Raw genomic sequence first — 72,089 nt, forward strand, 5'->3', positions numbered from 1 at the left:
GGATGGGTTGTTGTCGTTCAAGATGGTGTTTGAGAATGTGGTGGGTGGTCGAGTTGGGGTTGGGGTGACAGTGACGACGAGGGAGAAGACTAGTGGTTAACGGACACTCGATCGTCGACTGGTAAGGCTTGTCTGGTTTCGTTTTCGGCCAGTTACGAGGGGGTTCGACGGGAGGGTCTGTTGGTTATGGTGTTTGAACGGCGAGGTTGCGGGCAGCATGGTAGTGGTGTTGAGGCGGAGAGGGAGCTGGGGGAAGGTGACGAGGGAGGTCTTTTGGTTTTGGACGCTGGGGGAGGTCGGGATTCCGATGGTCCAAGGGCCTTTTTTAGGTTTCTGCTCCTTCTTTTTCTTTTAAGAAGGAAGAAGAACAGTAGTATTTCCAATCTTTCCAAAAGTCCGTTCTTTGGTCCCAGTCGGTTTTTTTCTTTTTTAAAAGTCCAAAAGTCCTCCTCGTTGGTCCCCCCTCCCCCTTTTCGAATTCTGTCCGTGTTTTTGTAATGCAATGCCCATGAAAATGAGCCCCACGCGTGGTGGGGTTCGAGGCATATGTCCCCCACGCATGGTGGGGTTCCCCATGTGTCCTGGACACGGTTTATTGTGGGCTAGGTCCGAAAATTAGGCCTAAAACCGGGTAATTTGAACCCGAATATTATTCTTTTGCCCGAACCCGAGAAATAGGAACACGTTGCTTAACTAGTCTCATGTAAGCAAAATAACTACCAAAAATAAGACTAGCATTTAAACAAAACTATATCTTTTAAAATATTTTTCAAGGTTTTAAAATAGCTACAAAATATTAATAAAACTATTATTTTTTTTGTAATTTTCGTTTTAAATATTAAGATAAAATATGAGGTAATATTTTTGTATTTTTTCCAAGTTAAAAATGACTATAGAATATTAATAAAACTATTTTTTGTAATTTTCGTTCTTTAATAAAGACAAAAATATGACGTAATATTTTTGTATTTTTCAAAGTTAAAATGACTATAAAACCTTAATAGAACTATGTTTTATTTATTATTTTTTTTGTAATTTTCGAAATTATACAAAGTACAAAAATAAAGTGCAATTTTTGTATTTTTCAAGTTTATGAGAAATACATAAACTAAAATTATATATATATTTTTTGTGATTTTCTTTTTTCTTTGAAATAAAGTAAAAATAGTTAAAATAGCTGTTCTAGACCCAATTTCACATATTCACGCTAAAAATGTGAAAATTCTCGGGGAGGGTCAAAAATCACGTGCTTACAGCTGCCCCTCTTTGACTGGAAACACGAAGAGTTTTCCGACAAAGAATGACTAGACGTGTTTTTGACCCGACCATTACTTGGACGGACTACACTTAAGGAAAGGGAGGGAATGTGACCGAGCCCTGGTATCTGAGCTGCCTACATATCCTTGGTTATACAGGAATCAGGCCACGTGTAGTTCGGGAATGAGAGAGATAGTGAAGTGTACCGAGGTGAAGAGCCGATCGAGGTGCCGTTCCGTTGAGGTTCCGGTCCGCGGTCCTGTCATTACAACAAAAATGAAAACTGAAAAAGACTAACTAAGCCTATCAGCTACTAGTTACAAGGATTCCTATCTCTTAAGTCTTCTGAAACTTGGTCTTGAGTCTTGAATGGTGCTTCATGCAGACTTTGGATTTGAACCTTGATACTTGCTAGTTGTAGGCGCTAGTTCTTGAGCGGATCACATCTGTTCTCCACTTCCGTGCTTTGGATTCATTCATTTTTCTCTTTTTTCCTTTTTCTTCTTTTTTTTCTTTTTGTTTTTGTGACTAGCTTTTGTTGACCCTCTCAGACTGTTGATTCGCATTCTTGGGGCGAGATTCTTGTTCTTCTATCTTGGATTGAGTGTTGGGGATTTTTGTTGTGGCTTTCTGCCTTCCAATGGGTTACGGCCTGACTTTGAACGATCCCGCTGTTCTGCAGGCGGACCCCTAACTTCTTCAATCTTTGACATATAACAATCTTCTGCTCTACAGGCAGGCCCCTGACAATCAAAACAAACAAAACAAACAAAATTTCCTAACCCAGTTTTCACTGGGAAGGTTTGTGAGTCGTTAGCAAAATCGTAGCCCACTGATACTACTGATGCAGTGCTGAGAGTGAACTAAACACTAGATTAGGATGTATTCCCTCTTCTTTTTTTCAAAATGTTTTTTTTTTTTTCAAAAATGTTTTTTTTAGCATCTTAGGAGAAAGATTCATCGGACTAAGATTTTGATCCTAGGAGAAGGTTCGTCAGACTAGGTCTCTATCTTAGGAGAAAAATTCGTCAGACTAAGATTTTGATCCTAGGAGAAGGTTCATCAGACTAGGTTTTTTTCTTTTTGGTATCTCAGGAGAAAGATTCATCAGACTGAGATTTTGATCCTAGGAGAAGGTTCGTCAGACTAGGTCTCTATCTTAGGAGAAAAATTCGTCAGACTAAGATTTTGATCCTAGGAGAAGGTTCATCAGACTAGGTCATTTTTTGGTTATCTTAGGAGAAAGATCATCAGACTAAGTCATTTTTTGTTTTTGGTATCTTAGGATAAAGATTCATCAGACTAAGATTTGGATCCTAGGAGAAGGTTCGTCAGACTAGGTCTCTATCTTAGGAGAAAAATTCGTCGGACTAAGATTTTGATCCTAGAAGAAGGTTCATCAGACTAGGTCATTTTGTTTTTTTGGTTATCTTAGGAGAAAGATTCATCAGACTAAGATTTGGATCCTAGGAGAAGGTTCGTCAGACTAGGTCTCTATCTTAGGAGAAAAATTCGTCAGACTAAGATTTTGATCCTAGGAGAAGGTTCATCAGACTAAGTCTTGTTTGTTTTTTGGTTATCTTAGGAGAAAGATTCATCAGACTAAGATTTGGATCCTAGGAGAAGGTTCGTCAGACTAGGTCTTGTTTGTTTTTGGTATCTTAGGAGAAAGATTCATCAGACTAAGATTTTTCTTTTTTTTTCTTGAAAAACAACTTAGGAGGAAATGCATCTCCTATGGGTAAAACTTAACTTTGAGGAAGTGCGTCTCCTGTGGGTACAATAAACTTAGGAAGTGCGTCTCCTATTGGGGATAACTGTTTTTAGGGAGTGCGTCTCCTACTGGGTGAAACTAAACTTTAGGAAGTGCGTCTCCTATTGGTGAACTATTCTTAGGAGGTGCGTCTCCTACTGGTAAAAACTTGCTTAGGAAGTGCGTCTCCTCAGGAAGTGAGTCTCCTATGGTAAAACTAAACTTAGGACGTGCGTCTCCTATGGTAAAACTAAACTTAGGAAGTGCGTCTCCTATGGTAAAACTAAACTTAGGAAGTGCGTCTCCTATGGTAAAACTTTTTAGGAAGTGCGTCTCCTACTGGTACAATGGATTTAGGAAGTGCGTCTCCTGTGGGTACAGTAAACTTAGGAAGGAAATGTATGCCTCTGTTATCTGGGCGGGCTCCCAACTTCAACACTTGAAAGTAAAGACTGAAATGTATGCCTCTGTTATCTGGGCGGGCTCCCAACTTCAACACCTAAAATAAAAGACTGAAACCAACATATCCTATTTGAGGGCGGATGAACCCAACAGATCCTATTTGAGGGCGGATGAACCCGACAGATCCTATTTGAGGGCGGATTAACCCAACATATCCTATTTGAGGGCGGATGAACCCAACAGATCCTATTTGAGGGCGGATGAACCCAACAGATCCTATTTGAGGGCAGATGAACCCGACAGATCCTATTTGAGGGCGGATTAACCCAACATATCCTATTTGAGGGCGGATGAACCCAACAGATCCTATTTGAGGGCGGATGAACCCAACATATCCTATTTGAGGGCGGATGTACCCAACATATCCTATTTGAGGGCGGATGAACCCAACAGATCCTATTTGGGGGCGGATGAACCCAACATATCCTATTTGAGGGCGGATGAACCCAACAGATCCTATTTGAGGGCGGATGAACCCAACATATCCTTAAGACTTGAAAATGTCTTACCTCGAATACGTGCTGGGGATTGGGATGAATTTTCCCTCTTTTTTTTTCATTATTATCTTTTTATTCTTTTTTTTCTTTTTGTTTTGTTTTTGCATAGCTTCTTCCTTCGAAGTCTAACCGTTGAGGATACCGACTTTCCAACCTTGTGTTGGACTACTCGCAGCCGCTAGGGATAACACTGTTGGGGAATTATTTACTTACCTGTTGGGTGGTAAAATGTTATCAGCTGGGGGTACCTGACTTCCAGAAAATTTTCTAAATGGAAGGAAAATTTTCTGCCCCAGTTTGATAATATCCCTTGTGGCATGCAGTTCTGGCATCAATGCCATTTCCTTTACCTGTTTCAAATCAAACAAAATTGTTAGTTTAAAACGCGGTGGTTGGTTGTGATACTCCTGCTGGGATGGTTTTCCCTTTCTCCATCCTTGCTCTGTGTTCCGCAACTTGTTGGGGATGATATTATTTGTTGGGGATAATCCCTTCCTGCTGGGGATATCCTTCTTCTTTTGGGGCATAGCTCGGAAACCGGCATTTCCCCCGACCTTTTAGTCTAGTATGGATTTCGCCAAATCATGCTCACTGCTCTCCTTGCTTTGTTCACGGGCCTTGTCTTTGAGGTTTATAACCTTGGTTTTGGCAAGGATATCCCTCTTGATGCTCGTCAATCCTTTTGTCAATTCCCTTTGCTGGGGATATCTTTTTTGACACTGACCTCGCGCTTGTTCCTTGCTGACTATACCATTCGGATATACTAGTCAGATCTCATCTTGGAAAGCTGATGGCATATTTTGAAGTCATTTCATACTTGTTCTGACCGGACAGACTCTATTGGGGAAATTTTTTATGAAAGGAGAAAGATAACAGAAACAAAATAAAAGACAAAGGAAACGATGACTCTTTTACAAAAGAAACTATAAATAAAAATCTATCAAACGCAGATACCGACTCTAATGGCCATGACATGCGTATGTGGCCTATCCTCTACCGTCAATCATCTTTCAAGATCTTCAATTGGCGATTCCCCATCTGATTCTCAATCTTATTCGACTTGTAGTGCCCGAAGGGTTTTCACTATCAAGTCTCTCTCATTTTTGGTTCTTCTCTCAGCTTTCATCGCCTTATGGTGCCTGTGAAGGTTTTCACCAATAAGACTCTCTCGTTTTATATCTCTCTCCAGCTGGGGATTTTGGAGTGTTTCTGGTATGACTCTTTCTGTTGGAGATTAGAGTCCTTTCTGCTGTGGAACAGAATGTTATGTTCGCCGGTAAGACTCTTCATTTGTCTGACTTGGCATCTTTTGAAGACTGATCAGAAGGTCTTTCTTTGGACCGTAATGTGGGTTTTGGATAGGGCTAGAAAGAAAGGGTATTAAAGGCTCAAAAGTGCATCGATTCTGGGTTATTAATTACAACTTTCGGAACCAGATTTATTTACAACGAACGCAACCTCTGCCCCAGTTTCTTGCTTGGGGATATCTTAATTGTTTTGTTTTTTTTTTCATTTTTCAAAACTATGACCGAGCCGTGAAGCGCCTACGTATCCTCTTTGAGGAATCAGGTCAAACGTAGTTCCCAATTCCTCTTTTCATTTGACTTTCTTTTGTTTTTTTTTTTCATTTTCTGTTATCATTTCTCTTTTCTTTTTTCTTTTTTTCATTTTTCTTTTGTCATTTTGCTATTCTCTTTTTTTTCATGTTCGTATCTTCTAGTCGTTGCTACTGATTCCGAACGAGGGGTATGAAAGAAAAGTTAGTAAGGCTCAAAAGGGGTAACGAAGGATAAAGTGTTTAGGTAGCAGAACAAAATGCCTTCGTCATTCCAGTCTTCAAGACATGCCAAGTGCAAACAACACAATTAAACAATAGATTTATAGTCTCTTCCGATGGTGCTAGACTTGACAATTATATTCAACATCTGTTTGTTCATTTGTCACTTCTAAACACCGCTGGGCGATACTCTCATTATCATGAACACCCTTCATGCCAATTTGGCGAATCTTGGTTTTAACGGTTTTTCTTCATATTTTACTTGCCCCAGTTCCACATGACTCGAGCTCTGAATAATCTCAAACCGTCCTTATTTTCTTTAAATGGTCTGGTCGCCTTTCTAGGGTTTTATGATTAACTTTAAAGACTAGGCCCAAAGTGTGTGCGCATGTCATGTCCCTAGAATCGGCATTGAACGAAATGATAACACGACTAAACAAAAAGATGACTGGGAATAATCAAAGACCGGATTTTGCATTAGACTACCGGCGAAATGGTTTGAATAAAAAACAAACAAAACAACCAGAATAAAATCCTAACACAAACTGGACAAAATTTAAACAAATTGCTATGACAAAATGGAAAGATAAGAAGGTTTGACACAGGACAAAATCCAAATTACAACCTTAATAATCCGGACAACAGAAATGACAACAAAATAAGCCACCACAAGCTTCTCTCTTGCTGACCAAGGAACAAAACGTCCTCCCACTTTATCAAAATTGGCATTTTAGCCACTGAGCTTTGCATCAATATTACCAGCTTCAACCTCATCAACCTCCGCAGGCAAGTTCTCGAGGAGGTTCGAGTGCTCCATGTCACTGTTATTAATCACAATCCGCCCTTCTTGGATCATTCTTTCTATTTCTCTTTTCAAATCCCGACAGCTTTCAACATTGTGCCCCTGGACATTGGAATGGTATTCACACCTTTTAGAAGGGTCAAAGCTTCTTGCACGTGGGTCCACACGATTTGGAGGAATAGGTGCAATCATGTCATGATTCTTTAATTTCTCAAATAAGCTTTCATAGGACTCTCCTATTGGTGTAAAATTATCTTTCAGCCTTTGTTCACCTTTATACCACTGGCTTGGCTGTGGGTTATAGGGCACCTGAAAATTTTGTGGAGACTTCTGGAGATTTTGTGATGCTCGTGCTCGCCTCCTGGGGTGCTTTGGTGGCTGGACAACATACTGAGGTGGAGCGACAGAGTATTGAGCGTCCTGAGGTGGATAATACTGCTCAGGGGAGCCATAGAAAATCTGAGGAGGCTGCTCATACCTTCGAGATGTACTCCTGGGACCTCTTCTAGGCCCTGATGTCATCATGATTTCTTCAATCTCCTCATTTGTGCCGCTAAGATTATCTGACTCAACCCGGACAGCCTGAGTTGCGGCCTTAAGAACAGCTTGACTTATAATTTTGCCTGTCTCAAGACCATTCTCTACCATTTCTCCAATCTTGATTGCTTCCGAGAAGGTTTTGCCAACTGCGGACACCATGTTTTGAAAGTAATCTGGCTCTTGCGCTTGAAGGAAGACAGTAATTAGCTCGTGGTCATCCATGGGTGGCTTAACTCGAGCTGCTTGCTCTCTCCATTTTATGGCATATTCCCTGAAACTTTCACTTGGTTTCTTCTGCAGGTTTGAAAGGGACATGCGGTCTGGGGGAATGTCGATGTTGTATTGGAACTTGTCTGACAAAGGCCTGTGCCATGTCATCCCAGACATACCAGCGAGACGTGTCTTGATCCATAAACCATTCGGAGGCTACTCCCGTAAGGCTTTCCACAAAATAAGCCATCAATAATTTTTCATTTCTTCCTGCCCCTCTCAGTTGATTGCAATACCTTTTCAGGTGGGCTATGGGATCTCCATGTCCATCGTACTTTTCAAATTTTGGAGTCTTGAAACCAGGCGGCAAGTGGACATCGGGGAACATACATAGATCTTTGAAGGCAACACTCTTTTGGCCTGCCAACCCTTGCATGTTTTCCAACCATTGTTCTAAGCTTTTCACTCTTCGGGTCATTTCTTCCTGTACCATCTTTCGGGCAGGCTTCTCAGTTTTTGCAGCAAGATCAAACGAGTACGAGTGGTACTCAGGAGAGTGGTACTGCTCTTGTTGTGTCGCAAATTGTGACTCATGACGAGGAACCTTCCCACTCTGAGTCTCTGGAGCACTTGTAACAGCTTCGACGTTAGTCGTCATTTTTCTTTGAGGCACAAACCAACCACCTCAATTTTCTTCACAATTCAAAACCAAATATGTTAGAATGGACTCAGTCGGTCCTTATTATTATCAATATATATATATATATATATATATATATATATATTTATTTATTTATTTATTTATTTATTTACCTTTGTTTTTCTTTTCCTTTTTTTCGATGTTTTTCTTTCTTTTTTTCAAAAAAATTTTCTTTCGCTTTTTCCTTCTTTTTTCATTCTCTTTTTCATTTCTTGTTGTGGTCGATTCTTATGGAGATTGCCTACGTATCATGACCCCGCATGAATCAGACCTTGCGTAGTTCGTGCAAATAAACTGTTTTTGAGAGGACCCTTTTCCATTTTCTATATTTATTTTTTTTATTATTATTTTCACAACAAACAAATAGACTATTATTCTATTATTATTCATTTATAACAAACAAACGAATTAACGAAAAACATAAAACATTCCTTCTTTTTGAGAAGGTGGGGGTTGGACCCGATGAGGGTTGCCTACGTACCTCACATCCGGTGAGAATCAAACCCGCGTAGTTCGGTCCAATAAAATAAACAATAATGAACATTTTTTCTTTTCACTTTCCTATTAAAACAAACTGGGTTTCAAAGGTTTAAAGATGACCTACAAACTTGAAAATCAAATAACCCATATACTTTAATCAAGAGATTTATAAACTCAAAAACAAAAGGCTAACTCCCTTTCTCTGTTCGACAATGCAACCAAATGGTTATTTTTGCAAATGTGGCCCCTCCAAATTTCACATGAATTCGAGGCCGAAGAGGATTATTTTATGACACTTTTACAAACTTGTCCGTTCTTTTACGAAAATAACCTTTCGACAACTGAAAGATACTCTAAGGCTATTTTGGCAAGAACGGTTTAAGACGCGGCCGAAGCTGGGTCGGCTTATTTTGACCAAAAATCCGAACGGTATTCACCTAACTGCTGACTCTTTGTTTTTTTTTTCAAATTACAATGAAAACGTGGAGTTGCAAACACGGCCCTTCAGCGCCTCGGGGACGAAGATTTTTAAGGCTGTGCGGGTCAACTGGACTAAACTCCTAAACATGACCCAAAAGGTGGCTGTTTATGCAAAGTCAGCCTTCCGGCGTCCCTTTCGGAAACATTAGGCTATTTATGACAAAACAGCATCACCTGACTTATTTATGACTCTTTTTATCGATTTTCAAATTAGAAAACTCAATACTGCAAACACGGCCTTTCAACGTCTCGGGGACGAAGATTTTTAAGGCTGTGTGGGTCAACTGGACCAAATCTTAAATATGACCCAAAGGTGGCTGTTTATGCAAAGTCAGCCTTCCGGCGCCCCTCTCGGGAACATTCGGCTATGTCTTGATAAAACAACGTCACCCGACTTCTTTATGACAAAATTAAAATTTGACATATTATTCTTTTATTATTATTTTTTTTTGTTTTTGGCTATTTTAGCAAAGGTGGGGTTGGACCCGATGAGGGTTGCCTACGTATCTCACATCCGGTGAGAATCAAACCCGCGTAGTTCGGGCCAATAAGCTATTTTTGAGAAGACCCTTTTCCATTTTTATTTTTTTATTATTATTCTTTTTCACCACGATCAAATAGACTATTATTTTTCATTTATAACAAACAAACAAATTAACGAAAAACATAAAACATTCCTTCTTTTTGAGAAGGTGGGGTTGGACCCGATGAGGGTTGCCTACGTATCTCACATCCGGTGAGAATCAAACCCGCGTAGTTCGGTCAATAAGAATAAGTAGGCAAATAATAATAAGCAGATGAACTAACTCTTTTTTTGAATTTTCGTTTAAAAGAACTACTTTAAAAGAAGCAAGGAAATATTATTTTTGATTGATTTTCTTTTTAAAAGAAAGACTAATATTTTTTGAATTTTCGTTTTTTTTTATTATTCTAAAGAAAAGAAGAAAATATTTTTTGAATTTTGAATTTTCTAACGAAGAATCAAAATATTTTCGGATTTTTATTTATCTATTTTATCTTTTTGAATTTTGAACTTTCTTTTGAAATTTTTTTTTGGATTATATATATACTTATTTTTGGAACAAATAATAAAATCACATTCAACGCCGGACTCTTTTTTATTTTACTATTTTCATTTTTATTTTGACATTTTCATAAACAGATAAACAAATAAAAACCCATTTTAAAACAAAACCTTTTTTTTCATTTTTATGGCAAAACAAATATTTTCTTTTCTATATTTTTTTTAAAAAACAAGACAGAACAATGATGATTTTTTTTCCTTTTCTTTAAATATAACAAACTAACAAGACATTTTTTCATTTTCAAAATTTCGGCAGAGTTTCGACTCTACTCGGACTTCTATGCTGTTATTTTCTCCTTTTTTCACGATTTTCTTATATGCGGAAAATGATGACAACATACAAAATCTTTTGAATTTTCATGCTTTGTTTTTTATTTGTATTTTTATTTTTTATATATATTATTTCTTTCAAAAATGTGGCATGGGAGACATAATGATTTCCAAGACTTCTTGGACTCCGCAAATGCTCTTCATGCGCTTTTCCCAACATATGAAGCGTGGGGGACATATGGGAATTCCAAGACTTCTTGGATTCCACAAATGTTCCCCATGTGCTTTCCCAAAAAGCAAGCGTGGGGGACATAGGGAATTCCAAGGCTTCTTGGATTCCACAAATGTTCCCCATGCTTTGATTAAAATAACATCATGCTGGAAATGACCAAATGACCCATACGCCCTTGACTAAATACAACATGTAGCACATAGGATGCCGAAAGATTGTCTATTATTTTCAGGTTGCTTGTCCTAGACGGACCCAACCCCTATGTTGAGTCCCCTAAGTCAAATGCACATGATGCAAATAAACGTTCCTACTAGGGATCCGGCATGTGGCTTTGTTATACTAGGTTCAAAAACCTGGGTCGGTGTTCTAGACAGTGTACCCGAGCGGACAACTCGAGCTGAGGAAGGAGCTCCTTTCCGGGAACCAAAAGGCCAGCCGGCTTAGAAACTTTCCGAGCCTCTTTTATTTAGGGTATGACACTAACAGAATAGGGAGTCTCAACCAGTAAGCACATCCCCGGAGGTAAGAAGAGAAAGGTTTCGGCACAGTTTATATACAGTTCAAATAATATCAAAGCGGTAAAAGCAGCATTTAGCACATTAGGCTCAAAACATGTAATAATCAGATAATAAATAAAGCCAAATAATAACAATTATTCTAAGCTCAAATTCTTAACCCTGAACCAGTGGTTCTGGGTAAATTTTCCCCAGCAGAGTCGCCAGAGCTGTCACACCTCCTTTTTCCACGCCCGAGGGGCAGGGGAGTTTTTTCCAATTAAAGGACAACCGAAACGGGATTTGTTCATTTATTTCAGAGTCGCCACTTGGGAGATTTAAGGTGTCCCAAGTCACCAATTTTAATCCCGAATCGAGGAAATGAATGACTCTATATTACAGTCTGCGTACCAGAAATCTAGATAAGGAATTCTGTTAACCCGGGAGAAGGTGTTAGGCATTCCCGAGTTCCGTGGTTCTAGCACGGTCGCTCAACTGTTATATTCGGCTTGATTATCTGATTTTATACAAGTATGACCTTATATGCAAATTCTAACTTTTAACCGCTTTATTATTATTGTTTTTACAAGAATGTGAACATCGCTTAAAATATATCTTTGGACTGTGTCACATGAAATGCACCCACAATCCGAAACATATTTTATTTGATGTTTTAGGATTTGGATTTGGGTCGCATGAAATGCACACCCGAGTTTAGGAAAATTAAATTATTAAAGACGCGCCTAAAGCGACTATCGCGTTATTATTTTGCGGAGGCCGTGAAATTCGCTAATCGACCCTCCTGAATTCTAAGTAATTTTAAACAAGTATTTACTGAGGGCCCCGCAATTTGTGTTTTTATTCGGCGAGGCTCGTCTCATTCTTATTTTTTAAAAGGAATTTGCAACGTCATGGAAATGCATCTCATACCACGTCACAGTCAATGTACCCGTGATTAGAGACACATTTCGATTTCGTTGAGATTTGGATTTGGGTCACATAAATGTGCACCCGAGTTTAGGGAGATAACATTATTAAAGGCGCGCCTAAAGCAACTAGCGCATTATTATTTTGGGGTAGGGCCGTGAAATTTACTAAACGGCCCGTCCCGGAATCTAAGTATTAAATACATATATTTTGCGAGGGCTCCGTAATTTGTACATTTTTATTTAGCGAAGCTCGTTTCCTTTTTTATTTTTTATTTTTATTATTATTTATTATTTATTTTTTTATTTTTTTTATTTTGAAAGGGATGCCATTTTTACGCTTTTAACTATACTAAACCTTACAGCTTCTTTACAACTAAAATCTCATAACTTGTTAGAAGTTTAATAAAAAGAGTTTTAGCGAATGAGTATTTCGGGAGTAGTGATAACATGTACTAATAATAATATTTTTTGAATGAACTAAGCGAAGTAAAGGACGAGCAAATTAACGTCAAACTTGTGTCATAGAACAACTAGTCAAACTTAATTACATGACATCAAACAAACAAGAATCACATAACGCAAAATGAGCAAAAATGCATACAATGAAACATAGGCAAAAAATTTCCATACCAATTTTTATATTGCATCTCAAACATTCAACGCAAAGTTTATTTATCTAATACATCGAGGTTTTCTAACCTTTGCACCTCGACAAACTCAGAACGACAAACACGATTCCGACGGAACTCAAGTCGGACCTCTCTGACCGAAGAACAACGACGGAACCTCGGACAGCACCTCGACGTACCGGACCTCGACGAACCAAAGTCGACCTCTACGGAAAACAGAAAACTCGGAAACGCCACAACGACTGCTTGGTACTCGGCGATGGCTTCTTGTTGGACTGAAAATAGCGGACCTGTTGGTTCTGGTTCGGGCTGTGCGTGGGGCTGACGAACTGGTGGTGGTTATGGCGGTTGACGGAGGGGGTGTTTGGACGATGCAGTAGCGATGGCTACTGCTTGACGGGTGGTTTGATGGATGGGTTGTTGTCGTTGAAGATGGTGTTTGAGAAGGTGGTGGGTGGTCGAGTCGGGGTTGGGGTGACAATGACGACGAGGGAGAAGACTGGTGGTTAACGGACACTCGGTCGTCGACTGGTGAGGCTTGTCTGGTTTCGTTTTCGGCCAGTTACGAGGGGGTTCAACGGGAGGGTCTGTTGGTTATGGTGTTTGAACGGCGAGGTTGCGGGCAGCATGGTAGTGGTGTTGAGGCGGAGAGGGAGCTGGGGGAAGGTGACGAGGGAGGTCTTTTGGTTTTGGACGCTGGGGGAGGTCGGGATTCCGATGGTCCAAGGGCCTTTTTTAGGTTTCTGCTCCTTCTTTTTCTTTTAAGAAGGAAGAAGAACAGTAGTATTTCCAATCTTTCCAAAAGTCCGTTCTTTGGTCCCAGTCGGTTTTTTTCTTTTTTAAAAGTCCAAAAGTCCTCCTCGTTGGTCCCCCCCTCCCCCTTTTCGAATTCTGTCCTTGTTTTTGTAATGCAATGCCCATGAAAATGAGCCCCACGCGTGGTGGGGTTCGAGGCATATGTCCCCCACGCGTGGTGGGGTTCCCCATGTGTCCTGGACACGGTTTATTGTGGGCTAGGTCCGAAAATTAGGCCTAAAACCGGGTAATTTGAACCCGAATATTATTCTTTTGCCCGAACCCGAGAAATAGGAACACGTTGCTTAACTAGTCTCATGTAAGCAAAATAACTACCAAAAATAAGACTAGCATTTAAACAAAACTATATCTTTTAAAATATTTTTCAAGGTTTTAAAATAGCTACAAAATATTAATAAAACTATTATTTTTTTTTGTAATTTTCATTTTAAATATTAAGATAAAATATGAGGTAATATTTTTGTATTTTTTCCAAGTTAAAAATGACTATAGAATATTAATAAAACTATTTTTTGTAATTTTCGTTCTTTAATAAAGACAAAAATATGACGTAATATTTTTGTATTTTTCAAAATTATAAATGACTATAAAACCTTAATAGAACTATGTTTTATTTATTATTTTTTTTGTAATTTTCGAAATTATACAAAGTACAAAAATAAAGTGCAATTTTTGTATTTTTCAAGTTTATGAGAAATACATAAACTAAAATTATATATATATTTTTTGTGATTTTCTTTTTTCTTTGAAATAAAGTAAAAATAGTTAAAATAGCTGTTCTAGACCCAATTTCACATATTCACGCTAAAAATGTGAAAATTCTCGGGGAGGGTCAAAAATCACGTGCTTACACAATTTATTCCAATACTAGTGAATATACAAGTAATATTAGGTTTAAGTAAGAAGGATTGATGAACCAAACCAGTATTGTTAGAGCAATAGAGGCCTCGAGCTCGATTATCTCAGGGACCTCGAGGTGAGCTAAGAACAATAAAGTAAAAATGATAAAGATAAAGAATATTTGTTGAGCACGGTCAACGAGAAAAGCAGAGTAGAATATTCTATTGCAGTGAATGAGATTATTTTTACAAATGATTGGGGTCCCTTTATATAGGGAGAGAAAATCCCAATATAGTACATTCCTAATTGTGGCAGAGAATTCTATTGGTACAGTTGTATAACAGCTTAGTACGGACCTGTACCAACTTGTACAAATCTTATCCTTTAATTCATGCCTTGATCCACGTGTCCTTGAGAAATTTTCACTCTTTTTGAGTGTCTTCGAAATTCTACTGCCCTCGATATAGGTCGTGTCAGGCCTTCAATTTGCTCCCTCGAGATGTATATCCTTTAGCCGGGTCCGACCCCCACTTCAAATCGCTCGGACTCGGACTCATAGCCCAATTTAAGACTAATCGGACTCCTTGATTTTGACCGTATACAGATAGTCCCCGCATTTCTTAGAATGAAATGATATGAAACTATTTGGACTCCCGAAGTCCTTAATGATGATGTCATCCCCATGATGCAAGCGTTCGAAGTGACCGAAACATCCCGTCAGTCCATTTTCCCAAAAACATTGAATGTTTGCCAGTATTGGTCGTCCACTAGTACCGTCGAACCGTCGTTGCCCTTCTATAAATATGAGGCGATTCCTCCAAGTAAAGAACTTTACTCTTTCTTCACCCCTTTGCCATCTTCATCTTTTTCTCCAATCTCCTATTTCCTCCGTCTCTTTAAGCGCCGGAAAATTCCAAGCTCTTGCCAGAAACACCACATCCCTATACAATCCGTATTATTTAGCTTACAACCATGGCCATAATGTCCAAAACGGTCCCCAAAAAGGATAAAGCATCGTCTTCTTGTGCCTCTCGGCCGGCCAAACCGGTGGTGCCGCCAACACTTGAGGAAATCACCCCCAGTAATTGCATTATTAAGAAAGACTTCAGTATCGAGAATCCTCCTGATGTCCCAGGCCGATGCGAGCATGCATCTCGATATATTATATTGACAACGAAGAAGCTTATCAAGGATGTAAAGAGGGACTGTTGCTGGGGAGATGAGGTTAAGGTTCAGATCCCAAGCCCCAATGAAAGCATTACGACCCACGTGGAGAGTTTTTTGAGTGTTTACACTTACCCCTTCATACTGGGTCCCCTCGATCCGGCGGTTATCGACTTCTGCAAAATGTACGAAGTCACCCTCGGTCAGATTCACCCTTCCTTTTGACGTATCGTGATTATGTTGCGGTATTTTTCTAAAAAGGCCAAGGGTTTGAAATTCACCATCAGCCACCTGGTTCGATTGTATCGGCCCCAGTTATTTCGAGGGCTCATCAAGCTGTAGTGTCGAACAATGAAATCCTTCTTTGCCAATACTAACGAACCCAAAGATCGGGGTTAGATGAGTCGATTCCTTAGAGTAAGAACTTCGGACATCATCCCCGGGGATAAGATACCGTTCTCGAAGAGGTGGAACTTTAATCGTAAGTGGAGTTAGTATTCCCAGTATCTATTCATATTCTGCTTCCATTTTTCATAACGTTTTTATCCATCTTTGGCAGCCAATGTTTGGGCGCCCCTAGCGGTGCCCGACCTCGAGGATTGTTCTGAAAGTTAGCTGTCACTTCTTCCTATGATGAGTGCAAGTGGCGTGAGTTATCGAAGAGCCAGTGGGAGGACAAGAACCACGGTAAGTGTCTTTCAACAATTTCAAACGCTCTTCATACATTTGCAACATTTTATTCATGCCTACCTATGCAGGCCTCGGCGATGCATCCGAAATGAGGCCGATTCTGACCGGGAAAAGGACCAAAACTTCAAATCCAAATTTCGAGAAGGACAACAAAAGGAAAAGGGTTTCGAAGCTCGAAGACCTGCAAGACAAGAAAACCCCCGCTCGAAGGCTGCGGAAAAGATTTGCTTAAACGGGCGCAAATTTGGCCCGTTATTCCCCGGATGATGAAGAAAATAATTATGAAGAGTCGGTGTTAGTGGCTTGGACCAGGAATCTAGTCGAGGACGTCGAACCTTCCAAACTGGAAATCTCATCCGTGGTGAGGAGACCCCGAAGGAAGAAGCAGGTAGAGCTCTTGTGTCCCTAGAGGTTGAGATTGTCCCTCTGTCTTCAACAACTATACCAGATGGGGTAAATGCTGAGACCCCCAATGGTAACGAGAATGCCCCGAGTGAAGAGCTCAGGGCCGCGACAATAGGTTACTCGCTTTCATTGCCAACCTTTTCTGAGGGGGCAATCGAACAAGCCAACGCTCTGCGCATGCCCAATCCAAACAAGGACATTGAGGACGATCTTTTTCAGGGCTGTTACGCTGGGATTGAGGATGTTGATGACCTGAATGATGCGTCCACTATCTTTGAAGAGGCTTAACATCTCCTTTCACGGGTAAGTACTTACCTTTAATATTGCAATTTTTTTTCTTTTCTTTCGAATGATATGTCTCCATTTCATATATAGGCCATTTAAAAGTTTATAGCTGAGCTGAGCCAATGTGAGGCCGAGCTCATGAAAGTTTCGGGCGAAGAGAAGGCCTTGAGGCTCCTCTATATCCAAAAGGAAGAGGAGCTTAAGGATCTCCGAACCGCATTGGCCAAAGCTCAAAAAAGTGAGTTCGAGCTAGATGAGCAGGTAACTTTGATTTTAATAGAGTACGGCCTTCTTGGCCCTGCTTCGGAGGCTAGTACTTCAATATCTCAGCTGCAGCAAAAGCTAGATATGGTTGGGCAACTCTGGGGCGAGGTAGATCAAGTTCGGGCTGATTGTCATCAATGGAAGAAGAACATAGATCAACTTGCTGCCGATAAGGAAGTTGTTGCATCCCAATTGGCCTCAGCTAAAGCCCAGCTCCGAGGCGTTGAAGCAAAGGGTCTGGCTCAGGCCAGGAAAATCGAGGGGTTGGAGGCCGAGCTGGCTAAAGCCCGCGCCAAAGCTGCACAGGCTAAGGCTGAAGTTGTAAAGGCTAAGGCCGAAGCTGAGAAGACAAAGGATGCGGCTGATAAATCCATTGCTATATACTCGAGAAAAGCCACAGTCGTTCAATCTGAGTTAAGGGAGGCCTCTAACCAGGGGAGATGGAGCAATGAATTGGCTAAGTGCCAAGCCCGGAGGGAGACTTTCAAAGAAATCCATGCCCGAGGGTTCAACCTCGCCGGGGAGATAGCCGAAGAAAAGGCGCGGGAAAACGATGCTAGGTTTCTTGTCTCTTCCGATGACGAGGATGTGGTGAGCGGCTCGGGGGATGAGGAATGTGAAGAGAATGTTCCCGAAGGGGAAGAGACTCCCGAAGATAGAGCCGTTGAAGATGAAGACGACACTCTGAGGGGTGTGACCCCAAAAATAGATTAGGTTTCTTTTTTTGTGCAAGGGCCCCTTGTGGGCATTATAAATATGTTTTGTAAATATTCCTTATTAATATAAAGTATCTTTTTGCTCTATCCTCGATTTGTCTTGAATTTTATTTTGTCCCTGTTTGTGGAAAATTCCGATGATTCAAATACTTAGCTCGATTATCAGTTTAGACTCGTACTAAACCCTTAGGTTTTTATTGCTCAAGATCGTACCCCTTAAGGTTTTAGATGATCCTCGAGCTAAGCTTAAAATCAATTTGATGCGAGATCGGAACCATGGGGCCTTTGGGTTCGAGTTGAATGAGAACGAAGTCTCGGACTCCCATAAGCTTTTGGCCTTATATCTTTTTTAAGTTGGCCCTTAGGCTCTTGTATATAGGCCCTTAGGCTCTTTTAAAATTGGCCCTTAGGCTCTTTAAATTGGGCTATTTAGGCCTCTAAAATGGCTATATAATTTTTCCCTCATTTCGGCTAAAAGACTTAGTGAAATTTTAGTGATGTCTTAGCATGTGTTTTTGTATCCGTTGGGTTTTTTGAAGGCTCAACGTATCGGAACCTTATTAGTCATTTCATTTGTGTAGACATAATCGAATACCTCTTGAGGTTTTTCCGAAGGCTGGTGTTATCAAAGCCTTTGGATTATTCGAGGGCTAATTTATCGAAGCCCTTAGATTTTTCGGGGGGCGAATTTATCGAAGCCCCCTTATATTTTGCTTTTGTCGGGGGTAGCCTGACTTAACCGGTTTTTCAATGTTTGAAGGCCTTTAATTTTATAGCGGAAGTTGAACGTCTCCGAATCGCATTATTTTGGCCATAGCCTTTATGTGACCATAGTCTTTAGTATGGTCGTAGCGTTCGGGTTTGTCACTTGGACTTGTTTCTCGATAACTTTCCAAACTTGTTCGAAAAGTTAGTCCCCGAGTATATTGGTCTTGGCCTTTGTTTCAAGGGGGTGCCTCTTTGAGGTCTTATGAGTCCGAATTTTTGATGACTCGGGTGTATTGACTGTCAGTGACAGTCCCCGGGTATTTCGGGGTGCTTTGGCCCTTTAGCCATTTCCCGTAGGATTATAAGTGTAGAGCTCATATGATAGTAAACTTCTTTGAGATACAAAGTGTTTTATATATAACCAGAATGCTTCTTTAAATAGTTAATACATGCGTACATGTTTTGCCGTCGGGGCTCGACTATTCTATATGGACACGGTTCATTTGACCGTTTGGCCCATTACAAAGTTCTCCTATCGAGTCCCTCTTAGGCATGAAGTATCTTTCTCAAAAATATAACCTCCGAGGATGATGCCCCTCAGTATTCGAGGTTAATTGAAAAGAAGCCTTGAATACTTGTTGAATGTTCCTTAGGTAGCATATAGGTATTTCTTCGTTAAAAACCTTGCCGGTAAAACCTATTTGAGATAAAACCCAATCTAAGGGAAAAAGAGTGCAACACATGCTTTCAAACCCTAGGTATTCGAGCTGAAAGATGCCTCGATATCACCAATCAAACATCTGCAAGGAGTTAGTTTTAAATACAAATGGAAAAGGGGAGAAGGACATACCTCAGCAGTAATATCGCTTGAGCAACGATACATTCCAATTGTTTTGTAGTTGCTCTCCTTCCTTTGTGCTAAGTTTGTAGTATCCTTTCCCTACGACTCCGAGGACACGGTACGGTCCTTCCCAATTGGGACCTAGTTTCCCTTCGTTTGGGTCTCGAGTGTTGAGAATGACTTTTATTAGGACTAAGTCCCCGACTCTGAAATATCGAAGGTTTGTCCTTCTGTTGTAATACCTTTCGATCCTTTATTTTTGCGTGTCCATTCAAATTGATTTGTCCTCCCATTTTTTATCGAGTAGTTTAAGAGAAGTGTTCATAGCTTCGTGATTTGAGTCCTCGGTAGAATGCTGAAACCTGACGCTAGGTTCCCCAACTTCGACTGGGATCAATACTTTGGATCCGTATACCAAAGAAAACGGGGTCTCCCCCGTGCTCGACTTTGACATCGTTCGATATGCCTATAGCACCCCGGGCAATATACTTCTCTCTGTTTCCCCTTTGCATCATCTAACCTTTTATTTAAGTTTTGAATGATGGTTTTGTTTGTGGACTCTACCTGACCATTTGCACTTGTGTGGTAAGGTGCTGATAGAATCCTTTTGATTTTATGGTCCTCAAGGAATTTTGTTACTTTGTTGCCGACAAACTGCTTTCCATTGTCACATGCTATTTTGGTAGGTATCCCAAACCGACATATGATGTGGTCCCATATGAAGTCGATGACTTCTTTTTCTCTTATCTTCTTGAAGGCCTGTGCTTCAACCCATTTTGAGAAGTAGTCAGTCATAAACAAAATAAATCTAGCTTTGACTGGCGCTGTTGGTAGGGGCTGATGATGTCCATCCCCCATTTCATGAATGGCCACAGGGATAGGACCGAATGGAGTTATTCACCGGGCTGATGGATCATCGGTGAAAATCTTTGGCATTTATCACACTTTTAGACGAACTCCTTGGTATCCTTTTCCATGTTATTCCAATAATACCCCACTCTTATCACCTTGCGAACCAAAGAATCGGCACCAGAATAGTTCCCACAAGTGCCCTCGTGGATTTTTCGTAAAACATAATCAGTGTCCCCGGGTCCCAAGAACACTGCCAGTGGTCCATCAAAGGTTTTTCTATACAACGTTCCATTTTCATCGAGCGAGAATCGAGCTGCTTTGGCTCGAAGTGCTCTCGACTATTTTGGGTCCGAGGGGAGCTTCCCGTGTTTCAAGTAGTCGATGTACTTATTCCTCCAATCCCATGTTAAACTTGTGGAATTAATTTTTGCATGGCCTTCTTCGACCACCGATCTCGATAGTTGGACGACAATCCCTAGGACGATATCGTCTTCTTCGACCGATCACCCCAAGTTTGCAAGTGCATCGGCCTCACTATTCTGTTCTTGAGGTACATGGTCCAGTGTCCATACCTTGAAGCGGTGCAATGTTATTTGAAGTTTGTCTAAGTACCTTTGCATTCGATCGTCTCGAACCTCGAAGCTTCCATTTACTTGATTTACTACCAAAAGGGAGTCACACTTTGCCTCGATGACCTTTGCTCCAAAAGGCCCTTGGATAGTTCAAGACCTACGATCATGGCCTCATACTCGGCCACATTGTTAGTCAATTTAGAAGTTTTGATAGATTGCCTAATGACACTCCCGTAGGCAGTTTTAAAATGATGTCGAGCCCGGATCCATTCACATTTGAGGCACCGTCTATGAAGAGGGTCCATACCCCGATGACGTACCCATTTTTAGCACGAGTTCCTTTTCTACTTCGGGTACAAGGGCAGGCACGAAGTCAGCCACGAAGTCTGCCAAAATTTAAGACTTGATAGTCGTTCGAGGCTGATATTCGATATCATATCCTCCAAGTTCGATGGCCCATTTGGCCAATCTGCTCGATAATTTGGGCTTATGCAAGACATTTCAAAGCGGGTATCTAGTCAGTATGCATATAGGATAGCATTGAAAATATGGTTTTAATTTTCTAGATGCGCTTATTAATGCAAGAGCTAACTTTTCCAAATGTGGGTACGTGGTTTCATCATATCATAGGGTCCGACTCACATAATAGACAGGAAATTGCGTACCTTACTCTTCTCGAACCAATACGCCACTTACCGCTACCTCAGACACGGCTAGATACAAGTATAGTGTTTCATCTTCCTTCGGAGTATAGAGCAGGGGTGGACTCGAGAGATACCGTTTTAATTCTTCCAAGGCTTGTTGGCACTCTGGAGTCCATGCGAAGTTGTTCTTCTTCTTGAGTAGGGAAAAGAAATGATGGCTCCGATCTGATAAACTCGAGATAAATCGGCCTAGGGCAGCTATCCGTCCGGTCAGTCGTTGTACGGCTTTCACATTGTTCACTATGGTGATTTCCTCTATGGCTTTGATTTTATTGGGGTTGATCTCGATACCCCTGTTCGACACCATGAAACCTAAGAACTTGCCCAAGCCGACCCCAAAAGTGCATTTCTCGAGGTTGAGCTTCATGTTGTACTTTCTTAGGACATCGAACGTCACCTGCAAATGGGTCAAATGGTCCTCTGCACGCAGGAACTTAACTAGCATGTAATCAATATAAACTTCCATGGATTTGCCTATTTGATGTTCGAACATCTTATTAAATAGGCGTTGATATGTGGCTTCTGCATTTTTTTAGCCTGAATGGCATTACATTATAACAATATGTACCATACTTCGTGATGAATGAAGTTTTTTCCTGGAATTCGGGTTCATTTGAATTTGGTTTTACCCAGAGTAGGCATCGAGAAAAGTAAGGATCTCGTGGTCGGCTGTAGCATCGATCAAACGACCGATGTTGGGCAATAGGAAAAAATCTTTAGGGCATGCTTTGTTCAAATCTTTGTAGTCTACACATATTCTATGTTAATTCCCCTTTTTATGGACTACCACTACGTTATCTAGCCATTCGGGATATTTTACTTCCCTAATGGATCCTATCTTAAGAAGTTTGGATACCTCTTCTTTGATGAATGCATGTTTTACCTCGGACTGAGGTCTCCTCTTTTGTTTTACCAGCTTAAATCTACGATCGACACTTAGTCGATGGGTAGTTATATCCGATGGGATCCCTGTCATATCTAAGTGGGACAAGGCAAAGCAATCAATGTTATTGATAAGAAATTGAATGAGTTTTTTCTTGAGTTTGGGGGTTAACCTCGTCCCCAGGTATACCTTTCGTTCTGGAAGATGCTCAATCAATATGGCATGCTCGAGTTCTTCGACCGTGGACTTCGTCGTATTCGATTCCTCGGGGGAGACGAAGGCTCGGGGGGTAAGGAAATCTTCTTCTTCGTCCTCGACCACCTGTTCGTCGATTACCTATCCCTCGGGCTCAACTAAGGGTATGGGTTGTGATTGTTATTTGGCAACCTGTTTTTCCTTTGACTTCTCTGATGTGGATGGTGTTGATACCGGTGCCAAGTCGTGTACTGCAAACATCTCCTTAGTTGCATGATGCTCTCCATATAATGTTTTAACGCTATCCTTTTTTGGGAACTTCATCATTTGATGAAGGGCTGATGGCATTGCCCTCATACTATAGATCCACGGCCTTCCAAGTAAAGCATTATACCTCATATCTCCTTCGATGACATGAAACTTGGTATCTTGTATGGTTCTAGCCATGTTGACTGGGAGGATGATTTCCCCCTTCGTCGTTTCATTTGCCATGTTGAATCCATTCAAGACTCGAGAGGGAGGTATGATTTGGTCAAGCAACCCGAGCTGCTCCACGACCCTTGATCTGATTATATTTGCTGAGCTACCTGGATCCATAAGAACACATTTAACTTGAACTTTATTTAAAAGGATAGAAATTACCAGTACATCATTATGAGGCTGAGATAAGGCCTCGATGTTTTCCTTGCTGAATGTGAGGGTGTCCTCGGGCACGTAGTCCCGAGTCCGTTTATCCCTTATGATGGAAACTTTGGTACGTTTGAATATAGGTCCCTGTAGGACGTCGACTCCTCCAATGATAATGTGAATGACATGTTGAGGTTCTTCGGGCTTATTCTTCCTGTTCGCATCTCTTTCTCGAAAATGGTTCTTGGCCCGGTCACTAAGATATTCATGAAGATGCCCTTCATTGAACAACAGGTCTACCTCCTCTCTAAGTTGCCTGCAATCTTCGGTCATGTGCCCATGAGTACCATGATATTTGCACATCAAGTTGGGGTTCCTCGGTCTGTATAGGCTTGGGCCATCTATTATCTCTAATTTTGTCAATGGCTGAGACGATCCCCAAGGCATCGACGCTAAAGTTATACTTCGATAATCGGGGTGCCTCTGCCAGTCCCAAGTGCCTATCAAACCCGATTTTGCTCATAAGTCCCCGGGAACTTTGACCTCGATCTGCTCTTCGATCATTCCGAGGTATGTTACGCCTTGAAATGTTTCTTCAATCCTCGACGTATGGCTGATATCTTTCCTTATTCGATCTTGAACCCCTGTCCACATTTCCTGACTCACTTGCTAGTAACCTGCTTGGATAAACTGAGCCCGAGGGGGCTCCCAACTGTTCATCCTAATTTTTTATTAGTACCTGTTATGCACATCCGCCCAAGTCACAGTGAGATACTCGACCAAGTTCTGTTTCAGCTACTTCGAAGCTATCGAACTTCGTTCATTTAGCCCTTAAGTGAAGGTTTGTATGGCCCAGTCATCGGAGATTGGTGCTAAATCCATCCGTTCTAATTGGAAAAGGGATACAAACTCCCTCAGCATCTCGTTCTCCCTTTGCTTTATTTTGAATAGTTCGGACTTCCTTGTTGCAGCTTTTATGGCACGGGCATGTGCCTTCACAAATGAGTCTGCCAACATGGCGAACGAATCGATAGAGTTCGGGGGTAGTTTATGGTACCAAATCATGGCACCTTTAGATAGAGTTTCCCCAAACTTTTTTAGCAAAACTGATTCGATCTCATCGTCTTCCAAATCATTTCCTTTTATGCCACAAGTATATGTGGTGATGTGCTCGTTGGGATCAGTGGTTCCATTATAATTCGGGATATTTGGCATCCGAAACTTCTTCGGGATGGGCTTCGGAGCCTCACTCTGGGGGAATGGTTTTTGCACGAACCTCTTCGAGTCCAGTCCTTTCAAAATCGGAGGTGCTCCCATTATGTCGACCTTTGAGTTATATGTCTCCACCTTTTTGTCATTTTCTTCAATCTTCTTTTCTCGGTCTCGATCCTTTTGGAGAGCTCTTCGAGCATTTTCATAATCATGGGGTCAGTCCCCGAGCCATTTTCATCGGGCCTCTCTAGCGCTGGTTCAGCACGCCGAGTGTTCACTGGTTCGGCTGTGTTTGGAGTTCTGTTCTAACTCTGAAGTTGAGCGATGGCGACTTGTTGGGCTTGTAACATTTTGAATATCACCTGAAGACTGACTCCTCCTTCTTCCATTCCTCGTGTTTTTTGTCCATCGGGTCAGGCTTCCCTATGCGCATTCCCTACGAGGTCTACAACTGAATCCGCATTTAGAGCGTTATGCGAACTGATATCCATCGGCTCCATAGTTGGCACTTCCTCAGGGTTTATGGGTAGTACACTGACCCCTATACCGATGTTTTCTCCAAGACCTTCGTCCTCATGAATAGGTGCATTCTGTGTGCTAGACATGTTTAAGCCTGAAATCAAAGAATCTTTGACAAGAAAAAGTATGAAGAATAACATGTGTTATCAGAAAACTAGCAATAAAATAATCATTATTATCTTTAGCCCCACGGTGGGTGCCAAACTGTTTACCTCGAAAAATGTGAGTAAAAATTAAAGATAATTTGTGGTTTTAAACATATGTGATTTATTCCAATACTAGTGAATATACAAGTAATATTAGGTTTAAGTAAGAAGGATTGATGAACCAAACCAATATTGTTAGAGCAATAGGGGCCTCGAGCTTGATTATCTCAGGGGCCTCGAGGTGAGCTAAGAACAATAAAGTATGAACAATAAAGTAAAAAACGATAAAGCTGAAGAACAATTGTTGAGCACGGTAAATGAAAAAAGCAGAGTAGAATATTCTATTGCAGTGAATGAGATTATTTTTACAAATGATTGGGGTCCCTTTATATAAGGGGAGAAAAACCCAATATAGTACATTCCTAATTGTGGCAAAGAATTCTATTGGTATAGCTATATAACAGCCTAGTACGGACCTGTACTAGCTCGTACAAATTTTATCCTTTAATTCATGCTTTGATCCACGTGTCCTTGAGAAATTCCCGCACTTTCTTAAGTGTCGTTGAAATTGTACTGCCCTCGATGTAGGTCGTGCCAGGCATTCAATTTGCTCCCTCGAGGTGTGTGTCCTTCAGTCGGATCCGACCCCCACTTCGAGTCGCCCGGACTCGAACTCATAGCCCAATTTAAGACTTCGAAATTGGGCTCCTTGATTTTGACCGCTATATTTTTTGAGATTGCAAACTTAAGAAATCAATGTTCAGACCATCTTATTTTGGAGGCAACTGCCCTTTAATATTTAGCTTGCTGATTTTGGTGTTCTAAAAGTTGTTAGAAAATTTAGTTGTTAAAGTGCACTTCTTTCGCTGATTTATTTCAATAGAAACAGAATATGCGCTCTCGAAACAACTTGCTAATTTTGGTTTTGTGTTTTGTTGTTCTATTTGTTCCTTCACTTGTTAGCAAATGTTAGAGCTTTAAGACCAATGTATTCGCAGATTTCAGAGCTTCAGTTGTTTGCCCTTTTAACAAATTATGCACTTTTGGAAACAAAGTATTGGTTGTTGGGTAACTTTACATAGACCACAAACACTAATTCATTTCTTCAAAAATGTACATAAGCAAAAGACAATAGATAGATAAATAGATAAATGACAATAGATAGATAGATAGTTAAAGTATAGCGCGGTTCTATATGTATAGCGCATGTATTAACTGCGTTATATATATATATAATGCATGAAATCACCACATTATACATGAAACCACTAGGTGGCCTGATGGTTGAAGGGTAGTTATGAAGTTGGTTTTGTCCTTAAGGTACAAGGTTCGAATCCATACGCCAATATTTTTGTATTTTCCTATTTCTTTTTCATTTTTTGTTTTTTTCATTATTTGATTTAAGTGTTTAGATATAAATACTTTAATAGAGAAGCCTTTTATTATTTATTTAAAAAATCAACCAATTATTTTCTGTTATACGTAAAACAAAATTATTTTTTTCCTTTTATTTTCAAATTAGAATTATAAGTTTTATTTTATAATTAAAATTTCTATAAGAGAATAATAATATATATAGCTTAATCTATTGGTTGAATTATTTTATTTTTTGATATATTTCTTTCTAAATTAGTTAGCAAATATATATTTTTTGATATCTTTTTAGCTTGCCACTTGACTTAACCACATGCTTCACTATTCTCCTTTTAATATAGGGAATTTTACCACCTATAGAATAGGTTAGTACCCTATTTATATTCTATAAATACCCTTTTAAAATATTACATTCTATAAATACCCTTTTTAGTTTATAGCAAAAAATTTAAATTTAGTTCCATCCTAAAATTAAGGCTTAATATATGCTACAAAATATTTTTCTATCTCATTTTTTTTATTTTCTCTCACCTAATTAGCGTATATTTCCTCTCATCAGCTTTTCTCTCTCTTCTTCAATACACTTTTCCCTCTTCTCCCACAAACACACGTTCCATACACTTCAAAAACCCTCCTCCGCTATTATCGCCTATACTTCTCCGTCATTATCACCCCACACGTCATTCTTCTTCGCAACTGTTCTCAAGCGTATTTTAACGGGCAAGTTGGTTCTCAAGTGTTTTTTAGAGCTTCACAGTTATATTTTGGAAATCTTCTCCCCGTAGGTAATTCAACTACTTCGAAATTGCTTTTTCATTAGTTTGTTTCTATAAGTTTTTTTAGAGAATTTACACAATTTTCTGATATATCTTCCATTTGTATTGTTAATCACCAGGATTCTTTGAGTTTTCTCTCTAATGTCGGATGCAACGCCACTCAACAGACTACCCAGAGGTATACCCACCAAAATTCTCAATTTTGATGGGCCCTCTTTCTCGTTGCAACTGACTCAAGCGGAGAAAGATTTTGCAGGTTTATCAGCATCCAAAGTTGATGAAAGAAGAAGTAAATTACACAATGACAAGTTGAAAGAAGTCCAAGTTGATGAAGCTTCAAAAGAAACCAAAAATCAAGTTGGCTCAAAGAGGAAAAAACCTATGAAAGATTCAAGAAACCAAAAGGTAATTGGTATTTGTTACATGTATTCTGTTGTATTCATATGTATCTTCTTGTATTTTTGTACCTTTTTGTATAGTGTATTCTGTTTCTTCTATAGTATGTTTATGTATTCATGTGTATTTGGTTGTTTCCAACAGTTCATATTTAATGTAATTTTACCTGTATTCATATGTATTCATGTGTATTTAGCGTTTGCTAATGTATATTTGTGATAATTCAATTGTCCAGTTTGACCTCAAATGTATTCATATGCATTCATATGTATTCAGGTGTATTCATCTTAAATATTTTGTATTATATATGTATGTTACAAAGTATGTTAGCATATATTTAGCCTTGTCATTGTATCTAGTCTTCTGTAAGTGTTTGTAGTTGTCTGACATGCATTTAGCCTTGTCATTGTATCATGTCCTACATGTATTCCAAAAAAACTTAATATGTATTTTTGCAATGTATTCACTTGTATTAACATGTATCTTTCAATGTTCATTGCAGGGAATTGATTTGTTTGTGATACACCAGCCAAAATTAGCACCCCATATTAGTAGTTACACTAACACTGATATAGTATCCCAGCTAAAAGATAAGCTTACTCCCGATCAGTTCCAACAATTCGGCAATACATGCTTTGGCTCATTTCTTCAAATGAAGCGATTTGATGTTCAACATCAACTCTTCAGATGCTTCATGGCTCGACAGTTAAACGGCACTCCAAACAATGTATTTGCAGTATACGTCAATGGTACTGAATTACATTTCACATTAAGGGAGTTTGCGCTTGTGACTGGCCTCAAATGTGTAGGTAAAGATGAAGATTTTGAGTTTAGTGAAACTTCTCCCAACCGGCTTATTGCGACTTATTTTGGAAGTGCTAATACTGTAAATAAGAAACACTTGAGACAATGCTTCAATGACAAGGCATGGGGCCCCGACAATGATGAGGATGCTTTGAAGATATCTTTGTTGTATTTCATCCACACCTTTATATTTTCATCTGAGAAGAATAGTGCAACTATACCGAGGCTAGATTTTGACTTAGTAGAGAGTGGGCGTTATTCTGAATATCATTGGTGTATTAAAGCATTTGAGCTGTTGATAAACTCGATTAGCAAGAAGATGGATGCTTTGAAGAAGTATTACAGGATAGTTGGGATGCCCTTAGCTATGCAGGTGTGGTTTTATGAGTGTTGTTCTTCTGTTGATTCCAAAATTGCAGTCCGAGTCTGCGACGTGGTCCCCAGAATACTCAATTGGAGAACCACCGGAAATCAGCCAACATTTTCTTATCTGACGAACGGCATGTTCAAAGACACCGGAAACACGGTAATATACAAATGTTATCAATATTCTGAAGATAATTGAACACAAATACATCTATAATTTGCATACATTTGCATTCAGTTAGAGGTGAAGCCTACTGTAATATACATTGGATTCATAAGCTTATATACATGAATATTTGCATACATATTAATACATTTTAATACATTCTAAATACAACAGAGTTAAATACACCTGAATATAGCATTATACAGTTATGCATTAATATGTTTTTTGTAAGTCATATCTTATTTTTTTCACATATTGTGTTCAAGGACATCACTCCTCTAGATATAGAGCTTGTTGTTATTCAGATTTCTCAAGTGTGCGCCAATATTGAGAAAATACCTAATCCTGCGCATTCAGACAAATCGGGATAGGATACGGATGACTTTTCTCCTACACCCAATCTTCAATCTAAGAAGAAACATGTTGAAAGTGTTGGTCCATCTTCATCACCGCCACATAAGAAGGTCAAGGAACAGCCCAAGATTCCTATAAAAGAACCAGAATATCAGCCCAAAGTCTTGTTTGTGTTTCTGACATTGGACATAAACTTGTGCATGACCATCAGCTCCCAGAAGGCCAAAATGAGAAAGTATCTTCTTTGAGGAAAGACCTAAAATCATTCAAAGAATACGTGAGTATTTACCCACCGATTAATCAATAAAGTTTGATATCTATGTGTTTTAGTATTTTTCTAACTATTTTGTATTGTTAAGGTTGTTGGAGAGTTCAAGTCTCTAAGAACATTGATCAATGATAACTTCAAGATGCTTTCAGACCATCTTCAATAAAATCAGCAAACTGAACCCATAGTGAGACATGATAGTGGCATTGACACATATGTCGGAGATAATCATGAGGTATAAAAGCAGTTATCATATTGAACATATGTATTTAGCTGTATTCATATATGTTTTAATCTAGCCATTTTACTGATGTATTTAACTGTTATTCAACTTTATATATATGTATTCTGACTTTTAAATCTTAACATATTGAGCATATTTTTTTAGATGTATTCATAACTGTGTTACACTTAATCTGTAATATCACTTTAAACTGCCGTATTTATTTTTATTTCAACTGTATTTACATGTATTCTGCTTAGTTAATCTGCATTTTCTGTAATGTATACTAGCTACTTATATGTATTTAATCTTTTTTCTAACATTAAGTTACCATGCTAACAATGATACATACAACTACCAGAAAACTACTTCAGAGGTACCGTCCATCATACCATCTACCACAAACCAAGAGGATGTATCTAAAGAATTCTATGTTTCTCAATTTGAACTGGACGACAAGTTTCTACCCAGTCAAATTCCAGAAACTAGAATAGTTGTTCACACCAGTGCAACCTCAACGAAATAGGCGACCAAGTAGATGGAACTCTTCGCCTTATCAATCTAACTTCGACTCAGGAGGTAAGTGATTTTACAAACGTAATATTCAGCATTCATCGTGATTGAATCATTTATAGTAGTCCATAAACACAAATTCAATTTACAGCATGTTCCTCTGTAAAGTTGACACCCATCTTTGAGAAAAGACACTCGTTTGAGGAAGATCCAATAACGGGGCCACATCCTATGTTACTCATTCAAGAATATGACAAGTGGGTTCGTGAAGGTCTTCTAGCAAGACATGATCAGAAGTGAGTTTTTCCCCGTTCATTGTATTGTGTTTTCATTTTTTTAAGGTATGTACATAATGAGTTTTATATCATACTTGTAGAGGTAATCTCGACGACCATTACAAGAAAAACAAGTCTATACTTCACATTCCATTGGATTTTGGAGTTGATCAAGTTGATTCCAAAAACTGGTTTTACCTTCTATCCATTGACGGGAAGTTATGGGATGACAATGTGAGTCTTTCCCAAAACTGATAATCTTATCTTTAAATAATAACATGCTGTTTTATTAACTTGTATTTAGTTGTATTATTCAGCTGTATTTTTCTCTGATTTCATATGTATTCAGTTATAGTCAATTTAATTGAACTGTATTATCAACCAATAGTCAATATTATTGAACATGTTGTATTCAAATGTATTGAACAATTGAATTACCTGTATTCATCCAATGGCAGTTAAATTCAACTGTTTCAACCAGCTGTCCAGATCTGTATTCAACTGTATTACAGTGTATTCCACCAAAGTCAGTTGAATTGAACTGTATTATTAACCTATATTCAACTCTATTCTACATGTTGTATTCACCTATATTAAGGAATTGAATTAGTTGTATTCATTCAATGTCAGTTGAATTCAATTGTAGTCCATAATCTGTATACAGTTGTATTCACCTGTATTATAGTGTATTCCTCTATTTTCTGTATTCATTTGTATTCAACTTTTTTTAGCATCTGTATTGAGGTATTCATATATATTATTTCTTAGTTCAAGCAAATAAACTCACACTATCTACCAACCTCTTTTGTTTATAGCATATGGATGTCATATTCTACTATTTGCGAAAGATGGGCAAGTACAATCAGCATAGGGACTTCACGTTTACTACTGTTGATTGTATATTCAAGACAAGAATAGCTGAAATATATGACAGGTATGAAGATACAGATAGTGATGCTAATGTAGCCAAACAAGAAGACGTTGTATGTGAGTATATTAGGGGCTACAGATTGCATGCTAATGTACCCTGGCATACAGTGGATAATTTCTTGATACCAGTGAACTTGAAGGAAAAACTTCATTGGGTGTTGGTTGTTGTGACTTTCAAAGATAGATGTATCAAAGTGTACGACTCGTACACGTCTTCCAGTCATGATGCATATGTAGTCTCTGAGATTGTAAAGCTAGCTAAGCTACTACCTCTGTATCTGTCAATTAGTGGGTTTTACAGAGATAGTCAAGGCATTGACTGGTATGCTTATCCCGCATACACAAACAAGGATCATAACGAACCTTTTGAAGTTATCTTCGTTCCAAATCTGCCTCAACAGAAAGCGGGCAGCATGTAAGTATCCAATCATCATTCTTATATGTTTTATACAAATCTAATTGTATTAATTATTTTATATTCTGTTTCAATCAATTATTTTTTAGGGATTGTGGAGTGCATGTTGCAGCCTTCGCGGAGTTTCTGAGCACTATTGGAGAGATTACACAAAAAACACCATTTGATGCCACTCTTCTCCATCAAAGATATGGTGCTCTGTTATGGGACTATGCTATGCGCAAGATAGATGCTGATGCAATAAGCGAGAGTGAAGCACCTTCAAAGATTGAAAGGCAAATCTCTGAGTCGGAGGCAAAGATGCAGATAGTTTTAGAATAGCTTTAGGTTTTTTTTGAGTTTAGCTTGAACAATGATACTGATTGTAGTGGTTTTGGTCGTAGATGCTATTTACTTACATGCTGAAATTTGGTTAAGTTTGCTTGAACAGGTTTTAGTTAACGCACATGTTAGTTACAATTTCTGAAACTTTATGTATGCTGAATGATTTTTGTTAATGCCAATTTTTGAATTGTATTCAGCTGCATAAGATCAGCTTTATCTTTCAGTATTAAGCAGTTGTATTATTCTGTTTAGCTGATTGTATTAATCTATATTATTCAGTTCAATTCAGTTGTATTAAAGTGTATTTATCAGTTGTCTATAGTTGGTATGCAAGTATATTCAGCTGCATCCATTCAGATATAACTTTGAATTGACTTGAAACAATACAAGTTATATTTATTAACTTGTATTTAGTTGTATTATTCAGCTATATTCAGCTGTATTTTTCTCTGATTTCATATGTATTCAGTTATAGTCAATTTAATTGAACTGTATTATCAACCAATAGTCAATATTATTGAACATGTTGTATTCAAATGTATTGAACAATTGAATTACCTGTATTCATCCAATGTCAGTTAAATTCAACTGTTTCAACCAGCTGTCCAGATCTGTATTCAACTGTATTACAGTGTATTCCTCCAAAGTCAATTGAATTAAACTGTATTATTAACCTATATTCAACTATATTCAACATGTTGTATTCACCTGTATTAAGGAATTGATATAGTTGTATTCAACTATACTAAGATACTCTCACAGCCACTTCATATATATTTATATATATAAAAATACTTCAACTAAATAAATTCAGAAAATATTAACGAAAGTCATTCCACGATATATTACTTCGAAAAAAGAATTTATTATAGCTGATAATGTCATAATAAGTGTTGAGAAATTGCCGAATCACCAATACATGTCAGAATACAACTATTTATTACGTGGAGCATTCCTACAAGTTCGCTTGTTATGTCCTCCCTGCCCACATATGCTACATGAATGTTGATTTTTCGGCAACAACAATTCACTTAAATTTTTGTCGCGCTTCTTCTTTGGCCTTCCAGGAGGTCTTTTCCATTTGGGTGGTAGTACAACCTCCTCTGCAACATGCTCTGGTATATTCCAGTCATTTTTGTCCGGTAACGGGTACACTGGCACATCGTATGTCATTACAATTGTAATTGGCTTGTAATAGCTAGAGCAATATTCTTCAGGCATTAAAAACTTGCTCTTCAATACAGCCCAGGCATGTGGGCATGGCAATTCATCAATTTGGAACCTCCCACAAACACATTTTCTCTCGAGCAGGCAGACTGTGTAATTCCTCCCACCATCGTTAACAGTATGTAAGTATTCAGTTGAGGGTACCACCTACATTTAAAAACAGAAATATAAATTTTGAACACATTTACATGAATTAACAAATATATACTACTGAGTTAAATGGTTACTATCAACTTCGAAAATTGCAACTTCATCCAATTTCAGTTAAATTCAGCTGATTCCAGCAACTGTATGCAACTGTATTCAACTGTATTATTGTGTATTGATCTACAGTCTGCATTTGTATGCATTTGTATTCAACCTTTTTTGAGCAATTGTATTCAAGTATTTCCAATCAATTTAAACTGTATCAATCACCTGAATTCCATTGTAATCATTATCACGTGTATACAGTCTTAATAATCACATGTATTTACCTGTATTCATCTATATTATTTACTAGTTCAAGCAAATATTCATAAAAATTAACGGGTAGTTCTGCCTAAAAAAAATTGTATTCAGTTGTATACAGCAATGCCATAAAAAATTAACTTACAGTCATACGGGTACACATGGTCACATTCAACTCCAGCATTTCCTGGTATTTTTTCCCAAGCGTCTTGTATGTCTGAGTAGCTTCTTTACGGTTACTACAATTCCAACGACCAAACATCTTCCTAACTTCTTCGAGGAAGTCATATATTGGCAATTTCCTAGCTGAAACTAGTGCTGCATTGATTGACTCAGCGATATTTGACGTTATTGTTCATCCCCTGTTAACAGGTGCATACAACCTAGCCCACTTTTCGTAACCATCTAACTCTAAGTATTCTTTCACCCTAATATCTACCTTCTCAACCTTCTCCATCAGACTATCAAATTCAGTTTGTGTGTATGCTTTTGCCATCGAGAAGTATATCTCACTCAACTTGGCATGGCTCTTTTTGAATTTCTTGTATACGTTATTCCATAGATGCCATATGCAAGCACAATGCGGTACATCCGGATACACTCTCGATACAGATTTAATGATGCTCTCATTTCTATCCGAAATAATGCACATGTTTCCCTTACATCGTATGCTATCTTGAATTGCTCAAAGAACCACGTCCAAGCAGCATCGTTCTCTGAATCAATAACACCGTATGCTAGTGGCAATATATGACCTATTTAATACAATTGAATATAATTGTTTTTAAATACATGTTTTCCAATGCTTTAAATATTAACAAATTGTATTATTGTTGAGGTACTCACCTGCACCATCCAACGTGCTTGCAGAAACGAATGTCCCGGTGTAGTAGGATTTTAGATGACTTCCGTCCACTACAACAATTGGTCTACAATGATCAAACCCCCTTATAAATGCATACAATGATATATACACGTACATGAATTCATTCTTTGACAATTTTTCCATTCTTATGTGAGAACCTGGATATGTCTTATCCATTGTATATAAGTATCCTGGTAATTTTTTGTATGAATCAGCTGGTTCACCTCTAAGAAAATTCATTGCCTTTTCTTTAGCCCTCCACACCAACATGTAGCTAACATCAACACCTAGATCTGATTTCACATCATCAATAATGTCCCTCGGAGTGTATTTCCTCTTATGGTTTGTAAGCTTTGTCCTTATAATACCACTTATAAGGCTGCTACTAGCCTGCCGCTGCTCGTACACTTTATCCTTCAGTGGACATGCATGGTTGTCATTGAATTCTCTACCTTGAATAATTCTGATTTGTTAATGCTTGAAGCCTTAAACCTCCAATCACAATCTTCTGAAATACATATTAATGCATAGCTGGAAAAAAAAGTTCATACATCAGACAACTTAACGAATCTGACATATATACTTCCTATTCATAAAGTACCAAATTGATATCTCTGTATATGTAATTTTGTATACTAACGAATTCCAATATTGTTAGATGTGATTAAATACAATAAATACAACTAAATACATTCGTATGTATAATCAAACACTTAATAACATTATAGACATAATATGAAAATAATCATAGCCACTGTTGTATTTTTTCAATAGTAAAATACACCTGAATACATATTATTAAGAATACTAAACAGATATAAATTTTCAAAGGTGTTCATCATCTGGAGGAAACACACAAATACAACTAAATACAACAAAGTTAAACAAACATCAAACCTGACAGCATTAGACCGATGAACACGGAATTCAAACCTTTGAGCTATAGCATAATTCTCCATCACCTCTTTCAATGTAGCCTTATCCTTATAAACTTGTCCAACCATAACCTCATTTTGATTAGTTTTTGAAATTATCAAATCCTTGTGGAGTTCGAACACTCCAATCGCTTCTCCTGAACTGGCAAGTTCTATAGCTAGTGTATCATCTGTATCGGAATAGTACATTTGAACTGCTTCGTCTATCTGCATAATGTCGCCTTGATTTAAACCATCTCCGGAGATAAGCTCTTTTTCCATAGTTGTAATGCACAGAGGATACATCCCAAATTCTCTGTTCTCTTTTTTCAATTCTACATACACTCTGTAACTCATATCATTGTGTATTTCCATTGGCGTGCGATTGCCTTCAACATTGTATTGTATTTTAATGGTATTTGTGCTCAAATCTATACCCAGTTGATTAGAAATTGAACCAACTAGATCATTAAAGGAAGCATACTCCTTAATCAGTATTCCCTCAATGGAAAAGTCGATATAATTGCCCTCATCGTTCCACTTTCCAGAATGACGCAACAAAACTGTCAAGCTTGCCATATATATAGAAGAGTTATACCTTCTTTTGTATATAATTTGTATCAATCGATAAGGAGGAGAAGAAAATCGCACAATATAGAAGCATGTTGCTCTGTTTCTTCGCTTCTTTCACGTTTCTGTATTTCTGAGTTTGAGAAGAATACAGATTGATGGGATAACTTTTAAGTTTGTTGAGTAAAATTAGGGAAATAAGAATTGATTTGATTTCCTTCCATTTTTAACATCTTCGCCGACCCAGATATTGCGCAGATACGTTACGTATTTAGCGCTACATACGTTTGAATACAAGTAAATACATATCAGGATTAGCTGGATTTCCTTTTTGTACGCCGCTAATTTTTGTTGTATTATTAAATACACTACCTTAAATACATTAAATACATTATAGAATTGCATAAAAGATATCTATAGGACGTAATATAGCAAAGGGTTTCTATTAATGGCTAATTAGGACTAAAAGATGGTGCTTTGTGAAAAATTCTCTTTAATATAACTAGATGGTTATGGCCCATTCTTGCACGGGCCCAACATATACATATCCTTTTTTGGTGCATTTGATAAAGCATACCAGCACTACGATTGCAAGAAATACATTTGAATCAATGGGCACAAAATCTTGCATTTTTATGTTCGATATTACAAATGATTTTATCCATTATCAGCTAGAATATCCACTCACGTGCTGGATTTAGAATTAGACGCAGGGAAAAACAAAGGAAATATACAAAACAATTTGTTATTAATAAAGTCTCGACAAACTGATGATGTGGCATGGATAGCTAAATCCATGATTCAACACATCGCTCCTACCCATCACTGTCAAATGCTATATAAAAAAGCAAAAGAGGTGGTTTCAGTAAATTTTTACTTACTAACACCAACAAATATTCACCTTAGACAAATAGAAATTTTAGGTTGAAATGTATCAAACAACAAATTCAGCAAAAAGCACAAAAAGATAGGAATACGCAAAACAACTAATAATATTGAGTCTGTTATACAAGTAGATGAGTTTGAATCTCAATTTGCTTTAGTGTGGTCAAATTATGATGTAGCACAAAAAGCATACAATATTGAATGTGAAACTCTTTCTTCCCATAAACAGGTCCATAAGACGTAGCCTTGTCCAAGGACAACATACCAAAGTATATTAGCTTTGCTATAGCAGCTCTTTTCCTTCATTCGACCAAGTACAGTTTAGTTTCCATTTTTACTGTAGTATGCTAGCAATATACATCACTTAAACGGTCCAATACATACGAATAATAGCAGAATAAAATAGTCTAGCACTTTTGAAAAGCTAACCAAAGCCTGTTTTCTATTTCTATCCCTCTAACGTGACTAACTACATTTAATCATCTGTATAGAGAAAATATTTATCCAAAAAATGCATATACATGAATGTCAGGATTCATAAATGATATGCTTTTAATTATGGCTTTCAGTTTTAAAACCAAAATTTTTCATCATGCATCAATGCACAAACTCAAAGATTCATTTTTCTAGCACTTCACTTTACAAGATTTCACAAAAAGAAACAAAATAATTGCAATGAATTTAACACACCTTCTGGTAAGTCAGATGCTTGATCTAGACAGTTAGTTTCAGGAAATAGAACTAGGTGCCGCAGAATAAGAAAAAAATTCTATCAAATAATCAGCCAATGTATGCCAAGTACTTCGAACTCATATTAACAACAGAGCTCTCAAAGGCCACATAATTGCTGAAGCGTGATTAATATTGCCTTAGAAAGAAGTCAAGACAAATTTTTTTGGGGATAAGTAATGTCAAGACCACAATCAGTTTCACCAGGCGAGTTAAATACATAAATTTACCTATTTGTATGAGGAACTCAATAAAATTACACCTTTATTGAACTAAAAGAAAATGAAGGGAAGAGAGGAAGAGTAACAGATGAATTTTTTTTATCAGATTTAAGACAAAATAAATATAAATGTCAGGACGAAGATTATTTTCTATCCAAATTACTCATATAGAATACCTGTTTACGTGGAAAACTCATCAAAATTCACCTCCTGCCTTCAAGAAAACGAAGTGAAGGAAAGAAATCATCAAGAAACTTATGGAACCAACAAACGCAACATAACAAATTAACTATCTCACTCTTCAACTTCAAAGGTTAGGGGTCATCCGCGTTCTTTTGTCTACTTCATGCCTTTTAAGAAATAAAAAAAAAGACTAATAGTGGAAAACAATAGAGAGCAATCTTAATATGATATAAAGAACTTTCACACAACTCTTGAGCAATCTCCTCAAAAGTTGATTTTTCAAAAGCAAAACATTTAGAAAAAAGGACAGCTAATACTTAAGTGTTTTAGGGTAGCAGGAGTTTCCAACAAACAAATATGGGACATCCAAATACCAAGCATCAAGAAAAATTTACTGTTGCGGAACAAGAAGCACAAAATCTGCATAGATAAATTGTTGTCTCCAACGTAAAATTTAATAACTAATGGCCATGTCATTTTATTTATTTGACACCACTTGTTACTTTGATTGAGGAATATCAATAAACTACAGGTATAACAAATACAAAATAGACACCTCCCAAATTCCATAATGTTTGTCTGAAAGTTTTAATTCATATTTGGTTATAACTCTCTCAATAGCAATTAATTATGTTCAGTTTGTAGATTATCTCTTGCATTTGTATAGTGTCCTAAAAGAGAATCATACTTTCCCTATCTTGATGCTCTTTCAATATCAATTTATCAGAAATACAACATATATTTTTGGAATGTTAGAGAAAACCGACAAATTAGAATAGTTAACGACCTATACCAAAAACTAAATGCAATGAAATCTTAGGGAGCTTTTTAATACTACAAATGTTTAGTGGTTAAGTAGCTAAGCATGCAGCATAACAAGAACACAATAGAAGCTTGAAAGATGTTAGACGAAAACTAATAATCATTTCAGTGCTCTATTGAAAATGTATAGCACATCGTGTCAGAGAGCCAGGGGACATGAAATCAAATCCATGCTCAATTCTATTCGCGTGTACAAAGCATCAAAGAACACCAAATACCATGAATGCTAAAAATATATATATAAACCCCAAGCAGCAAGAAATAAATATTACTTACTTTGTTCAAATAGAAGAACACAAATATACTTGATTTGCATATTATCTGGGTCAATTACTGTCGCCCAAAATAAAGAAAGAGAAAGGAAACATTAAACATATCAGCTTAGTGTTTTTGTTTTCATTTCAATGTAGTCATTCTCAGATCCCACTTGTGAGATTGTACTGGTTTGTTGTTGTTGTAGTCATTCCTAAACCCATTTTGAACACAGAATAAACATTGTCCGTCTTCATCTCTTAATTTTCTAATGTTGTACTTCTCATTAAAATATCTTCTTTTTTCATCTCTTAATTATCTAATATTGTACTTGTAACCTAAATTCTCTTCTTGTTTCTTTTTTATATCTCTTTTTTTTTCCAGCATTCTATCTCAAAGATTTTTCAATCAAGTAAAAGATAAATAAGTAAATAAACTTCTTCATGAAAAAGGTGAAGACAATAAACTTATCAAATTAACCTCCGCAATTTTTAAATAAAATACTTGCAACTAAGTTACACATTACTATAATTTTAAAGAGTTACACTTCCCAAAATATCAACCTAGTCATGTTACACCCAATTTTAAATTACGCGTGGTGCAACTCAAAATCCATTTCATTTCTTACACATTTGGTCTTACCCCACTCATCCGATTTTTCTTTAATTGTAGTTCATCAATAATAAATTCCTCAAACCTAAAAATTTCTTAAAATAGAGCAATCTCATTACTCACCAAAGTAACCCCAACAATTCCTTGGGGTTGCGTAAAGAAACATAATAAGAAAAGCAGTAATAACAAATCTGAACAAACACGCACAATTTCGTGAAGAACGTTAACTAAAGTTTTTCCTTTGAGCTCATAAACGTCTTCTTTGTATCTGAGCAGACAAAACATTACGATTAGCGTTGTTCATCTTCCAAAGAAAGCTCCAGCATAAGGTGCTTGCTTTTTTCTGCTATCTGCAGTTATAATATAATAGATTGAGGTCCTGCATCAAAGTTACATAATCTATAAATAAATTCAAAAAATGAGGGGTATTAATTGGCCATATAAATATTAAGAAAATTGCCAATTAACCATTAGAACCATCAGTTAACAAAATCTCCAACTCAATTATTGAAGCCCAATTTCAAACATTTCAGCCTTTAATGCCGAGATATAGTTTTTTACGGCATATGGTCAAATACCTTGGCTGCAACAATGCTCTTGTCTGTTTTTATGTCATTTTCGCTCCAGATGTTAATTCAATGTGCCCAAATCGTGTTTAAACCTATACATGAAGAAACCAAACATGCATGTCAAAAGCAGATGTACACAGTGGAAAAAATATTCCAAAAGAACAATAAATAAGAGATATCCACAAAATACCCATTACCAACAAAGAGGTGCAACAAATAACAAATGGATACAACAGGCAAAGCAAGCGACAGTGAAGAAAAATTCAACAGAACTCAGAAATGTAGCACAGACCAAGTCAAAACTGGAAGAACAAAGGAGAAATTGGAAAGCAATTCCATATTTCATCAGTATGGACTAATAGCCCGTTTGGCCAAGCTGCAAAAATCAGCTTATTTTGAAAAGTATTTTTTTTCAAAAGTGCTTTCTCACCAGTTTGTGTTTGACTAATTAGTTTGAAAAGCACTTCTGAGCAGCAATTAGTGTTTGGCCAAGTTTTAAAAAACTGCTTTTAAGCGTATTTTTCTCAAAAAAGTGCTTTTGGAAAGAAGCTACTTTTTTCTGCTTCTCCAAAACTGTTTCTGCTTCTCCTCAAAAGCACTTTTTTCCTTCCAAAAGCTTGGCCAAACGCCTTAATTTTTGGCCAAAAGTGTTTTTGGAAAAAAAAACACTTTTGGCCAGAAATAAGCTTGGTCAAACAGGCTACAAGACAGTTAAAGCTTAGAATGAAAAATCGGATCCTTCTAGAGTTTTATTTTAACAAGTAGTGACACAATTACTATTTTGCCCTTAAAAGAAGCTAGATTTACAAATATACCATTGGTCGATCATCTTCTCTCTTCTATGTAATAGAAAAATATAGATGTCTAGATATTTTTCTATTTTTTGGATTGTATTCTTTTCTTATCTTTTTAGCTTGCTACTTGACTTAATCACATGTTTCACTATTTTTCTTTTAATATAATATAGATGTCCAAATATTTTTCTATTTTTGAAATGTATTCTTTTCTTATCTATTGAATAATATATATTTGCTAACTAATTTAGAAAAAAAGATATCAAAAAATAAAATGATTCAACCAATAGATTAAGCTATATATATATATTCTCTTATGGAAATTTTAACTATAAAATAAAACTTATAATTCTAATTTGAAAATAAAAGGAAAAAAATAATTTTGTTTTACGTATAACAAAAAATAATAACTATTAAAAATATTGGTTGATTTTTTAAAGAAATAATAAAAGACTTCTCTATTAAAGTATTTATATCTAAACACTTAAACCAAATAATGAAAAAATGAAAAAGAAATAGAAAAATACAAGAATATTGGTGTATGGATTTGAACCTTGAACCTCAAGGACAAAACCATCTTCATAACTACCCTTCAACCATTGGGCCACCCAGTGGTTTCATGTATAATCACTACAAGAAATTACTAGTTTCTTTGTAGCGACCTTCAGTAGCGACCACTTCAGTTGCCACTATTGGTATGGTTTTAGTGGCGACTCAAAAATGTTGCCACAAATAGTGAAAGCTTTAGCAGCGACTACGGTAGCCGTTACAAAAAGTAAATTTTTAGTGGCGACTTTATTAAAGTCGCTTCTAATTTACATTAATTCTTTAATTCCTCCTAAAATAAAAATTTTATTTGTAGCGGCCAATCAAAAGTTGCCACAAAAGGTCTATTGAGGCGATTGAGTCGCCTCTAATTCTTTCATCATAAAATTAGAAAACTATAATTTTAAGTAAATGCTTCCTGCCTTTTTTTATTTCTCTCATTTACCCAAATCGTTCATCTCTTTCTGCCAAAACCCTAGAACTCTGATGGCCATTTAAAACTCTCCATTTTCCCAAATCCCTTCACCACCTTCTTCTGAAATTCTTATTGGTTTCCATGAGAGCCATTAAGAGCCCACCTTCTCTCTATATAGCTCGAATCGTTGATGTTGGAGAAGATTCCGAGTTGAGAGATGGAATAGAAGATGGAAGCAATCTATTTGTTTTTGGAGAGGAACTTACGTATCTTCAGTACGCCTAGAACTTAGGTATTTTCCTCATTTCCTTTGAGGTTTGCAACTTGGAGATTTTCTTTTTGGTATTTTACTTTCTAGTTTATTTCTCAACGTTCTTCCTTATTTATGCCTGTATTAATTCGGATTTTTAGAGTGTGATAGGAAACTTTTGTTGCTGAAACTTGATATTTAATACTATATATTTTGTTTGGATTTTTTTCTCAAATCTGGTAAAAATGTATTATTGAACAGAGAAGTTGGATTTCTTTGAAGATTCTTGGAAACTTCTGCTCTTGAGTTTTAGGGTTAATGTCAATTTTAGTTTTTGATTTGGAGGAGCATATGAAATTTGATATGAAATTGTGGAATGGATAGGATGATGACAGATCTAGTGATGGGTTTGTATGTTATTTCCCAATTAGTATAATTTATGGATGCTCAAAATGTTTTGGATTTATTGCCGGTTTGGTATCGCAAGTCTATGTTCATTGTAGTGATTTTCATTATGGGTAGAATGCTAATTTTACCATCAATCGTATATTGCTGCTCTTATAGAAAGAGTCTTTCTTTTGATTGTATAAATGTCACAAGTTTTTGTTAAGATTCATTGATGTTGTTCAATAAGATTTGTAGTTATTTATTTTCTTCTATAATCTATGATTGGGCCTTCTGTTGTGCCTCTATTTATTATAGGGGTGTTCAAATTTTGGATATAGTTGTTTTATTGTTTGATCATATATACTAAATTGCCATAGGCTTTACAAAGTTAATTACCTTTTTTATTTCATTCTTTCATTATATTTTACTGCCTTTCCTTGGGGAGACGGGAGTATAAGTGGAGCTTCTAAGATTCACTATTGGTATTACTTTTAGGATGCCACACAAAAGGAAATTGATTCATTGGTTACACTAGGATGTCAATGCCTAATGAATCATTTTCAGTGAGTACTCAATGAATGAAAAACATGTTGTCAAGAATTTCATATTTGTTCTTCTTTAGATTAAAGTTGGAGTTGTACTAGATATAATATTTATAATAAAAGTATTATGGGGCAGTAACTCTCACTATTAGAATGCCAACACTAATAAATTGCCCTTATGATATAGAAGAGCAGTGAAAATTTGACTTACATTATAAATACTTTTTTCAGAAATCTACAATGGTGTTCTTTGGTTTGGGTGTTTTCATCAAAGCTAATCTTCGTTTTGATTCATAACTCCATTTGAGTTCTGATTATGTCCATAAATATCATGGCTTTGGAAAATCCTATTCCATTTAAGAGATACTATTTGTATAAGGAAAAATCTTATTCCTTTTAGCTAATATGTATTTTGGTTCTTTTCCATTTAAGAGACTATACAAATACGGTTTATTGTTGTTCCTAAAGATTCTATTTGTATTGGAAAATCTGACTTCAGTTTTTTCACCCATGACTTAGAAACTATGCTTTAGTAAAACGCCATGAATCAGTAGCTAATTTGATAGAAAACTAAATTTTGTTATTTTCTCGACTATACCATGCACGAACATGTGTATAACTTGGAAAAATATTATCATAATAATTCTACGGACATTACTCGTCTGAAGGACGCATAAGGCCGAGCTATGTTTTTTAATCCAATCTAGAACATGATTTGGTCTGCTCTTCTTCGCTACTATTAAAATATTTCTCAAGGAATTTATTTAGGATATGACAAATTAAGTGACCTGAAGGGATTTTCATTTATTTGTACTATTTTTGACTTGTTGTTTGGAGTCTATTCCCATGTATACATAAAACTCATCACCAGTAGGTGTTCTATGCTATATTTAGGTGCAGAGCTAAATAAAAAAGAATACTTACTGAATGATGATTAAAATGTGGAGTACATCTTCTTCTTTTTTTTAAGTCAGGTCTTCAAGAAATATGATTAGCTTCCTGTTATGCCTTAATATGTCATAACCTTGAGTAGTTGTATAAATCTGGAAACATGTTCTATGAGTAAAACTGCAATCTTCATGGGTCTGTTTTCATCTAAACTCTATTAAACATGTTCTTAGTTAGGATGGCATGTGTGTGTTAATATGTGAACTTTCATCTTAAAGTTTCTTTGGTAAACTGGTTACTGCTTGCTAGTGAAAATTATAGGTCTTAATAAGACACTTTTTGCATAATATGTATGTTATTTTCAAGTCTTTACAACTAGAGTTGACACATTGAGAATTTATATCCATTGATGTCTGATATGTCGTTTAAAAAATCATATTGCAATTTTGAATAGTCTATTTTATTGACTTAAATGTAGTCGAAATACAACTTCAAATGTTGTGCTTGATTCCGAAAAGCTTGATTTTGTACTACTTTATATATGTGAAGTACCTGATGGTCATCTTTGGTTTGTTTTCTTGCTAAATTTGGACAATGTGAGGAATTAAGATACCTACACTTTAAAAAATAGGTAATTGTACGTAACGTGTTTGTTTTTGCCTCATAATAGAAATGTTTGGTATTTTGTCTCTGCTTCACCTTCTATGTGCCGGAAATATTCCTCACTCTCTAAGTTTTTCTTTTGACGTTTAAATGCATATAAGAGTCCTTTCCAAAGAATATTTATAAATTAGGTATACACTAATAGTGAAAACGACATCTTTGTATTGACGATTCTATATGTTGTTACCTCTTTTGAATCCGTCCCTTTACTAGCTTAATTTGTTGAGTTGTTAGCTTTATTGGAACTCTTCCTTGGGTCAATTGATGGTTCATATAAATAAGGAGCAATAAATATGATAGATAAGATTAGATTGTCATAACATTTCTAAGAGGAATTAACTTATTCCACTTGGTTGGTTCTGCTAGTTAAAGAAAATCCTGCCACTAAGACTTGAAATGCTGGGTTGTTGAATGGGTGAATAAACCTGGCACTCTTAGAGTTGCTCTTAAGAGTTAGTATACATTTCCAATGCCTCTGGATCTACTTCTAGCGGTTAATGTATTTGATATTGGTAGCTTTTCCTATATAGCCTTTTTGATATCAAACTTTCTTTTCCTAATAGCTAATAAAATAGTTAAATCAAGTGTGATCACCCTTTTTGCTATTATCTTTAAATTATGAGATTGTCAAAGTAATTATGTGTAATTTTTCCTTAATAACAGGGACAAGGTTTCTTAAACGTGATCACAAGCGGCATTGACCAAGGAGGAGATTGAAGACACTTAATATTCTACTTTTTCTTTTTTATCGTATGTATATGCGTACAATGATAACGAACAATGAAGTATTGTGTAGTATATATTTAACTAACTTTGTATTCATGAAAGTATTTATAATATTTGACTTTGAGATATGTTTTTATTGGTTGTTCAATAATTTTGGATGCTTTATATATTGATAGCAATTTGGTAGAAATGTATTTGAATTTTGACCATTATATTTTTTGGGAAAATAGGTTTTTAGTGGCGACATAACCTTGTTGCAAAAGCAATCAGTATTTACGGCCATCAACGTTGCCACTAAATTTCAAGATATTGTAGCGACGAGAGGTGCCACTGAAACTATAGAAGTTTTAGTGGCGACTGTAGTCGCTACTACTTGTAATCCTTTAGTGTCGACCTACCAAAAATTTGGTTTGGGAAACACTTTTTTGTCGCATATTTATTCACTATTTGTAGCGACTACAGTCGCTACAAATATGTCTTTTTGTAGCGCCCCAAGGAGTTGCCACAAAAAACATTCAGTAACGGTTGTACCTGCAGCAACCCTAAGGTCGCTCCTATATATCGTTAGCGGCGACTTTGTGGGTTTTTTTAGCGACTTTAGTCGCCACTAAAAGTCTAATTTCTTGTAGTGAATGTGGTGATTTCATGCTTTATATATATAACGCAGTTAATACATGCGATATACATATAGAACCGCGCTATACTTTAGGGAAGAAGAAGAAGAAGAAGAAGAAGAAGAAGAAGACAACTAGTATAATAGAGTTCAACTTCTTATAAATTTAACGTAAAGGTTCAACAAATTGAAGAAACAATGCAGTCTTTGAATATTCATGGAGATGGAGCTTTTGACATTTAGAGCTTATTTTGCATATGATAATGAAGAAAGAGATAGGCAAATCGGATATAAAAGCGGGCCCGATGGTAAGATTTATTATCGTTAAAATGGGACTAAAATTATAGCCTCACGCGCAACCTGGGTGTGGAAATTCACTCAATGTGACAAGTCAGCATTTTGTATTTAAGTAACACATGAAGGAATGAGTTGAGTGTCAAAATAGAAAAGGCTAAAGTAAATGTATCAAAATTAAAAGCAAAGCCGAGTTTAAGGGGTCATTTAAGGGTTTTGCCTAAATTTTATCACTAGTAATTGACATATCTAAAGATAATAATGCCCAGTTCATACTCAAATTCTGAGCCCGCCTTGCTTCCAAATAATTAAGTTCTCATGCTCAAAATTCGAGTACGAATCGACAAAGTAATATTAACAACCCTCTTTTTACCCGTAAATTCAGTGTCATATGACTTGTTCTAGACACAGTCAGGGTAAGGCCAATGTAATATTGAAACTTACCTCAAGGCTCAGGTCATAGACTTGCATATTTTTGCGATTGAAATAAAATAATGAAATATGCTCTCTCCCTCCCATTTTATGTAAAGGGGTTTCCAGTATGAGGATCAAGCCTAACCTTAGTGCGAATTTAGGTATATTTTTTTTAACTCTTTTGAATTAAAATTTATATATTTTAATGTGAAAAGTGCTATGAATAAACAAAGTTAATAATTTAAAATATTTAAAAAGAGTTCGAGAAATTATAATGTGTAATAGAGCAAAATAAATTCTTTTTAGGCAAAATACATAGTTTACTCATCAACCTTGCAACGAAACTCTTATTACACACCTTTCCTTCACGAGAAACCTTTTAACACGCAACCTTTCAAAAGTGTATCTAAGACACACTACTTAGACACGTTTCAAGCCTCAAGTATAACATTCTAATTTTTGTTTTCGTTGTAACAAGATAACATTCTTGGGATTCAATATAATATTCTAATTATATTGAGATTTTGCTGCAAAGTCGATAGGTAAACTATTGAATCCCCCTTGCAAGGATAAAGTCCAATGAAGCGGTAACAAGATTTAAAAAGTGTTTTAGGTCACATTTCAAGCCTCAAGTGTAACATTCTAATTTTTGTTATTTTCTTAAATTCTTTTACGGAAAAGTGCCAGAACTGTCCCTGAAGTATCAAAATTGGTACAAAAATGTCCTTCGTCCACCTATTTGTATAAAAATGCCCCTACTGTTATTTTTTGGGCTCAACATTACCCTTATTACTAATAGAAAATTCTGAAGAAAATAAAAAAAATTAATTAATATCTACGTGTAACCGTCCCATTGGCCTAACGTAAACCTTAAGTTAAATTATAATTAAACCCATATGTAAGCCTCCCGGATATTGACCTGCCCCAATTTTAAAACATAACTCTCTCTCTCACACACACACACCCTCTCTCTCTCTCACCTTTGTCTCTTCGCCATTTCGTTTTAATGAGCATTTTTTGTACGAGTGTATGTCTACGATTATTCATGAGGCAAATCCAAAATTGAGTTCTCTATTAGAATAATTTTTATGGAAGATGGAAGGAAGTGCCATACTCTTCTTTATGTAAAAAATTTAGATTCTTTTTGTTTATGTAATGGGTATTTTTTTTCCAGATGACTCTTCAGTAGCCCAGGGTGATCTGATCCCATTGTATTTTTTTTATTTGAAATTTCGGGTGGTTTTCTTTATTATTTTTTGTCATTCCTCTATGAAAATCTAAGGATTTTGTTTAATCTTTTTTATTGTTTATGTAATTTGTATTTTTATTTTTAATTTATTTTACTATTTGTTCTATTAATATTTAAGCTTTTCTGTTCTTTGTAACGGGTATTGTGCAATTATCACATATCATACACATTGGGTTCATATGATGTACTAATAATAGTTGGCAATTCTTTAAATAATTTCTTTACTAGTATTTGTTTTCTTCTTTTGAAATCATTTTTGTTATTATGGATTTACTTTTTTTTCGATTAGATTACTGCGCTAAGTCTAGTAAAAAAAAGATTTTCTATCCATAATTTGCAAGTGAGATTGGTTGTTGTGTTTGTTGCTATTTCCGGCGGATCTGTGGATTCCGCCCAAGTAGAACCGAGGAGAAGAAGAACAAGGGGAGAGAGAGAGTTATGTTTTAGAATCAGAGCGGGTCTATATTCGGACGAATTATGGGTGAGTTTAATAATATTTTGGTTGAAGTTCAAGTTAGGTCAATGGAATGGTGACGTGTGGATATTAATTAAAAAAAAAGAAATTAAAATTTTTTTGTTAGTAACGAGGGTAATGTTGAGCCAAAAAAATAACACTAAAGGCATTTTTATTCAAATAGATGGACAGGGGACATTTTTATACTAATTTCAGATAGTTTAAGGGCAATTTTGGACTTTTTCCCGATTCTTTTATACAAAATTTTTGGCTCCGCGTACAATCGCTTCCAACTAGTTGGAATTGAGATGACATTGATTGACTGATTAATACTAAAGTGATACCATAATTATAGTGCACATGTCAAATTAACTTTTAATTAAAATAAGAAAGCAGAGAAAATTAATTTGCTTATTATTAATTATTATTGCTTAAAATTTATTGTTGCTAGTGTATCTGAATTTTTTTCTTGTTCGAATTAAATTGCTGGAAGATGCTAGGCCAAAGAAAAAAATTCTAGAAATTGGACTGGTCACATAATAGAAGCAACGACAACAACAACACAAACAACCCATTATAATCTTATTTAGTGGGGTCTTTTAGTGTATATGCAAATCTTACCCCTATCCGGAGTAGAGATGTTGTTTCCAAATAGATCTCCGGCATCCTTTCCTCTAAGAACTTCCAATCTTGCTCTTGAGGAGACTCAAACTCACAACCTCTTGATTAGAAGTGCAGGTTGCTTATCATCGGAGCAACTCGTCTCGACAAAGGAAATAGAAGCAGTGATAATATTTGCTTTTCTTTTAAAGAAAAGAAAGAAGAAGTGCTTAATATCCCTCTTAAACAATGAAAAGGAAAAAGAAAAAAAAAATACTTAAGTGATAAAATCAAAACAAAAACAAAAACAAAAAAGGATTTCTTTCCTAACAAGAAATGGAGTAACACTCTTTATATAAACTCCTCGTTTCCCCACCCATGGGCAGATCCTTCAAACATTACACAAAATCAGAAACTCTTCAGAGACCTATCAACTTCTGCAAAAATCATGACTAACAAAGCTGAATCCTCCGATTCGTAAGTACCCTTTTTCCCGATCTTTACAACGAAACAACACGTTGTAGATTTAGTTTGTGATTTTGATCTTCGATTTTGTTGTGGTATTTATGTAAATATGTGTACAGGAAAGGGACAAAGAGGGACTATAGTACGGCGATATTGGAGAGGAAGAAGTCGCCTAATCGCCTTGTTGTTGATGAAGCAATCAACGATGACAACTCTGTTGTTGCTCTTCACCCTGATACTATGGAGAAGCTTCAGCTTTTTCGCGGTGACACTATCCTGATCAAGGTCAGATTTTTGCCCTTTATTTTGCTAGAATTAGTTGAATATTTTGGGTTTAGCTGTGCAAGTTTTTAAACTTTGTTAGCTTTTGTGGGTTTAAGTCGAGTTTGATGAGGTCTTAGTTCTGCAATCTTGATAAAGGCCTGGTTTTTACCCATGTTTTGTTAAAATTACTTCAATTTTCTGTGTTTAGCTGTGCAAGTATTAAACTTTGTTAGCTTTGTGGATTTAAACCTCACCCATTGTATAAGGGATTAGACGGGGTTTTAGTAATTTGTACTATGATTTTTGATAATCACGGTTAATGTGAGAGTTTTTTTGGAATTAATTGAATAATTTGTGTCTAGTTGTGCAACTTTTTAACTTTGTTAGCTTATTGTGTGTCTCACTCATTATATAAGTTCTGAATTTTAACCATGATTTTGTTAGAAGTTACTTGATCTTTCTGTGTTTAGCTCTGCGAGTTTTGAACATTGGTAGCTTTTGTGGGTTTAAGACTCACTGGTTATATAAGGGGTTTGATGAATTTTAGTTCTTTCTACTATGATTTTTGATAATGGCGGTCAATGTGTAAGTTTTGGATTGGGATTCTGGAGTTTTGCTTGGATATCTGAATTTGGGTTTTGGGTTTCTGAATTCTTGATCAAGATCTGGCTTTTACCCATGATTTTGTTCAAATTACTTTAATTTGCTGTTTTTAGCTGTCAAACGTTTAAACTTTGGTAGCTTTTTTGGTTAAATTTCACACATGATATGATGGTTTTAGGATAATGTTGATGTGTGGAAAAAACTTAGGTTTTCAGATTTTGTCTCAAATCCTGAATTTGGATTTAGGGTTTATTTTGTATTTATTTTAAAATCTGTGTTTATTTGCTTTACAATTAGGTGATAATTATTAAAATCTGTCTTTGCTCTGTTTTTGTGTTTATTTTGTATCTTTTGAAGAGATTAATAGGGTGTTTGGCTAAGCTTATAAGTTGGTCAAACTGGCTTATAAGCACTTTTTGGCTTATCTACGCGATTGGTAAAATTAAAAGTGCTTATAAGTTAAGTGCTTATAAGCCAAAAATAGGTTGGTCTCCCCCAACTTATCAAATTTCAGCTTATAAGCACTTTAAGTTTGACCAAAATATTTACTATTTTATCCCTAAAATACTTCTTTTTAAAACAAAACTCTTCGAATACCCAGTTCTTCAGCTGCATCTTATTAATTTCAGCACTTTTATCCAAACAAGTAACTGCTTATTTTTTAAATCAGTTTCAGCACTTAAAAGTGTTTTTCAGCACCTAATGCTTATCAGCTAATCTAAATCAGCTAAGCCAAACGGGCTCTAAGTGATTAACGTGACCACATGCTGAAGGTTTTTGGTTGTCTTTATGCCCCTTTTTTGTTTCCCCCCCCCCCCCCCAAAGTTCAGATGAGTAGATTTGGTTAGTCCTAGTGATTGTACTTCTTTATGCTACATGAGATGCAAACTTGAGAATATATTGGTTTACTTTGTAATGCCACTATATTATGGTGATCCAAGAAGAGCCTGATAATAACCTGGATGCTGGGATATGAATCATATGATTATTATGAGGATCTTATGGTTATACACAGTTTAATTTCTGAACTTTGGTTTGGTTTATAGGGTAAGAAGAGAAAAGATACAATCTGCATAGCTCTTGCTGATGACACCTGTGACGAGCCGAAGATCAGGATGAACAAGGTTGTCAGAAATAACCTAAGGGTTCGACTTGGTGATGTTGTCTCTGTGCATCAGTGTCCTGATGTCAAGTATGGCAAACGTGTACACATTCTTCCCATTGATGATACCATTGAAGGGGTCACTGGGAACCTCTTCGATGCTTACTTAAAACGTAAGTGTTCAGATGTTTTTTGATTTCTTCTTAATATTACCTTGCTACTGCTTTGACCTGCATGAACTGCCTTGCTACTGCTTTGAATTTGGAAGTGCGATTAGGTGTACGTACACACATAATAAAGAGGCCAGACTTAGCTTATAATATACTGTAGTAAGATAAATTCTCTTTGCAGAGGCTCTGTGCCATTCATCTTGCCTATGAAACCTTCTTTATAACTCATATTAAGCAAACTAACAACATTAGTATCGCTCCATGTGGTGATTCATCGAAGCTTCTTTTATTTTGGAGGTGAGAACTGACAAGCAGAACAAGATCAGATTCTTGTCATGCATTTTTATCTATTCTAATATCTTCTCAATTTTGAAATTTTTGGTGATGAAGACTTTAGATACACTAGCAGTTTTTATGAGTATTCATAATCAGCACTCATGTTTCTTGTTAAAGTAATGTGTTTCTGTCATAGTTGTGTAGACAAATGCTGATATGCTATTACTTCTTTATTTTGTTCTTCTGCAGCCTATTTCCTTGAAGCATACAGACCAGTGAGGAAGGGTGATCTTTTCCTGGTAAGGGGAGGGATGAGAAGTGTGGAGTTCAAGGTTATTGAGACTGATCCTCCTGAATATTGTGTTGTTGCCCCTGATACTGAGATATTTTGTGAGGGTGAACCTGTGAGTAGGGAAGACGAGAATAGGCTAGATGAGATCGGCTATGATGATGTTGGGGGCGTGCGTAAACAAATGGCTCAAATACGGGAGCTTGTTGAGCTTCCACTAAGGCACCCACAACTCTTCAAATCCATTGGTGTCAAGCCTCCCAAAGGAATTCTGTTGTATGGACCTCCTGGATCTGGAAAGACTTTAATAGCCCGAGCAGTTGCAAATGAGACTGGTGCGTTCTTCTTCTGTATTAATGGTCCAGAGATCATGTCAAAATTGGCTGGAGAAAGTGAAAGCAATCTTAGGAAAGCATTTGAGGAAGCTGAAAAGAATGCACCATCAATCATTTTTATCGACGAAATTGACTCAATAGCTCCTAAACGTGAGAAGACACATGGAGAGGTTGAGAGGAGGATTGTCTCCCAGCTTTTGACATTGATGGATGGTCTCAAATCACGTGCCCATGTAATTGTTATGGGTGCCACTAATCGCCCCAATAGCATTGATCCTGCCTTAAGAAGGTTTGGCAGGTTTGACAGAGAAATAGACATTGGTGTTCCAGATGAAGTGGGGCGTCTCGAGGTGCTCCGTATCCATACGAAGAACATGAAGCTTGCTGAAGAAGTAATTTCACCTCTTAATTTTTTGCTGTTTTCAAATCTTCTCCATTCCAAGAAGGAGTTGCATTTTGTTGACTTTGAGATTTCTTTCTTTGCAGGTTGATTTAGAAAGAATTGGCAAGGACACACATGGTTATGTCGGTGCTGATTTAGCAGCTTTGTGTACCGAGGCTGCACTTCAGTGCATCAGAGAGAAGATGGACGTGATAGATTTGGAGGATGAGACCATTGATGCAGAGATACTGAACTCCATGGCTGTGACAAATGAGCACTTCCAAACTGCTCTTGGAACGAGCAATCCCTCTGCCTTGCGTGAAACTGTATGTCTAAACTTCTCTCGTAATCTGTTTAGGACGCTACTAAATTTGCATTTGAATCTAACTATGTAGCTTTTGGTTGAGCAGGTTGTTGAAGTTCCCAATGTCTCTTGGGAGGACATTGGAGGCCTTGAGAATGTCAAGCGTGAGCTCCAAGAGGTACTTCTATATACTGAACATACTGGTGATTCATATTAGGGTCCTGATGAAATTACCATATTAATTTATTTCAATCTGTTATTTTTAATTGTTTTGTTTAAATTCAACTTGTTGACCAGACTGTTCAATATCCGGTGGAACATCCTGAGAAATTCGAGAAGTTTGGTATGTCTCCATCAAAGGGAGTCCTGTTCTACGGCCCACCCGGATGTGGGAAAACTTTGCTTGCGAAGGCCATTGCAAATGAATGTCAGGCCAACTTCATCAGTGTCAAGGGTCCAGAATTGCTTACCATGTGGTTTGGAGAGAGTGAAGCCAATGTTAGAGAAATATTTGACAAGGCTCGACAGTCTGCTCCGTGTGTCCTATTCTTTGATGAGCTGGATTCTATCGCCACACAGGTGTGTTATCTCGTTTGCAACCAGTAATCTATGACTATGCTAATTTCACTTTTTTCTTTGTGGATCATTTGTTTTTTATATTAATGACTGGACTTAAATTTTCAGAGAGGAAGTAGTGTGGGAGATGCTGGTGGAGCTGCTGATAGGGTTTTGAATCAACTCCTTACTGAAATGGATGGCATGAATGCTAAGAAGACAGTATTCATTATTGGCGCAACCAACAGGCCCGACATTATTGATCCTGCACTTCTACGGCCTGGTCGTCTTGATCAGTTGATTTATATTCCTCTCCCCGATGAAGACTCTCGTCACCAAATTTTCAAGGCGTGCCTAAGAAAGTCACCCCTTTCTAAGGATATCGATCTAAGAGCTCTAGCGAAGTACACACAGGGCTTCAGTGGAGCTGACATAACAGAAATCTGTCAACGCGCTTGCAAATACGCTATCAGAGAAAACATTGAGAAAGTAAGTGCCCTAGATCTTCTCATCCTTTGGTACCTATGAATGTAGTCATTGATTTTGGAAAACTAATGCGGATGTGTTTTTGCAGGACATTGAGAGGGAGAAAAGGAGAAGCGAGAATCCTGAGGCCATGGAGGAAGACGTTGATGATGAGGTAGCAGAGATCAAGCCTGCTCATTTTGAGGAATCAATGAAGTATGCTAGGAGGAGTGTTAGTGACGCAGATATTCGCAAGTACCAGGCCTTTGCTCAAACGTTGCAGCAGTCTAGAGGTTTTGGTACTGAATTCCGATTCTCAGAGACGAGCACGGCAGGAGGAGCAACTGGAACTGCTGATCCTTTTGCAACTTCAGCTGGTGGAGCAGATGAAGATGACCTGTATAGTTAGATTGTCAAAAGTTCTATTTTCTTATTTTACATTGCAACCCTGTAAAATGGGCTTATTACTCCGCTCGAAATCCCTCCTTTGCTCTCAGTTTATAATTTATACTTGGATCTTCTATAGCCATCGATTAAAAGATTTTTTTGTTCTATTATTCTCTACATATTATACCTGCTGCTGATAAATGATTAAACCAAGGCAGGGTATGCAATGCAGTTATGGTTTTACTTCATTAGCAGCTGCTAACGTTTGCTCAATTTCCTACGTCTATTAGAATGCTGCATTTGGGTTGGAAATTTTGTTTTGAGATAAGTGTAACCCTTTACATTTAACAAAAAAGGTATTTACTTGAAGGGGGCATGCAGTTTAACATGGTAATCCTGATGTGAATTGTTTCTTTAATCAGATTAAAATCTTGAGGCAGTTTAGTTCTCTAGATATTTTATCGTCTGAATCAATAGTCACAAACGTTATCACATGTAATATCACAACTTTTAAAAGCTTTTGTATTCTTAAAAAATTTGTATCTTGTCAAATAAGCTCATATAAATTGAAAGAGTATAATCTTTCTTTTCGTGTATGTGTTAAATTTGCATCAGTATAATGTCCAAGTCTGATGGTGGAAAATTCGAGACTTGAGCTAAACACAACCACGTATCCCAAATGATATACATAATACATACTACACATTTGTTTTATTTTAGTTAAAACGATGACCAAAATAGGGTACTACTAGTGGTGTACTAATGGACTTTTGTGCCATCTTTTATAAGCTAAAACTCTACCTACTTTTCATCTTTTTCTTTGCAACTTATAGACCACGTGGGTGTTGGGATATATACTATTAACCATGAGTTTGGTTTAGATATAGTATTTATTATGAAATAATTGTTTATTCAGTTTTAATAAAGTTTTAAATAGATCATATAATAGTTTGTGTCCTTTGCTTATATAGTAGATGATTTAGTGTATAGAGTTTAGCTTATACACGGAAGATTAAATCATCAGTTCTTATAAGTATAAAGTTTGAGTTCACAATCTAATGATGGAATTGGACAAACCATCAGGAATGATTGTAGCACAAGATTAAATATAATTAATCTTGATTATGGGAATGGTTTAATTCCAACTTCTTGTGCTAGTACATTTTGTATGTATTGAACGGACCAGGTAGAGATAAGTATTTTATACTGACTTAATAAAATAAACTCTCTAGCCATTAAATGTACTTATACTCTTAATCTTGATATAATTATTATTAGCTGTGTATATTATTATTGTTTTGATTTATTAAAAGGCGAGATTCTTTCGTGGGTCAATATGCCTGGTAAATTGGATAATAATAATATACATTGGCGAAGTAATAGTTAGTTGATGGAATCCATGTCTCGGTTTAGAGATTGATGATATACCTTTATGAAAGCTTATAAGTTTTCATGTGTAAACCCGGCCGGTGGATTTTGTATCCGACACATGAAATAAGTTAAGCGAAAGTCTAAAGGAAATAATCAATAAATTAAATCGTCAGTAATTTAATTTAATTGATTCGTATCTGAATCTTAACATGGGGAGTTAAATAAGATTTAATGGATGAATTTCGAAATTGAATAAGGAGTGTAATTACGAATTTTTAGTGGAATAATTCGTAATTAATTATGGTGGATATTAATTTCGAAAATTACAAATTAATTCCATAATTGGAAGCCTTGTTAATTAAATTCTGTGGTCCCTACTGTGCCTAAATAATAGGAAATAAAGGAATCCTTTTTCTGGTGGAAAAGAAAACCTAACAGGTTTTGGAAAAGGGTCTTAACCCTTAAAACTTGTGCTATAAATACATAAGGTTTTCCACCTAGAGGGATGAGTACATGGTGGCTGAAATTTTCAGCCAAGTTTTCCTAGAAATTTCGCCCACACGAAATTGCTATTTTCGGGTATTATTTGGGTAACACAGTAGAAGACCGTGGAACGTTCGAGGATCACGATTGTGCGGGTGATGGAGATTCCATTGAGAAGTTATGGAACTGAAGGCTCACGTGGTAGAAGAGATATGTTCACGCTTCAAGAGGTAACCCGTGAAATCCCGTTTATGCTAGTTGTCTAAATTACATGTGATTTTGATACTGGGATTGCTTCCGCTGCATATAATAATCCATCAATTGGTATCAGAGCTCACTCACATCTAATTAGATAACTAAGTTTTTCATGAAACAAGAATATGGTGTTTATGTGCATTTTTTGAATTACATATATATGTGGTTTTCTGAAAAACTGCACTGCTGTTTTGTGAATTAACTGTGCATAATTTATGGATTATTCTTATAATCATGAGATATATGTTTTCTTATTGATATTTGATTGAGATTATCTGAATTTTTTGGGGTAAACCCTAGAAAAACGCAAAACCTGTTTTTGACCGAATAGCCGGAATTTTCGGAGGTCAGCGAACTTGACGGACTCCGATTGAGCTGAAATTTGGTGGGTCCATCGGAAACGCCGTGATGAGAAAAACTCACTGCTTTAGCAGTGAATCATGGTATTTTTCGGCGTTTTGAGGTCGTTTGGACTGTGTTTTGGACGTTTTTCTATTTTCTGGAAATTATTTCTTAATAATTTTAATTCTTTTTTAATTCAATGGTGTTGGGGATGACTCCCCATGGTCCCCATGATTAAATACTAGTCATATAATAGGTTTACACATTGACTATTAGCAAATAAACGTGTTGTTGTATTAAATTCAATAATAGAGGTGTAAGATTTTATTGACTAGGTCTTACAAGGTATAATTCATATTGTGTAATGATATAATTATTTTGTAAGAAAGTAAAATTCTCTATTTGATATCCTGGATGACTAATGATTGGAGCGTTTGGCATGTTTGTGCATAAAAAATTTCTCAAATTTAAGTTTATATTTTCATGCCCTACGTGATTACTAGTTTGGATTTTCGATGAAGAATTTTGTTCTCTGATTGGAGGTTCTAATTAAGTGAAATATGACGGTATGTTGTATGAGTTTTATAATGTTGGTATGACTTTTAAGCTATGGTCTACCATAAAATAATTTTATGAGCTAAATATATATTCACTTGTAAATTGAGAATTTTATGAGTAATAAATAGTTACCACTGAAGTGGTTTGTTTATTTGAACTCATGAAAAATTCTTAGTAAATTTGTACATGTGAAATTATATCTATTCATGGATTGAGCATTATGATTAATAAGTAGGATCCACAAAATGGTCTATTTATTTGAGTCATTGAAATATGTTTAATATACCATGTGAAAATTATCCTTGAGAAATCTACATTAATGGTGGAGGTTCATAACTAGAAAAAGAGTATTTATCTTTGGGTACTAGTGAAACTAACTCCACCCATGAGAAGAGATATTGGGGTTTTCACTGAACGGGAGAAAATATAATATCTCAGGTTCTTATGTATTTAATAAAAGGATAATTTATTGCAAAAGGAGATATTATATATCCTAGAAATAGGAAGAAAATAATATATGCCTTGAGCTCATAGTGTAATTATAAGGAGAATGGAAATCAATATCATATTTATTTTAATTCATGAAACTACTTAAAACGGTTATTCTCCGAGTTTGGTTACAGGCTAGTGGTCATGAATTTGACGGACTCCGATTAACCTGAAACTTGGTGGGTTCATCGAAAACGATCTAGTGAAAAAAAATTCCTTGCTATGCAGTGAATCATGTTATTTTTTTTGGCATTTTGACGTCGTTTAGATGGGTTTTCAAGCAGTTTATTAAATTGAATTTGTTATAAATATGAAAAATTATTCTTTATATATCGGCTATATTTGTGTTAAATCTGAAACATGATGATTTAACTTGATATGATATATAGCAAGAATGCAAATCACATGGATTTAATCCTGACTACGCCAAAAAAATAATTTATTCGAATTTGGTCTAGTTTTTGGCGATCATGAATTTCACGATCTCCGAATGACCTGAAATTCGGTAGGATCATTGGAAACGATCATTTAAGAAGAACTCACTGCTATGCAATGAATCACATCGTCTTTTGACGATTTGGGATCGTTTAGGTGAGTTTTTTGGAGGTTTGACGGATTAAAATGTGATTTACATACGAAAAGTCATTCTTTCTATCATTTTATATGTCTAATCTGGAACATGATAACACATGTTGATTTGACATGAATTGGTATATGATAAAAAAAATGTAGGTCATATTTTAAATTCTTAAAAAAATGCTTAAAATGATAATTTTCCAAATTTGGTCGCAATTTTTGATTGATATGAAATTTGGTAGATTTATCAGAAATAGTCCAGTCAACAATAATCACCACTATACAGTGTGAAATATTAATTTTAGTATTTTAAGACTGTTTAAATGGGTATTGAGCATTTTTTTAATATGGAACTTAATCCTCAGAGAAAAGTTCGTGGTTGTGATAAAGTGGTGATGGGAATAAACCCCTATGGTCTTCATTTTTTTTTATTTATAGTGAGATAATAAATTTATGCGTTGACATTAGGTCTTCCTCCATATCGGATAAATTTATTATGAACTCACTGGCTATAGTTACTAGTTATTGATAACCAGTATTAACTCTCCATCTGAGCTTAAAGGGTTGAATCAATTTTGTAACTACAATACAATCATGATTAAGTGGTGATAGAAATATATTTCTATGGTCTTCCACTATTAATTTCAAGTGAGTAATAAATTTATGCGTTGACTTTAGGTCTTCCTCCATATCGGATAAATTTATTGTAAGCTCACTAGGTGAAATACTAGTAATTGATATCGTGTACTTACTCTCCATCTGAGTATACATGTTGGATCAATGAAACTAGAGCTATTAAAAATGATGTTCACTTGACTTAAATTAACAGTATACTCTCCATCTGAGTTGGGTCTGTTTTAATTATTGGAGTGAATAATCTGGCATTGCATATGTATGTTGCATGAGTAGTTCTTTCCCATCGAAATTGCTATTCAAGATGCATGACATATATGTGTAGTGTGTTTTAAAATTTTTGTATTAAAAAGTTATATACAATTGACTGAAAATAATAGTATGCTCTCCATCTGAGTTGGTTCTATTTATTTTTGGATTGTATAATTCTTGCATTATATAATATACTTTGCATGAATAATTCTTTTCCCATCGAAATTTATTATTCCAGATGCATGTATGTATATAAATATTGAATGCAGTCTGAATTTTACTATTCAGTGTTTTGACTTATTATGATCTATTTAATATTTTTATCTCAACTCCACAATGATTTTATGCAATTTGTCGTATTACTTGTTAAAATTTTCTTTTAGTGATAAGGCATTAATTTTAAGGATGCAATATATGTACTTTTGTTAGAAGGAATTTAATTCCGGTTTCTGGGCAAAATAAGAGATGGATATTTGTTTTATTTTTCGAATAACTCTTGAGTTATTGAGCTTAATAAACACTTTATCTCTTGTGGTACATGAATGCATGACCTTGTTATTATATATTGATGTCTCTCCTGAACAGAACAATATTAGTCTACCTCATAAGAGAATATGTTCTTCAAAATTGAGTAAAACTTATCTGTGCACTTTTATCTAAGTCATATTAATCTGGATAGGATTTCAAGTTGGTCAAGTATGGACCTTAAGGTTCATTGAAAGTAGAGGCACTACCAACTTGTGGATCCTGTTTGGAAGGAAATTTGACTAAAAGATGTTTCCCTTTAAAAGGAAATAAAACTAGTGATAAGCTAGAATGAATCCTTTCTGATTTGTATGGTTAAATGAACATACTCGTAAGAGATAGATTTTGAGTATTTTATGACGTTCATAAATGATTACTCAAAATATTAATATATTTATTTGATGCACTGTAAGTCTTAATGAATTAAGTAATTCAAGGTTTTTAAGACTTGAAATAGAGAAGCACCAAAGAAATATATTAAGTTACTACAATTTGATTGTAGTGGCGAGCATCTCTCTAAAGAGTTTTTTAGTTACATATCAGAATAGGGATTACATCTCAATTGACTACACCGTAAACTCCATAATAGAGTCGTGTAGTAGAAAGAAGAAATAAGTCTCTTTTGGATATGGATAGACTAATGACGTGTTATTCAGATTTGCCTTATTTATTTTTGGAATATTTCCTGGAAACTTCAAATTACATTCTGAATTTAGTTCCTTCTAAGCTAGTACCTGGGACATCTATAGAACTGTGGACTGAATGTAAGCTTGGTCTGTGGCATGTTCAGATATAGGATTATCCCGCATATGTGCTGAAAGGGAAAGCAGATATGTAAGTTGGAACTAAGGATGGATAGGTGCATGTTTATCGAATATCCAAGAAAACGAATGAAGCTTTATTTTATTGTCCTAAAGAAAATAAGGCAATTGTTAAAACAAATGCATTTTTCTAGATAAGGACTGTTTAATAAAACATGTTCCTAGAAGTAAACTATTTTTACAGGAACTGGGCAAAGAAATAACTAGATGTTCAAGAACATCAAAACCCACACGTCAGAATTGACGTTCCATTGCATTTAAGTAGTGGGAGAACGTTAATAGACATAATATGCCTTTATCGAGTGGGAGTGATGTTTGAACATTGAACACTATAGTAAGAAGTCACTAATATTTCAATGTCGTGAGGTAACGAAGGTAATATTAGTGGTACTTCGTCTTAGTGGGAGAAAGCTAAAGAAAATTATAGTTCGGTGTTCATTCTTGGGATAGTTTCGGTAACAGGATCTCTGAAGAGTTTAATACCAAACTAGATAATTACGACAAAGTACTACTGGACAAATATTGCATCAGATATAACTTGGCAAGATTCTTTAACAAAACCTTATTTGGTGAAGACTTTTAATAGTCATGTAAAAGAATGCCTGAGAAAGTTGTAGATGCATGGTTATGAGTCTAAGTGGGAGATTGTTGGGGCATATACTATTAACCATGCATTTGGATATAGTATATTCTAATAATTATCATGGTTAAAAGTCTAAGTGGGAGATTGTTGGGATATATACTATTAACCATGAGTTTGGTTTAGATATAGTATTTATTATGAAATAATTGTTTATTCAGTTTTAATAAAGTTTTAAATAGATCATATAATAGTCTGTGTCCTTTGCTTATATAGTAGATGATTTAGTGTATAGAGTTTAGCTTATACACGGAAGATTAAATCATCGGTTCTTATAAGTATAAAGTTTGAGTTCACAATCTAATGATGGAATTGGACAAACCATCAGGAATGATTGTAGCACAAGATTAAATATAATTAATCTTGATTATGGGAATGGTTTAATTCCAACTTCTTGTGCTAGTACATTTTGTATGTATTGAACGGACCAGGTAGAGATAAGTATTTTATACTGACTTAATAAAATAAACTCTCTAGCCATTAAATGTACTTATACTCTTAATCTTGATATAATTATTATTAGCTGTGTATATTATTATTGTTTTGATTTATTAAAAGGCGAGATTCTTTCGTGGGTCAATATGCCTGGTAAATTGGATAATAATAATATACATTGGCGAAGTAATAGTTAGTTGATGGAATCCATGTCTCGGTTTAGAGATTGATGATATACCTTTATGAAAGCTTATAAGTTTTCATGTGTAAACCCGACCGGTGGATTTTGTATCCGACACATGAAATAAGTTAAGCGAAAGTCTAAAGGAAATAATCAATAAATTAAATCGTCAGTAATTTAATTTAATTGATTCGTATCTGAATCTTAACATGGGGAGTTAAATAAGATTTAATGGATGAATTTCGAAATTGAATAAGGAGTGTAATTACGAATTTTTAGTGGAATAATTCGTAATTAATTATGGTGGATATTAATTTCGAAAATTACAAATTAATTCCATAATTGGAAGCCTTGTTAATTAAATTCTGTGGTCCCTACTGTGCCTAAATAATAGGAAATAAAGGAATCCTTTTTCTGGTGGAAAAGAAAACCTAACAGGTTTTGGAAAAGGGTCTTAACCCTTAAAACTTGTGCTATAAATACATAAGGTTTTCCACCTAGAGGGATGAGTACATGGTGGCTGAAATTTTCAGCCAAGTTTTCCTAGAAATTTCGCCCACACGAAATTGCTATTTTCGGGTATTATTTGGGTAACACAGTAGAAGACCGTGGAACGTTCGAGGATCACGATTGTGCGGGTGATGGAGATTCCATTGAGAAGTTATGGAACTGAAGGCTCACGTGGTAGAAGAGATATGTTCACGCTTCAAGAGGTAACCCGTGAAATCCCGTTTATGCTAGTTGTCTAAATTACATGTGATTTTGATACTGGGATTGCTTCCGCTGCATATAATAATCCATCATTAAAACTGAATAAACAATTATTTCATAATAAATACTATATCTAAACCAAACTCATGGTTAATAGTATATATCCCAAAAATCTCCCACTTAGACTTTTAACCATGATAATTATTAGAATATACTATATCCAAATGCATGGTTAATAATATATGCCCCAACATATACTATTAAACAAAGATAAGACGTGTCTCCTAACAATATTGTATATCACTGTCATATCATGTTGTACATAATAAGACTGGAGAAATTATGTGAAGAAACTTTTTATTTTTAATTTCTATTTTGTATTCAGTACTCCTATTTGTTTTTGGGACCCGACCAATTGGGAATTGTGCTGAAGAATCATACTTTAGAGTGTAAAGTGCCCCTATTAGGGAATTCAATAAGAGTGTTCAAATTTTGAACACTCTTTGTTAATGGGCTATGCAAGAGTATTCAAAGTTTATTTTTAATCAATAATAAGTAATATTTTATTTTATACGTAGTATAATTTTTCGACGAAGGGTGATCAACTGACTACTCTTAGGCCAACATAGCTTCGCCCTTGATCAAAGATAACTTCATAAACTTAAGACCTTGGTTAAGGTCAGGAACCTCATTCTCCTTTCCATATTTAACCTATTCTCTTTAAACAAAATTAACATTGATTGCGGGATTCAAATGATATGTAGGAGGGAAATTTCGGTAGCTCAGTTAGTTAGCTACCTGAATATTCATTTTATTGGTGAGAGTTTGATTCTTCATCTTATAATTCCTTCCCCAATTTCTCCTTTCCCTACCCCTAAAAAAAGGCAAATGGCTAAATATACCCCTCTACTTTTAAATATTATTTACCTATACCCCTCGTTATACTATTGGGCTATTTATATCCCTACCGTCATACTATTGGGTTATCTAAATCCCTACTGTCATACTTTGAAATAAAAATACCCCTATTTTGGATGGAGTGCCACGTGACAACACCAGATTAAAACGATCCATTTTTTACCCGAACCGTTTTTAAAAAAACCCACAACCCGACCCCTATTTTCATTTTTTTCTAGTTTTTTTAAAATTTCAGTTTTTAAAAAATGAAAATATTTTGTTAAAAAACAAAAAATATTTTTTTTCTGTTTTTATAAATTTGTTTTTCCAGTTTTTAAAAACAAAATTCTTTTAAAAAACTAAAAATATTTAAAAAAATATTTTACAAAACGAAAATATTTTGTTGAAAATATTTTTTTCAGTTTTTAAAAAACGAAAATATTTTTTTTCTGTTTTTACAAAAAAAATCAGTTTATACAAAAAAAATTCCAGTTTTTACAAAAAGAAAATCTTTAAAAAAACTGGAAAAAAAAACATTTTTCTAAAACGAAAGTATTTTGTTGGAAACAATTTGTTTTGCAAAATCTTTTCACTATCTACTCAGTTTAAAAAAACTAAAATATTTTGCAATTTTTTTTAGTTTTACAAAAAGAAAATTCTTTAAAAAAATTGAAAAATAAAAATATGGTTCGGGTTGTGGGTTTTTTGTAAAACGGGTTGGGCAAAAAAAAGAAGAAATGAGTCATTTTAATCTGGTGCTGCCACGTGGCACTCCATCCAAAATAGGGATATTTTTGTTCCAAAGTATGACGGTAGGGGTATGGATAACCCAATAGTCTAACGAAGGGTACCAATAAACAATATATTTGAAAGTAGAGGGGTATATTTGGCCCTTTGCCGAAAAAGAAAAAATAAGTAGGAGCATTCTTTTTCGCTTGAGACCAGCAATTGAATTATAGAAAATTTACAATCAAATTTGTATCTTTAATATACAAAAAATATTATAAATCACAATTTTAAAGTAAAAATTTAAAAACATTTTAAAAATTAACATAAAAGTATCTGATGTTTAACAGTAAATAGTGGCCATGCAAGTCAAGCTTCTAAAAAGTTGTAAGGAAAATATATCGAGTTCAGTTGAACTCAAACCATCAAATATAAAAGAATTAACCTAATGAGTTAGTCCATCCAATTGCTTAATAAACTAAAAATAATTAACGGATCTGTTTATATATATATATATATATAGAAAAATAATTCATGTAGTATATTAGCAAAACCCATATATATATATATATAGGTTAATTCTTTTATATTTGATGGGTTGAGTTCAACTGAACTCGATATATTTCACATCTATACAATTAATTTTATATATCTGTATATGTGTGTGAATAATTATTAAAATCTCAAAAAAAAAAAAAAGAGTTCACAATTTTAAAAGACAATGGGTTAGCGTTAAGAATTTGAAAGAATCTATCAAAATTAAATCTTGAATTGCCTCTATATGACATATGTTGGTTGATGCTGCATCATTTTTATTTATGCATTTCTAGTGATGTTTGTTTCTTCCTGTGCTTGCAGCTTGCGACGTGCATCCAACCACAAATTAATGTCACTTCTTTGTTTAGTGTTAGACTATACATTTTACCTTTAATTATATGCTGTGCTACATACCAGTAGGTTTTCCCAATGGAGGGAAACAAGATTCATAATGAGAGTGTAAAAATTTCTTAATAGAAGTCAGACAAAGAGACCAACAATATGCAGCCAGAACGTGATGAATTTAACTGAATTAGGATACCATAATATTTAGCGTTCATGTGGCCGAGTTGCATCCCCTAGAAAAGGCTACGTTTGATTCATGTGTGTCACACAGTGGCGGAACCAAAATTTTTATCAGGGGTATCAAAATATAAAAAAGTTAAGAAGATTCAACGTATACTATATGTAAAAAAAAATTATATTTTTGAGCAAATTAAACAGTCTCCGCCACTGTGTATCTAGTGCACCAAGGTAGTATTTTTCTTTCCATTTCCTTTTTATGTTTTTTTCCTTTTGAAGAGGTTAAAAACTTGCATATAAAGCAATAGATGTAAGGCTCTGTATTTACATATAGATTTTTTATTACTGAACCCTGGTTAATTAATATATATTTCACCTCATTACTTACTTAATCATGATAACTTGACATAATTTGGTGTTGAATATCGAATCCGGGCCGTAAGATTTCACCTTGGAAGAGAGAGAGAGCTATATTGTTTGCAGTATGTGTTTGAAGAATTGTTGTTGCCCTCTATTGGCTGACAATTAAAAGGAATGAATATTTCAAAGAGAAAATATACTATAAGAAAATAAAATTAAAAAAAAAAACTTAAGGAGATTGACTACTAAAAATCTTGACAGTAAATCTTAAGAATCCAAATTATTCACAAGTCACAATAAATCTTAAAGAGAAGATAACAGAATTTAATTTCTGAAGAGACTAACAAAAATCAAGAAGCTAATGTGAAGAATAGAAAGCAAAAAATATGTAAACATTGATGCCTCGAGTTTTTTTCCATAGACGAAGAGGGCAAAATGTAAGAGAGATAATTGTGTTTAGGTTTTGGTGAAAAGACAAAAACTGTCCCTCTAATTTTTGCATTGTTGATTTGTTATTAGGGGCACTTAAGGAAAGTAAATATGGGTACAATGCTAACATACTACCTTCATGTAGTATGTTAGCAGATATATATATATATATATAAACTTTGTCATCATACCGGAACAGGGGGCGGATCTACCTTGTCGGATCGGGGTGGCTCGCCACCCGCACGCTTCGGCAAAAATTCTTAATAAATATGTTGATATCTATGAAAAATGAGCTACATATGTAAAGTGGCACCTAGATAACACAAACAGCAAGCGGGTGCCATGGCTCTACCTTTATTTTAAAGTCTGTAATCTATCGCATGGTTCTGGGTTGCAAATTTTATGTTTCTTTGTTTAAAGATTTTTTTCTACTTATTAACCCTAGATTTCCCTCTGTTTTCTTCCGGTTGTTTGCTACTAAATCCCTCTATATTCTTACTTTGTTTAGATTTCTATACATTAGTATTCATTTTGCTCCCTATAATTACATCTTATTTCATAAGCAATTTCGTTCGATACGTAATTTTAAAATTATAATTGATATATAGTTTCTCTCTTTCTAGTAATACAATATTAATTTATATATTGGAGTATAATTTGACACGATCATTTGTTGGATTTTGAAAAAAATATCCTGATTAAGAGAGGTTTTAAATTGATTTTCGTAGATTGATAACTTTAAAATTTTGCCTTTGAAAATAATTTTCATATGACTCAATAATTAAATTGAAAAATTAACCCAAGCATAATGATCAACTAATCAAATCAAACATTATATAAGCTACTCTTTAAGAAAATTTCTAATTGCATGTATACTTTCATGAATAATTTCTTTTTGTACTTTTATCTGGAAAATAGTAAATCAAGCATAAAAAAGTTGAACTAAAATTGAATTTATTTGCATTTTTAAATAAAAGACCTAACTGGATTAACCAAAAATTAATTGAATTATCCATTCTTCGTATTTGGTCTTTCTGGCTACTATATATATAATGGCACCCGCAACTTTCAAATCCCGAATCCGCCTCTGTACCGGAAGTAGGTGAGGGCCCTTCTGCAATTTGCTCCTCATGCATGTCAAGTTAATTATGCCAAAATCTTTCCGCGTATATACCATTACTGTGATTTGATCAGTTTCATTATATTGGGGACATTAGCATTGGGGTGTTTGTTCGAAGGCCAACTTGGCCCCGAACCGCAGCTCATGTGGGCTTCTGGGCCTAGACGGTCCTCAATTGGATAAGCCCGTGGTCGCGGAGGTGCGCCGGTCCTTCACATTGAGCTCGCGAGATCGGGACCGTTTGAAACCGGGACCGGACCGGTCCTTGGCAGGCCTAAACGGTCCCAACGGTCTTAATTTTTTTTAAAAATTGACCGTTTGGGATTGCAAAAATCTGGCCGTTGGCCTTTAAAAAATAGTCGTTGGCTATTTATAAAATAGCCATTTAACCCCATTTCCCCCCTCCCCTCCAACTTTGTTTTAACTCAAAACTTTTTATAATTACACTTTTCCCATTTTCAATTATAAATACCCCCTCATTCTTTCATTTTTCTCACAATCTCTCTCTAATTTTCTTCTATAATTGCTACTATTGCTTACTTTATTGTTACAATTTGTGAAAAAATTATGAAGTTGGTGATCTTCAAGTCTTCAACGATAATCAATTTTCAACAAGTTGTTCGTCAATTCGTTAAACTCGTTCCAACTCTTAATTTTTAATATTATAGTTTTGTTTGTTTTATTTATTTTCTATTATTTGATTAATTAAGATGACTTCCTTAAAAAAACTTTTTGGTAAAAATAAGAGAAAATCCAAGAGTGACGAATCTAGTGGCCAATCTGTTCCTCCTCCACTTCCCCCGGCTCCCCGACCAAAACCATATACCCGTCCTACACCTGCTATTCTTCATAGTGATAATAGTTTATTAAAATTTACTGAGAGTTAATTTTTCCATAATGTTGGAGCTGGTGAACAATTAGACCATGAATTAATGAATGCTCTTAATTCTAATCCAACTATTGATGAAAATGAGGAGGAGGAAATAGATTTTGATGAAACACAACCGGATGACGATACACCCACTAGTTCTGAACCTGAAGTTAACCCAACTAATAATAATTCAAATCATGCCCCGTCTGATCCTCCTGTTACTACCCCTACTTTTTCTGGACAATGTACCAAATAGACAGAAACATCTATTGTTTGGCCATTGTTTACTCAACTAATTGAAAAAATAAGGCTAAGTGTAAAACTTGTGGCAAGGAGTTAGTTTTATATATTTTGGAGTTCGAGGGGGTGAGGGGAGGGGAACTTTGACTAGAAACATATTGATATACCCTCAAGATAAAGCTAAATATCTTCGTATGAAAGCCTTGGCCGAGGGCACAAGCGTACATACTCCTAGTCAGGCTGACCCTAGTATCAGTCAAATCAATTTGAACCGGGAATTAACATTGTTACTGTGGTATTTTATATTATGATCTAAAAAAAAGATCGGGAAGAATTAGCAAAAATGGTTACTGTTATGTGCTTACCCTATAGTTTCCTTCTAACCCTCACTTTGTGCATTATATTAGAAAAATTTGGAATCCTACTTATAAAGGTTTTCCTCGTACAACTGTAACGAGCGATATTTATAAATATACACATGAATATGAACAATATTTGACCTATTTGTTTATTTATTTATTTATATAAATTGTTTGTTGCTATTACAACTGATATTGGTAGAAGTGGTAATGACTGTGATTACCTTACTATTACCAGTCATTGGATTGGTGAGAATTGGATAATGCAAAAGCGCATTATTGCCTAAAGAATAATTAATTCATGTCACACAGGGCAGTTTATTGCTGGCACAGTTACGGATATTTGTAGATATTTTTGCATTGTTGATAAAATCATGTCAGTTTCATTGGATAATGTTACTAGTAACACAAATGTTGTAGCTTTGCTTACCACTACATTAAGTCCTGCATTTAGTAACATTTTTCATGTTAGATGTATTTGTCATATTTACCATTTAATTGTGGGTGATGGTATGAGAATTTTAAATATTAAAATTGAAAAGGTTAAGATGGCTCTTAACTGGCTTTTTTATTCGAACAGTAGAAGTAGACTTAGAGAATATTTTAAAATATGCGAAGAATTTGGCCTAAGAGAAATAAAGATTCCTAAACCTTGTCCAACTAGATGGAATTACATGTATGAAAGCTTAGTTGTTGCATATGAATATAGAAACCCTATAAACTCAACGCTTAATGCTCATGTAAGTGATGATGATGAGCACCTTACAAATGCGGATTGGACTAATGTTAAAATGCTTGTAGATTTTTTAGAAAAATTTCATATTGCTACAAATGAATTTTCTGGGAAATATTATCCTATTATTTCTAACTGTTTAGTTTATATTGCAGAACTTGCAAATTTGTTTGCTCATTTTTCAGAGGGTGGGTAAATTTATCAACGTGCTATTGATTCTATGAGAAAAAATTTAAAAAATATGTTTTCCTTATTCCCCCTATTTATGATGTTGTTGCCTTATTAATTCCTACTATAAAATTATGAGGTCCTCAATTTTGGTATGAAACTGTTTATACTGGTTTAGTACTTGAATAAGAGGAGTTGTCTAAACTTTTGGAAGCGATTGCCTCAATTAAAATAAATGCTCAAACTATTTATAATGCTTAGCAAGTTGCATTAGATCAGGCTAGACGAAATGTTCCAACTCTTTCTTCTAATTCTCAATCATCTAAAAGAACTGTGGGAGTAATAGCACTTAGTGCTTGGGCGGGGTTCAGGGATTCTCAAGGTTCTACTACTAGTAATTTTTCACAACTAAATGAGCTTGAAGTTTATTTGTCATAGGAAATTGAGGAAGTGAATCCCGACGGCTCCTTTAATATTTTGGAATGATGGAAGGACAAAGAAAAACACTTTCCGATTCTTTCAAGGATGGCCTGAGACGTTTTAACTATTCAAGCTTCAAAAGTGGAGCCGGAGAGCGCTTTCAGCCAAGCAAGACTTCAACTTGGTGATTATAGAGCGTCTATGGGGATGAGCTTGGAAAAATCAGTACTTTTCAGAGATTGGATCCGTTCGGAAAGAAGAAATTTTGGACTTGCTGAATCACAAACAGAGGTAGACGAAGCTTACGAAGAAATGCTAGCTAAACTTGCGGAAGATTCTGCATCGCCCGAAAGTGGTGATGACCAAGCTTCTTTTCCGCCACCACCAACGGAAATTCCTCCGGACCTTAATAGATTTATGAAGCTTGTAAGAGATACCATATAACTTGTATGAACAAAAATTAGTATGTATTATGTAACTTGTATTTTGGTACATCTTGATTAGTTTCTTTTTCTTCTCAATGGTGGTATTAACACTTTGTTGTGCTCATTCTATAGGGGGGAGGAAGACTAAGAAAGATATTGCCATACTTTTTTAATGATATAAAAAAATTATAATGCATTGCGTTGAATATCTCTTTACAATATTTTTGTCTTTAAATTTGAATTAAAAAATTTAGGTCATAATTCTATTATATAATTTACAAGGAATTGCCTTAGATACTTTTATTACCATCTTTTTTTCTCTAACTTCTATAAAATTAAAAAAAAACTATTGGGCCCACTTATCCCGGAGCTATTAGTTCGTGGGCACGATCCCGAGCCAATTCCTATAAAAAGACCACAAAGCCCGGGACCGCAAAGACCGTTTAATTTGGATCCGGCCCAAGACCGGGATCGGGATCGGGACCGACCCACTTAGGATCGGCCCACTTAGCCCATTTAAGCCCGAGACCAGCCCACATGCCAGCCTTAAGGCTAAGATATGTGGTAAATTTTAGACCATGGTACAATTCTTTTACACGTGCATTTCTGAGAACTTTGAAATTAACACTTACATAGTTTACCTACTCTTGTTGCATCTGCTTCAGCCGGTAAGGTATCCAGGTTTCACTTTATTCAGAGGTGGCGCTTGCATCTGATTGTATATATACTGTAGAATTTTCTTGATATATATATTTTTTCTAGCTTACTGGTAAAAGGAACAATATTATTATCACTTAATATAAACTACTACCGATATAGTATTACTTTTAGTGGCGGAGATAGAAATTAGAATTTGTGGATTTTAAATTCTAAGAAATACAGCTTACTATATATATATATATATATATATAATGTTTGGACCAAGTTATTGAATTCTGCCGAACTTATACGTAATATACAAAACTGTAATTCCGCCAATTACTCCTCTGAATAATTACACAAATAAGTGCAAAAAATACCAAGTGAGTCACAGCTCATCACTTGTGCATAGTAGAGACAC

At 35.7% G+C, this 72,089-nt stretch overlaps 4 protein-coding genes and 1 long non-coding RNA gene across 8 annotated transcripts; 2 read left to right on the forward strand and 3 right to left on the reverse strand.

Annotated features, from left to right (window-relative positions):
* Positions 1-16,934: 16,934 nt before the first annotated feature.
* Positions 16,935-17,774, forward strand: LOC138883702 (KNR4/SMI1 homolog). Its single transcript, XM_070164406.1, has one exon. It carries the CDS (start codon positions 16,935-16,937, stop codon positions 17,772-17,774), a length of 840 nt encoding a protein of 279 aa, XP_070020507.1.
* A 4,937-nt stretch (positions 17,775-22,711) lies between these two features.
* On the reverse strand, positions 22,712-23,605 carry LOC104223899 (uncharacterized). Its single transcript, XM_070164407.1, has one exon. It carries the CDS (start codon positions 23,603-23,605, stop codon positions 22,712-22,714), a length of 894 nt encoding a protein of 297 aa, XP_070020508.1.
* Positions 23,606-32,793: 9,188 nt separating this feature from the next.
* On the reverse strand, positions 32,794-36,254 carry LOC138883703 (uncharacterized). The gene is made up of 7 exons (XM_070164408.1): positions 35,659-36,254; positions 34,743-35,224; positions 34,560-34,651; positions 34,299-34,437; positions 34,042-34,214; positions 33,164-33,593; positions 32,794-32,927 (listed from the first exon to the last, which is right to left on the reverse strand). The coding sequence occupies exons 1-7, from the start codon at positions 36,252-36,254 to the stop codon at positions 32,794-32,796; spliced, it is 2,046 nt and encodes a 681-aa protein (XP_070020509.1).
* A 3,620-nt stretch (positions 36,255-39,874) lies between these two features.
* On the reverse strand, positions 39,875-41,219 carry LOC104224053 (uncharacterized). Of its 4 annotated transcripts, none has more exons than XR_710268.2 (3): positions 40,716-41,219; positions 40,528-40,610; positions 39,875-40,328 (listed from the first exon to the last, which is right to left on the reverse strand). It is a non-coding gene; the product is annotated as an uncharacterized lncRNA (long non-coding RNA). The 4 variants fall into 4 exon arrangements; XR_011404489.1 differs by having other exon boundaries at positions 39,878-40,299; positions 40,709-41,219; XR_710269.2 differs by having other exon boundaries at positions 39,879-40,299.
* Positions 41,220-49,675: 8,456 nt separating this feature from the next.
* LOC104234863 (cell division cycle protein 48 homolog) lies at positions 49,676-55,117 on the forward strand. The gene is made up of 9 exons (XM_070165042.1): positions 49,676-49,830; positions 49,938-50,103; positions 51,732-51,960; positions 52,483-53,249; positions 53,344-53,565; positions 53,650-53,721; positions 53,841-54,122; positions 54,228-54,587; positions 54,673-55,117. Exons 1-9 carry the CDS (start codon positions 49,802-49,804, stop codon positions 54,970-54,972), a joined length of 2,427 nt encoding a protein of 808 aa, XP_070021143.1. The 5' UTR covers positions 49,676-49,801; the 3' UTR covers positions 54,973-55,117.
* Positions 55,118-72,089: the final 16,972 nt, after the last annotated feature.

Source organism: Nicotiana sylvestris, chromosome 12, assembly GCF_000393655.2.
Source record: "Nicotiana sylvestris chromosome 12, ASM39365v2, whole genome shotgun sequence".
Taxonomy (NCBI): domain Eukaryota; kingdom Viridiplantae; phylum Streptophyta; class Magnoliopsida; order Solanales; family Solanaceae; genus Nicotiana; species Nicotiana sylvestris.

What these genes read in the sequence shown, in the direction of transcription:
- LOC138883702 (XM_070164406.1), top strand. Translation starts at nt 16,935, where the DNA reads ATGAAAGTTTCGGGCGAAGAGAAGGCCTTGAGGCTCCTCTATATCCAA.
- LOC104223899 (XM_070164407.1), bottom strand. Translation starts at nt 23,605, where the DNA reads ATGCCTTGGGGATCGTCTCAGCCATTGACAAAATTAGAGATAATAGAT.
- LOC138883703 (XM_070164408.1), bottom strand. Translation starts at nt 36,254, where the DNA reads ATGGCAAGCTTGACAGTTTTGTTGCGTCATTCTGGAAAGTGGAACGAT. An exon ending in AAGCACGTTGGATGGTGCAG is followed by an intron (nt 34,652 to 34,742) that starts GTGAGTACCTCA and finishes TGTATTAAATAG; the next exon opens with GTCATATATTGCCACTAGCA. An exon ending in CCATGTGTACCCGTATGACT is followed by an intron (nt 33,594 to 34,041) that starts GTAAGTTAATTT and finishes TTTTAAATGTAG; the next exon opens with GTGGTACCCTCAACTGAATA.
- LOC104234863 (XM_070165042.1), top strand. Translation starts at nt 49,802, where the DNA reads ATGACTAACAAAGCTGAATCCTCCGATTC. An exon ending in TCAAGCGTGAGCTCCAAGAG is followed by an intron (nt 53,722 to 53,840) that starts GTACTTCTATAT and finishes CTTGTTGACCAG; the next exon opens with ACTGTTCAATATCCGGTGGA. An exon ending in TGGATTCTATCGCCACACAG is followed by an intron (nt 54,123 to 54,227) that starts GTGTGTTATCTC and finishes TTAAATTTTCAG; the next exon opens with AGAGGAAGTAGTGTGGGAGA.